This window comes from Myotis yumanensis, unplaced genomic scaffold, assembly GCF_028538775.1.
Source record: "Myotis yumanensis isolate MYYU_CA2020_CCGP unplaced genomic scaffold, mMyoYum1.0.hap1 SCAF_2, whole genome shotgun sequence".
NCBI classification, from domain to species: domain Eukaryota; kingdom Metazoa; phylum Chordata; class Mammalia; order Chiroptera; family Vespertilionidae; genus Myotis; species Myotis yumanensis.
The window spans coordinates 114,250,983-114,323,071 of record NW_027223753.1 but is presented as its reverse complement, the minus strand read 5'-3'; the positions used below and the strand labels follow the sequence as shown (position 1 = coordinate 114,323,071).

Genomic DNA, 72,089 nt, shown 5'->3' with positions numbered 1-72,089 from the left:
TGAGGCTGTGCCCCCTGCCTGATGGGGCTTGACAGGGACCTCAGGCCGTGTCCCCCACCCCAGTGCCAGGCTGGGGGGCTTGAGGCTGCACCCCCCACCCAGCAGGGGCTGATGGGGGACCACAAGGTGCGCCCCCCACCCTGGTGCTGGGCCAGGGGACCTCAGGCTGCTCCCCCCATCCCAATGCCAGGCTGGGGAACCTGAGGCCATGCCCCCCACCCAGCAGGGTTTGACAGGGGACCTCAAGGCATGCCTCCCACCCCAGCCCGGGCTGGGGGACCTCAGGCCATGCCCCCCACCCCAGCGGCCAGGCCACGCTCCCCCCAACCCCTTGCAGCCCAGCGGGGCTTGACATGGGTGAAACTGGCCAGGTCTGGCTCTAGCCCAATGGTCTTGCACGATTTTGAGGTGCACATGGGTGGGCAGGTACTTGACTCTGGGACCCATGGTGCACCCCAGACTCTGACAGGAGGAAGATTTTCATATACATTTTACTAATTTTCTTTTATATTTGACACTTCTATTATAGAGAAAGGGCAAATAGCAATATTAAAATATATCCTCTAATTAATCCTCTTTTAATGTGCATGAATTTTGTGCACCAGGCCACAAATATATATATATATATATATTATGCTATGTGTCCAACCCTCCAACTGATCGTTTTAATGTATTGCTGAATTCAGTTTGCTAATATATATTTTGTTGAAGATTTTAGCATCTATGCTCATCAGAGATACTGGCTGGTAATTCTCTTTCTTTGTAGTCTTTTTTTTTTAAATATATTTTATTGATTTTTTACAGAGAGGAAGGGAGAGAGATAGATAGTTAGAAACATCGATGGGAGAGAAACATCGATCAGCTGCCTCCTGCACATCTCCCACGGGGGATGTGCCCGCAACCCAGGTACATGCCCTTGACCGGAATCGAACCTGGGACCTTTCAGTCCGCAGGCCGACGCTCTATCCACTGAGCCAAACCGGCTTTGGCTCTTTGTAGTCTTTATCTGGTTTTAGAATTAGGATAATGCTGGCCTCATAAAATGAGTTTGTTAGTGTTCTTGAAATTTTTTTGGAATACTTTGAGGATAGGTATTAGTTCTTCTGTGAATGTTTGGTAAAATTCTCCTGTGAAGCCATTTGGTCCAGAGAGAACTTTTGTTTGTTCTGAGTTTTATTATTACTGCTTCATTTTCATTAGTTGTAATCTGTCTATTCAGATTCTCTGATTCTTCCCTATTTAGTTATAAAAGATTATATATTTCTAGAAATATGTTCATTTCATCCAGATTGTCCAGTTTGTTGGGATATAGTTGTTCGTAGTATTTTTCTACAATTCCTTGTATTTCTGTAGAGTTGGTTTCTTGCTATTTCTCCTCTTTCATTTCTGATTTTATTTATTTGGGTTCTCTCTTTTTTCCTTGATGAGTCAGGTTAAAGGTTTGCAGATCTTGTTTATATTTTCATTGATCTTTTTGTATTGTTTTTTAAGACTCTTATTTATTTCTGCTCTGATCTTTATTATTTTCTTCCTCTGCTCACTTTTGTCTTTGTTATTCTCTTTCTAGTTCCTTTAAGTATAAAGTTAGATCATTCATTTGAATTTTTCTTGTTTCTTGAGGTAGGCTTGTAATGCTATGAATTTCTTTCTTAGGATTGCTTTTACTGTGTCCCATAGGTTTTGGATTATGGTGCTCTCATTTTCATTTGTTTCAAGGTATCTTTTGATTTCTTCCTTGATCTCATTGTTGATCTATTCATTGTTTCGTAGCATGTGATTTAGCCTCTATGTATTTGTGTGTGTGTTTTTCAGTTTTTTCTTGTGATTGATTTCTAGTTTCATACTATTATGGTCAGAGAAGATGCTTGATATCATTTCAATTTTCTTAAATTTATTGAGACTTGTATTGTGTCCTACCATGTGATCTATCCTAGAAAATGTTTCATGTGTTTATAAAAGAATGTATATTCTGCTGCTGCTTTGGGGTGAAATGCTCTGAAGATATCAATTAAATCCATCTGATCTAGTATTTCATTTAACACCCCACTGACATCAGTGGATAGATCTTCCAGACAAATAACAACTAATGAACAGACAAATAACAAACAAATAATTACCTTAAATGACACACTAGATCAGATAGGTTTAGTTGATATTTACAGAACATTTCTTCCCAAAGCTGCAGAATATACATTCTTATTAAGTGTACATGAGACATTCTCAAAGATAGACCACATGTTAGGACATAAAATAAGTCTTTACAAGTTTAAGAAGACTGCAATATCAAGCACCTTCTCAAATCATAATGGCATGAAAGTAGAAATCAACAAAATAAAAACCTTCAAAAACATTGAAACACAAGTAGGCTAAATGGCATGTTATTAAACAATGAATGGATTACCAATGAGATCAAGGAAGAAATAAAAAAAAAACTTCCTGAAAACAAATGAAAATGAACATCCAATAACCCCAAATCTATTGGACACAGTGAAAGCAGTCCTGAGAGGGAAGCTCATAGCATTACAGGCCTACCTCCAGCAACAAGAAAATCTCAAACTATCTAACCCTACAACTAAAAGAGAACAAGAAAAGCCAAGTAAGTAAAAGGAAGGAAATGATAAAGATAAGAGAGGAAATAAATGACATAGAGACTTAAAAAAAACAATACAAAAGATCAATGAAACCAAGAGCTGGTTCTTTGAAAAGATAAACAGGATTGATCAACCTTTAGCCAGACTCATCAAAAACAAAGAGAAAGGACCAAATTTATAAAATCAGAAATGAAAGAGGCGAAGTAATAACTCACACCACAGAAATACAAAGGATTATAAGAAAATACTATGAACAACTACTAGTATATACCAACCAATTTAATAACCTGGGCAAAATGGACAAATTCCTAAAATATACAATCTTCTAAAACTCAATCAGGAAGAATAAAAAAAAATAACAACTAATGAGTAGACAAATAACTAATGAAATGGAAGCAGTAATTTAAAAAAATTCCCAGCAAACCAAAGTCCTGAACCAGATGGCTTTACAGGCAAGTTTTACCAAACAGTAAAAGATGAGCTAACACGTAACTTCCCCAAACTATTCCAAAAAATTCAAGAGGAAGGAAGATTTCCAAGATCTTTTAACTAGGCCAGCACTATCCTAATTCCAAAACCAGATAAAGGCACTACAAATAAAGAAAATTACAGGCCAATAGCCCTGATGAATATAGATGCTAAAGTCCTCAACAAAATATCAGCAAATTGGGTCCAGGAATTTATTAAAAAGATCATATACCATAACCAAGCAGGATTTATTCTGTGAAGGCAAGGCTGGTACAATATTTACAAATCAATAAATATGATACAACACATAAACAAAGAGAAGGACAAGGATAAAAATCACATTATCATAACAATAGATGCAGAAAAAGATTCAACAAAAGCCAGTACCAATTTTTGATAAAAATTTTCAGCCAAGTGGGAATAGGGGGATCATACCTCAACATAATAAAGGCCATATATGACAAACCTACAGCAACATCATACTCAATGGGCAAAAACTAAAACTATTTCCCTTAAGAACAGGAACAAGGCTTGGAGACCAAGATGGCGGCGTAGGTAAACACCGGAGACCGCTGCCGCAAACAACCAGTTCAAAAATACAACTAAAAGACTGAACGGACATCACCCAGAACCACAGGAAGGCTGGCTGAAGAGAGACTCTACAACTAGAAGGAAAGAGAACAGCAAATCGAGGCTCAGAGGCGGCGCAGTGTGGAAAATACAAAGGTACCGAGGTGCGCGCGCAAAGCGGGCTGGTGGCTGAGGGCGCGGTTGTCGTTTTCTGTCGGGAGTGAGTCTCAGACTCTGGGCTCCAGATCCGGGCGAGTCTCTAGGGACCCAGACTCAAACGGGAGAAGCGGGATTATCCGGCATCAGTTGGAACCTGAGGGCAGCTTTCTCTCCGAAGTTTGCAGCGGCTGCCGGGGTTCTGAGAAGCAGAGCCTCTGGGAACGGGACTGAGCGTGGCCATAACTGCTCCCTCCGCCCGCCCTGTTGATCCCGCCCCGCCCAAACCCTGCACACAGCCATTTGCTGATCGCCTCAGGCAAAGGCTGGATTAGCGCCTCCCCAGAAGGCAGACGTTTTCCATACAGCTGATTCCTATAGCCAGTCGGCCTGGTGGTCAAACCCCTCTAGTGTTAACTACAACAATTAAGGCTTGGCTAGAACAAGACTGCGCACAGAGACCACAAGGGGGTGCACCAAGAAAGCATAAAAGATGCGGAGACAAAAAAACATGACAGAAATGGAGGATATGGAGCTAAGAATCGCAATTTTGAGGGCTTGCCATAAATTTGTGCAGAACCTCACGAAAACTAATGAGACCCTCGATGCTACGATAAAGAAATTAGAAAGTAAGCATACACGGACTGAAATAAAGAATATTATACCCAATAGCAGACCAGAGGAGCACAATAATCAAACAAAAGATTCGACAAAAAACACCCAATTGGAAAAGCAAAATGAAAAAAGAATCCGAAAGTGTGAAGATAGTGTAAGGAGCCTCTGGGACAGCTTCAAGCGCACTAATATCAGAATTATTGGAGTGCCAGAAGATGAGAGACAGCAAGATATTGAAAACCTATTTCAAGAAATAATGGCAGAAAACTTCCCCCATCTGGAGAAAGAAATGGACTTACAGGTCCAAGAAGCGCAGAGAACCCCAAACAAAAGGAATCCAAAGAGGACCACACCAAGACACATCATCATTAAAATGCCAAGAGCAAAAGACAAAGAGAAAATCTTAAAAGCAGCAAGAGAAAGAGGCTCAATTACCTACAAGGGAATACCCATACGACTGTCAGCTGATTTCTCAACAGAAACTTTGCAGGCCAGAAGGGAATGGCAAGAAATATTCGAAGTGCTGAATACCAAGAACCTACAACCAAGATTACTTTATCCAGCAAAGCTATCATTCAGAATTGAAGGTCAGATAAAGAGCTTCACAGATAAGGAAAAGCTAAAGGAGTTCATCACCGCCAAACCAGTATTATATGAAATGCTGAAAGGTATCCTTTAAGAAGAGGAAGAAGAAGAAAAAGGTAAAGATACAAATTATGAACAACAAACATGCATCTATCAACAAATGAATCTAAGAATCAAGTGAATAAATAACCTGATGTACAAAATGAACTGGTGATTATAATAGAATCAGGGACATAGAAAGGGAATAGACTGACTATTCTTGGGGGGAAAAGGGGTGTGGGAGATGCGGGAAGTGACTGGACAAAAATCATGCACCTATGGATGAACACAGTGGGTGGGGAGTGAGGGTGGAGGGTGGGGTGGGAGCTGGAAGGAGGGGAGTTATGGGGGGAAAAAAGAGGAACAAATGTAATAATCTGAACAATAAAGATTTAATTAAAAAAAAAAAAAGAACAGGAACAAGACAGAAATATTCACTCTCACCACTCTTATTCAACACTAGAGGTCCACACCACGATTAAATCATGTGTGTGTAGGGTCCCCTAGGCCTAGCCTGCCATCAGGGCCATGTCCGCCACCCTGCGACGCCTCGCATGCTCTGCAGACACTGCAGGTGCCCCGCAATGCTCCGCTGATGCCACCAGCACCCCGTGATGCTCCGCCAACGCTGCTAGTGCCCCGGTTGGGGGGCGAGGGAGGGACGGCCCGAGAGGTGCTCCAGCACCTCCTGGTGACCGGTTGTTTGGTCGTTCTGCCATTATGGCATGACGACCACAGGCCTTTTATGATATAGATCAGTGATGGCGAAACTTTTGAGCTCGGCGTGTCAGCATTTTGAAAAACCTTAACTTAACTCTGGTGCCGTGTCACATATAGAAATTTTTTGATATTTGCAACCATAGTAAAACAAAGATTTATATTTTTGATATTTATTTTATATATTTAAATGCCATTTAACAAAGAAAAATCAACCAAAAAAAATGAGTTCACGTGTCACCTCTGACACGTGTGTCATAGGTTCGCCATCACTGATATAGATAGTACTGGAAGTCCTAGCCATTAGACAAGCAGAAAAATAAAAGGCATCCAAACTGTAAAGGAGGAAGTAAAACTGTCATTAATCACAGATGACATGATATTGTACACAAAAACCCCTAAAGCCTCCACCAAAAAAGTACCAGATTTAATAAATGAATTGCCAATGTAGCAGGATATAAAATTAACATCCAGAAATTGATGGCATTTTATTCACCAATAATGAATTCTAAAGTAGAGAAACTAAAACACAATCTCATTTAACATTGCAATAACAATAACAAAACAAAAAAATAAGATACCTAGGGATAAACTTAACCAAGGAAGTAAAAGATCTGTACTCAGAAAACTATAAGACATGGAAAAAAAATAGTGGAATATATAAACAGGTGGAAGCATTACTGTGTTCATGGGTTGGAAGAATTAACATCATTAAAATGTCCATACTACTAAAAGAAATCTATAGATTCGGTGCAATCCCTATTAAAATACCAATGGTATATTTTACAGATCTAGAACATACATTTCAAAAATTTATATGGAACCAAAAAGGACCCCAAATAGCCTCACCAATTTTGAAAAAGAAGAACAAAGTTGGAAGGATCACAATACTGGATGACAAGCTATACTACAAAGCCATTATAATCAAAACAGCCTGGTACTGGCACAAGAACAGACATATAGATCAATGGAACAAATTGACTCACACCATTATGGTTTATTAATATTTGTCAAAGGAGGTAAGAGCATACAATGGAGTACAGTCTCTATATCTCCTAGCGCAAGGGCAACAAAGAAAAAAAAATGGGACTACATCAAATTAATAAGCTTCTGCATAGTAAAGGAAAACATCAACAAAATGAAAAGGGAACTCACTGTTTGGGAGAACATATTCCCCAATATATGTCTGATAAGGGGTTGATTTCCAAAATATTTAAAGAACTCATACAACTCAACAAAAGGAAGACAAACAATTAAATTTTAAAAAACAGGCAAAGGTCCTAAATAGATACTTTATTAGATAAAATATGCTCAACATCACTAATCATCAGAGAGTAGCAAATTAAAACTACAATGATGTATCACCTTACACCTGCCTGAAAGGCTACCATCAACAAATCAACAAACAGCAAGTGCTGATGAGGATATGGAGAAAAGGGAACCCTAGTACACTGCTGGTGGGAATGCAGACTAGTGCAGCCATTATGGAAAAAAGTATGGAGTTTCTTCAAAAAAATTAAAAATGGAACTGCCATTTAACCCAGCCATCCCACTTCTGAGAATATATCCTAAGAATCCTGAAATACCAATCACAAAGAATATATGAGCCCCTATGTTCATAGCAATAACTAAGATCTGGAAACAGCCCAATTGCCCAGTAGATGAATGGATAAAAAAGCTGTGGTATATTTACACAATGGAATACTATGTGGCTGTAAAAAAGAAGGATTTCTTACCCTTTAAGACAGCATGGATAGACCTGGAGAGTATTATGGTCAGAGGAAGACAAATATCACATGATCTCACTTATATGTGGAATCTAATGAACAAAATAAACTGATTAACAAAATAGGTCCAGAGGCATAGATGCATGGAACAGACTGGTAGATATTGGGAGGGTGGGCTGGAAGAGATTAACCAAAGAACTTATATGCATATATACATAGCTCATGGACACAGACAATACTGTGGTGAAGGACTGGGGTTGGGTGGGGTTGGGGATGGATGTAGGGAATCACAGGGGGAGAAAACTGGGGACATCTGTAATACTGTCAACAATAACAAATAAGAGTTTAAAAATAGCCGTGGAGTAAGTGAAAGCTACACTGACACTCTCCCAAGACCAAACTGGAAATACAACCTGTTAGAATGGCCATCATCAACAAATCAACAAACAACAAATGTTTGCAAGGATATGGAGAAAAGGGAACCCTAGTGCCCTACTGGTGGGATGCAGACAGGTGCAGCCATTATGGAAAACAGTATGGAGTTTCCTCAAAAAATTACATATGGAACTGCCATTTGACCCAGTGATCCCATTTCTAGGAATATATCCTAAGAAACCCTAAACACCAATCAGAAAGAATATATGCACCCCCTATATTCATAGCAGCACAATTTATAATAGCTAAGATCCAACAGCCCAAGTGCCCATCAGTAGATGAGTGATTAAAAAAAATTGAGGTACATGTATACCATGGAATACTATGCAGCAGTAAAAAAGAGGAATCTCTTACCCTATGAGACAGCATGGGGGGACTTGGAAAGTATCATGCTAAGTGAAATAAGTCAGTCAGAGAAAGACAAGTATCACATGATCACACTCATATGTGGAATCTAAGTAACAAAATAAATTGATGAACAGACTTGAAGCATGGAACAGAGTGTGAAATCTCAGAGGGAACGTGGGGGAGGGTGGGTGAGTTGGAGGCAATCAACCATGTGAGGATACAAGGGGAGCTTGGCAGTCTGCAACCTAGAACCCGGCCATGCCGGCACCTTACCCTCAGATTTCCAGCCTCCAGAACTTTGAGAAATAAATTTCTGTTGTTTATAAGGTGCCAGCCTGTGGAACTTTGTTAGAAGAGTCTGATTGACTAAGACATGGTTTATACATAGAGCGGAGTTCCATATAGCAATGGGAAGACATGCACTGAATCAATATGAACAACCCTCAGAAATATTTTCGCTTTGAATAAGAACATCAAAAGGGCAGAGAAACATGTTCAGTATTTTTCTATTTACATGAAGTTTTAAAACACGGAAAACAATCCCGTGTATCAGTTAGTTAGACATGCCTATGCAGAAACCATATATAGAAGCATGGGAATGCTGTCAAACCCCTGGCGGGTGCTTCCCAATGTAGGTGCATGTGATGGGGAGAGGTTTACAAGGGGTGGACACTGAGCAAGGCGGTAAGTTTGTGAGCCCTCACTGATTATTCTTTGTATATTTTTCATATCTGCAATTGTTCTTTTTTCCTTTTTTTAAAGACTAGCCAGAAGCAGGCAAGCAGACAGAGAAAGGCCATTTGAAGCAGTTATTGGGGAGAAGCAGCAATTCTGAGTCAGCAGAGGCTTCAACTGAGCCTTGAAAGCAGAACAGGGAATCTGCCACAAAGAGGGAACTTACAAATTTCTTTTCTACTTGTCAAAGGTTTTCTCCTTATTCAAACGTTCCTTTAACACAAATGTTATTCTTGTTTTTAACTCTGTGCTTACATAATTCTCCAGAAATCAAGGCCAGGTCAGAGTTTAACAATGAATGACGTAGGCGTTTTCTACCCACGTTCTTGCAATGCTGGATGATCTGGAATGCACGCAGGTAACAGCTCCCTACCTAAGAAGGTGTGATACACTCTCCTGTGTCCACACTACCTGACTTCCTTCCCCAACGCCAAAGCCAGTTGGGGATACCACACACTTCCCCACACTTCAAGCTGTGACAATCCATTCACTGCAGCATTCACAGGTGGGAAAACACTACAATTTGTCAAAATCAAATGATTCTTTTTTTAAAAAAAAAATACATTTTGGACCTGGCCAGCATGGCTCAGTGGTTGAGATTCAACCTAAAAACCAGGAGGTCACGGTTCAATTCCTGGTCAGGGTACATGTCCAGGTTGCAGGCTCCATCCTTAGTGTGGTGCATACAGGAGGCAGCAGATCAATGGTTCTCTCTCATCATTGGTGTTTCTATCTCTCTCTCTCTCTCCCTTCCTCTCTGAAATCAATAAAAAGATATACATTTTTTTAAAAATGTTTTTGCCCAACCAGGATGGCTCAGTGATTGAGCATCGACCTATGAACCAGGAGGTCACGGTTCAATTTCTGGTCAGGGCACATGCCTGGGTTTTGGGCTCAACCCCCAGTAGGGGGCGTGTAGGAGTCAGATGATAAATGATTTTCATCATTGATGTTTCTCTCTATCTATCTCTCCCCCCACCTCCTCTCTGAAATCAATAAAAATATATTTATCCTACTGGAGATCGATCCCGCAACCCAGACATGTGCCCTGACCAGAATCGAACCGTAACCTCCTGGTTCATAGGTCGATGCTCAACCACTGAGCCACATCGGCCAGGCCCAAATGATTCTTTAAGAATTCTTCTGTGACCAAAAGGTGTTATGACAGCTTTTCATGAATTCTATAACAAAATAAGGTCTAGGAGACAGGATAAAATAACTCTTCATATTAATATACTGCTTACAGTTGAAATCTTACATAATCCTGCAAATTCCCAGCAACACTAAACTGAAAGATGGGAGTTCTTAGGTCTCACAGCTAACCAGTGAGTGAAACTGGAAAGTGAGCCTGGATCTTCAGACCCCAGGATGTTCTTCCTTCCTTCCTCACCTGTGCACTCTTTGCCCAGGGCCTGCATGCTAAAGCGGAAATTGTCAGGCAATCCTGGGGCAAGGCCCAGCTCTACCAACTAGCATGTGCCCTTGGAACAGTTAACCACCATGAGGCTCAGTTCTCTCTCTGTAAACACAAAGGATAAAATGAACTGCCCTTGGTCGTAGTGACCATTAGAGAGAACATATGTCCTCTGCCCTGCCTGTTGTAAGCTATGCCCAATGATGGGAACCACTGTGATTACTGCAGAGCCTGGAATAGCTTGTGCAGAGGTCCCAGCCTCTCATTTACTAGTACAGTCCTGACCAAACCAGTGAATTCAACCACCTTTCTTCTGAAGACAGAAATGGATTATAGAATTCAGGTAGATGATTCGATTAAATAATCAATAGAACTGAAACCTAGTGTCTAAATGGAGTGATTTAATTATTACTATAAAGTAAGCTATATTAATAAGTATTAAAAATAGTGAAGGTGATTTTGCACCATACCAACATTTTTTTTCTCCTTTACCAACAAAGAATCTGTTTAAAAACTGCTCAATGAAGCACATCCACACATGTTTTTGCAGCCTTTATTGTTTATCAATCCTAAAACAGATAAAGTTGTATACTGTTATATGGATCAAATTATGCTTCATTAAACTATAAAGATAAGATTTAAAATAAATTACATTCTAGGCCTAGCCGGGTGGCTCAGTTGGTTGGAGCATCAACTCATACACGTAAGTTCCATCCCAGGCCAGGGTGTGTATGAGAGGCGACCGATCCATGTTTCTCTCTCTCTCTCTCTCAAATCAATAATGATAACTTTAAAAACATACACTCAGGTGAGGATTAAAAATATGAATAGCCCTTGGCCCTCCAGAAGGAAACAAAGCAATCCATCTAGACCAGTGATCTTGAAACTTTTCCTTTCTCAGCTCCTTAAAAATTTGAAAAAAAAAAAATTTGTCATGTTCTAAAGCAGCGGTTCTCAACTGTGGGTCACGACCCGTGTGGGGGTCGAATGACCCTTTCACAGAGGTCGCCTAAGACCATCGGAAAACACATATATAACTACATATTGTTTTTGTGATTAATCACTATGCTTTAATTATGTTCAATTTGTAACAATGAAATTGGGGGTCACCACAACATGAGGAACTGTATTAAAGGGTCACGGCATTAGTAAGGTTGAGAACCACTGTTCTAAAGGATAATTTTATTGGAACCAATTAATATTTTTTCACTCAAAATTGTGAAGATGAAGCAAGGTAAAATAGGAGGAAAGGGAAGCTGGTGTTCAAGATTTGTGTCTCCAGGTTTTTACTGGTATAACAACCATGTCAAGTCTGCAGCTAGGCAAAGAATGATGAAAATAAGAAGAAAACCTTTATTTCAAACAGGTTCAGTGGTACGTGTGCTAAAGCAGCAGCTGGCTGAAGCAAACAGTTTCATTTCAAACAGCTTATCCTATATAATAAAAGCCTAATAGGTCTCCTTGGGCGGTTGTTCGACTGGGAGACCAGCAGTTTGACCGCTCACTATGACTTGTGCTGACCACCAGGGGGCGGTGTGGAACATGGTGGGCATCAACAATGCGTTGTGACCTCTCACTGGCTACCTGGGGGTGGGGGTGACGGGGATGGAGGTGTGGTGAGAATGCGGGGTGCCCACCGAGCTTGCTCTCACTTCCCCTGCTACTCTCCCCTGGGACGCCAGGGCTGGCGCCAGGGGAAGCCCTCATGCTCAGGTGCCAGGCACCTACGAGAAGCCCGCCCCACACCCGCACAGCCTCTTCCGGGTGAGCCAGGCCACAGCCACTGGGACCACAGGGGCCAGTCAGGCTGCCTGTGGGTTTGCACAGGAGCCGGTCTGCGAGGCCAGACAGAAAAGAGTGTGCTGCCTGCCCAGCTTCTGTGTGGCACCGCTGGGCAGCCCAGAGGCCCACACTGCACCCTGGCCCACGGTGTCCAGATGCACTCACTGCATCTCCCCGAGGGGACTCAGGCGCTGTGACTCAGGCGGAGGGGGATGCGCGGGGTCCAGGGGCCCAGAGGTCAGCTGTGACCTGCCCTCCCACACCAGACACTTGCGCTTCAATCGCCAGCCAGGCCTAGGGACTGCACCCGTGCACGAATATCACGCACCAGGCCTCTAGTTAGACTATAAGACACTATAAGAGAGAATCCCCTGCTGTATTTCCTTTATATTTCTCACACAATTAGTCCATGGAAGTCATTCCTAACAAATACTTAAGACTTGACTGTAGGTCTCAAGAAAGTATGAACTTTGAGTTCTAATCTTGACTCTTATTTATTAACTGTGTGACCAGGGCAACCTGCTTAAGAGAACCTTTAAACTCTATCCTAGAGGCAATGATACATATCTTTGTGGTGAAATAAAGATAAATGTATGCAGTTCAGTCCCTGGCCCATCCTTGGTGTTCAGTCACTGCCTGGTTTAGGCCTGGAGGAGGTCCCAAGGTCAGTTTTCTGGGGGAAAAAGGCCACTTGGGACAGTGGTTGAGGGGGCACTGGCCCTACAGCTTCCCAATGCCCAGGACCAGCCCTTCTCATGGCCAAGCTGTGGTGCATCAGGGCAGTTCAGGGAAACAGGAGTCTTTACTCCCTGGGCTGCCCCAATGTGGTCATTAAAAGATTGTTTTTAATGCATGTTATCCCTTGCAGTTTTCAGTTGACATCTATAATGATTCATCATAAGTTTAAGCAGTTGTGAGGAATGTAATTTCCAATGTATTGTAAATCGTGACATTGTGGAATAAAACATCTACACTAATAAAAGACAAACATGCAAATTGGTCATACCTTCGCTATGCCTTAAGCCACGCCCACCAGCCAATCAGAGCAACTATATGCAAATTAACCCAACCAAGATGGCAGCTGGCAGCCACGGAGCTGGAGCAAGCAGGAGGCTTGGTTGCCCCAATGATGGAGGAAGCCAAGCTTCCTGCCTGCTGCGGCGGTTCTGAGCTCCACTCAAAGCAACAAAGTTTCAATTATAGAAGGTAAATAAACCCCAGATACCTGCTTTCAGCCGGCTGTGGCATGGAGCTGGAACGAGCAGGAGGCTTCCCTCCCGCCCACCCTGGCCGGCTCTGACCTCCTCTCTGCCGGGAGCCGGTCCATCCTTGCTGTTTCAAGGGACCTGGCGTATATAGCATACTGTTCTTAATATGTTTGCTCCCTTTAGCACCATGTGTTTTAACCAAGGTCACCTCTCCAAGAAAGGTTGTTTCCCCAGGTGGGGATCTTTCCCTGAGGTTAGGGAGGGGATACAACCCCTTAATTAAGTGCCAGGCGGGTAGTTAAACTACATAATCTTTACTCCCTGGAATGGAGATAAGAAACACCCTAACCTTTGTAATAGAAATTGACAGGATTAAAATCGGCTGATTAAAATCGGCTGGTATAAATACGGATGTAACAAGACAATAATCGTCAGATCCTAACCAGAACCTAGCCAGAGAACATGGCAAAAGATCCTGGACAGAACCTGGCTACAGAACTTCACTGGAGAACCTAGACAGAACATGGCAAAAGAACCTGGATAGAACCTGGCTAAAGAACCTGGCGACAGAACCTGGCTGGAGAATTTGGAAACCCTGGCTAGAGAACCTAGCAAGAGAACATGGCTACAGAACTTGGCTGGAGTTCCTGGCTGGAGATCCTGGAGGGAGAACCTCGCTATGCTGATCAACTGAACGCTGACCCTGTGCCATTCCTTCTTCGCAGACTCCGTCCACACCTTTGGGATCCCTGGACCTGTTGGGGTTGGACCCCAACAATTGGCGCCCGAACAGGGACCCCTAGGTAAGCCCCACTCTCGGGACGGATAGGACTCCACTGTAGAAAGAGGGTGGATAGTCTTCGCCGACTCCGTCCACACCTTTGGGAACCCCTCGAACAGGATTCCCCTAGGTAAGCCCCCCCCATTGAGAACCCCCACACTCGGGACGGATAGGACTCCACCAGGGTGCTACAGACCCCCCTATAGAGGATAAGTAGGGTAAGAAGGTGGATAGTACAGAACTTAGATTGAGAAGATGTGCCATACTGAGTCCAAGAAAGAAGACTCTGTATTGATCCTTAGATTGAGAAGATGTGCCATACTGAATCCAAAGAAAAAAGACTCTGTATTGATCTTTTAACACATATGCTTGCTAGAAGAGGAGTTAAGGTTACTCCCAGTCAGATGGAATGTTTTATACAAGAAGTATGTCCATGCTTTTCTGAGGAAGGAAAGGTGCCGGAAAGGTAAATGTAGAGGCATGGGAGAAGATAGGCCCAAGGAGCCTTATCCTTAACCCTACTGCAGCCTTTCCACCCCGGAAAAGTGCAGGATTGGAAAGCTCTCCCTGGGGTGATAGATCAGGACTCAGGTAATAGCGGAAAGTGCCAATCCTACTCTTAAAATGGATACAAGAGAGCATTTGGGGTTTTTCTTTTTAATGCCTGCCTTGGATTGAGTAAATGCATTACGTGCGTCACCACAATGGACCCAGAGGAGTTCCTTGTCCCATCGTTCCAAAGACTTAGAGTTGCCCCGATGACAGAAAAGTGGAAAAAAGAAGAAAAGAAAGGCTATGCAAGGGACTGAGGTGCCAACATGGGGTCAGCTGAAGAAGTTAACAACTGAGGCCCAACAGATGGTAGAAAAGCAAGAAGTGGAAGCTACTCTCTCAGCCAAGTCCAAGGACTCTGAGTAAATCAGCAAAAGAAACTTTCATTTAGCAGAAACTCACTTATTTCGTCAAATGGAAAGACTTACTTACAGGAGCCTGGAAGGGACCTGATGTACTTTTAACCTGGGGGAGAGGAGATGCTTGTATATTTCCACAAGATGCAGACTCACCTGTGTGGATTCCAGACCGTCTAATCCGACCTTATATCACACCACCCTCCATCTCCGCCTCATCCTCCTCCCCGGTATCATCTATATCGGCCAACCCAGAGGACACAGCTTACTCCTCCTCGGACACTGACACCACCATCAAGCCTGGCAGTGATGGACCCTTTGATGCAGCCCTTCAACTCGCTAACACTTCAGGAAGCCCGTCGCCAGTGACGCCACCCACTAGCCAGACCAACAAAGACAAGCAAACCAACAACTTGAGGACAGCTAAAATCTCTTGACTGAAGAGGCCGGCAACCTTCTAAGGAACGGGGCTCCTTGTGCGCTTCATCCACTATGTTTATAGCTATGCTTATTGTCATTGCTTGCCAGTCTTCTTCCGAGTCTTAAACAGCCCAATCTGAGAGGTGGCCACTGATTTGCATGCGCTATCATTTAAAAAATAAAAAAGGGGGAATTTGCCAGAAGCCGGTCCATCCTTGCTGCTTGACACAGTCGCTGCAGGAAAGAAACATCTGCACAGCATATGTTTCAAGGGACCTGGCATATATAGCATATTGTTCTTAATATGTTTGCTCTCCTTAGCGCCACGTGTTTTAACCAAGGTCACCTCTCCGAGAAAGGTTGTTTCCCCAGGTGGGGATTTTTCCCTGAGGTTAGGGAGGGGATACAACCCCTTAATTAAGTGCCAGGCGGGTAGTTAAGCTACATAATCTTTACTCCCTGGAATGGAGATAAGAAACGCCCTAACCTTTGTAATAGAAATTGACAGGATTAAAATCTGCTGGTATAAATATAGATATAACAAGACAATAAACATCAGATCCTCTTCAGATCCTCATCAGCTCCTGATCAGATCCTAACCAGAACCTAGCCAGAGAACATGGCAAAAGATCCTGGACAGAACCTGGCTACAGAACTTCACTGGAGAACCTAGACAGAACATGGCAAAAGAACCTGGATAGAACCTGGCCAGAGAACCTTGCTACAGAACCTGGCGACTGAACCTGGCTGGAGAATTTGGAAACCCTGGCTGGAGAACCAGAACCTGGCTACAGAACTTGGTTGGAGATTCTGGAGGGAGAACCTCGCTATGCTGATGAACTGAATGCTGTCTCCATGTCATTCCTTCTTCGCCAACTCCGTCCACACCTTTGGGGACCCCTGGACCCACTGGGGCTGGACCCCAGCACCTCTCAAGGCTACAAAGTCTCAATTATAGAAGGTAAATAAATCTGAGAATAAAAAGAAAAAAAGGAGAGGCTGGGAGCTTCCATCGCCAGGGGGCTTGGCCAGCCTGAAAATGGTCCTCAGCCCCTCACCCAGACTGGCCAGGCACCCCAGTGGGGACCCCCACACTGAAGGGGGTGTGACCAGCTGCAAACACCCATAAGCCCCTCACTCAGGCTGGCCAGGCATCCCAGCGGGACCCCCACCCTGATCCAGGACACCCTTCAAGGCAAACCAGCCGGCCCCCACCCATGCACCAGGCCTCTATCCTATATAGTAAAAGGGTAATATGCAAACTGACCCTAACAGCAGAGCGACTGGGAATGACTGGTCACTATGACACATACTGACCACCAGGGGGCAGACGCTCAATGCAGGAGCTGCCCCCTGGTGGTCAGTGCGCTCCCACAGGGGGAGCTCTGCTTAGCCACATGCCAGGCTGATGGCTGCCAGTACAGCAGTGGTGGTGGGAGCCTCTCCCCCCTCCTCAGCGGCGCTAAGGATGTCTGACTGCAGCTTAGGCCTGTTCCCCGCTGGCAAGTGGACATCCCCCGAGGGCTGCCGGGCTGCCAGAGGGACGTCTGACTACCAGCTTGGGCCCGATCCCCCAGGGAGCGGGCCTACGCCAGCAGGTGGACATCCTCTGAGGGGTCCCAGACTGCAAGAGGGCACAGGCCGGGCTGAGGGACCCCCCTGAGTGCACAAATTTTTGTGCACCGGGCCTCTAGTTCTATATAATAAAAGGCTAATATGCAAATTGTCCGCTCAACCCAGAGTTCGACAGGGAGTTTGACCACAGGGCAGGGCCATCTGGCCAACTGCCTGCGGCCCCTCCCCACAGCTGGCCCCACCCCTGATAGGCCTCCCCCACTCTGATTGGGGACAGGGCTGTTCGGCCAACCACCTGCACCCCCCCCCCCCCCCCCCCCCCCGGCCGGCCAGGCCCCATCAGCCCTGATTGAGGCAGGCTGGCCAGACCCAACCCATGCACGAATTTGTGCACCAGGCCTCTAGTTATAAAATAAATCCAATGGAATTTAAATACAATAACAATGATACCCACCATTATCCACTGAAAAATTATATTAACTAGTTCTTCTTTAACATTCTATTTTTGTTTTGTTTTTGAACTTACACTTTCTACTTGAAGATCAATTATTAGTTATTTGCTTACAATCTTGACTACAAAAAGTATATATTTATTTGTAAAATTTTAAACTTTACTTCCTATGACCTCATGGCTCTAAGTGTTCAAAAAATTATTTTGATTCAGTTAACATCACAATTATTAGTAGCACATAATTGATCAAAACAACGTGACAAATTTTGATAAGTTGAAAATAAAATTTCAATGAAAATTTATGACTCACCCTTTTAACACTTGGTTAAAAACAAAGAATTGCAAATCACTTGACAGTCATCTTCAAACTGGCAGTTGTCAGTTAATTTGCAGGCCCCCAGCCACTAGTACCTAAGTTGGTAGAAAAAAGTTTCTCACAAGTGTGTGTGTGTGTGTGTGTGTATGTAATTGTATCTTAGTATTCATCAAAAACCCCCTCCATTTTGTTCCTCACATGGGTGGGAAATTGAATGAAGTACATTTGGGGTGTCAACTCTAACCTAGATATTCAGCTAAAGTTCATCCCTTAGAGAAGCCTTCATCCCTGGGGGTCCTCATACCGCCTTTTTGAAGATCACTATTCTCTCCATTTTGGTGTATATTTTTAAATTTCCACATAAGTAAAACAAAAACCCACATTATACACACACACACACACACACACACACACATTTTATATTTATACACATATGTACTTGGATGGCCAGGTTCCACCACTGGCTTCTAATTTTAAATTGGTCTTGGACGTAGATGGGTATGTTTTTTAAAGCTCCATGCAGCTGATGCTAAACTTCAAACAAGGTTGATGATGACTGGATTAGGGCTAAAATAAGGGAGAAAAACTAGTTCCCTAAAAGCATAATAATTGGCACAGATTCCTGCCTACATTGGCACCATCACCAAGTGTGGTGTCAGCAGGGCCTTCCCACCCCCTCACCCCCCACCCCCCCGCGCCCCCTTTGACCTTGAAGGAAAACCATCACCTCTACCATGAAAACCTCTGGGACATGGCAGTTGCCTAGGAATTTGGGGACAGGGGAAGAATTGGTTCTTCCTGATAAAGCAGACTATCTCATGCAGAGATCAAACTGATAGCCTTAGACTTAAAAAAAAAAGTGCTTTGTCAAATCACTTTTTTTTTTAAAGAATCAATGCATTCATTTAAAGTGCAGCATCATTTCATTATCTTCTTTATTTCAGGGCATTCTATTCCTCTAGAAGCAATGTGTCTTGTTTTCCTCTAGCTGTTTTAAAGATTTTTCTTTTCATTTTTGGTTTTCAAAAGATAGAAAAACAATAGAAAAAAAATGAACAAAACCAAAAGCTGATTGCTTAAAAAGATCAACAAAATTGGCAAGCCTTTAGCTAGACGGGCAAAGGGAAAAAAGAGAGAAGACTCAAATATCTTAAAACAGGAAGAAAGGAGGGGACATCATTACCAAATTTACAGAAATAGAAAGGATTATAAGAAAATACTGTATATAACTGTATGCTAACAAATTGGATAATTTGAGTGAAATGGACAAATTTACAGGAATACACAAAACCCTGAAACCAACATTGTAAGAATAAAAAATGTATTTGGCCTATAAGAGATCAAATTAGTAATTTTAACACTTCCACAAAGAAAAGCTCAGTCCTAGATGGCTACCCTGGTGAATTTTACCAAGCATTCAGAGGAATTAATATTAATTCTTCACAAATTGTTCCTAAAAATATAAGAGAAGTAGACACATATTAACCCTCCTTATAAGGTCAGTATTACCCTGATCTAAATCAGACAAAGATAGCACAAGAAACTCAAGATCTCTACTGTCAATGAAGAGAGATGTAAAAATTCTCAACAAATGCCAGTGAACCAAATCCAGCAACACATAAAAAAAATTATACACCATGACCAAGTAAAATTTATCCCAGGAATATAAGGTTGGTTTAACATCTGAAAATCAATTAATGTAATAGACAATAGTATGGAATAAAGGGGGGAAAAATGATTTCAATAAATACAAAGTGGTCTGGGCACATACAAGAATCAACCAATAAATGCAGAAATAAAATCTAAAATCTATTTTTTTAAAAAAGGAAACAAGTTACAGAGGCAAAGAGTCCTCAGAGTCAGGTTCAGGGTGGTTAGCCCGGGATGAGCTGCCGCTACCCAGTGATCCTCTAGTTGCAAGTCTCATGAGGACCCTTAGAGTTTAGAAGCAGAAGCACACGCCTGGGGAAAGGAGGGTGGGGTGGGCATGAGAGAGAAAGAGAGAGAGAGAGAGAGCTGTGTCCCTTTCCTTAAAAGTTTTTTCTCTCTTCTAAAGGTGGGGAATTTTAGGGGAGGTCTCAACAGAATTTAACAGCTTTCCAGGTGTGTCCATGCTGATATATCAAAATCAGTGTAGAGATAAGGGAATTTGGGATAATTCTCTGGTCAGTTTCACTGCTTTACTTTTACCTTGAGTCTGTCTGGATCTAATTGGGCTTTTTTGTTTATTCCCGACTTCATCACCTCTGGGGTTTGGCTGGCACTAATGGCATCAACTGGGTCTCTGTTATCTATCTCCCTGACCAGGGACTTAAGATACTCACTCACTCTGTGGTTGGGCAGGAGAGGTATAAACCATCTGCTCTTAGGTGTCCTTAATTAGGGAAGGTAAGAGCTTACAATTTATTAGCAAGTTAATTGCTTGGCTTTGTTTAACTATTTTGTTTCAGGCTCCCAAATTCCTCATTCCAAGGAATTTTCCTAGCTTCTTACTATCCTGCCTCAACACTACAAGTAGAAGGCAGTGAAAGATGGGGAGCAAATGCCATGACACTTCCAAAAGGAAGTGGAGTCAGAATTTGGCACCATAAAATGAAAAAATGGAAACACATAAAATCCCAAGAACTACCACCTGGCCCATGTCCTAGTCTCTCTCTGCCTGAATAAAACTTGCTTTCATTCTCATTCAACTTGTTCTTGAAATTTTTCTTGCACAAATCAAGAGCCTGAAGGTGGCCTGACACACAAAAGGACCCAAAGCATGCTAGGGCAGAGCCTTCACCGACTCAGAACTGATCTGATGACAGAATTGTAATTTCTGTAGAAATCTGTATATGCCTTTCTTGATTCAGCAAACATAGAAAGCTACAGCCCCTGGGGATACAATGATCCCCCCAACAATATGAAATTACAGACCCTGGTTCAAAGGCCAAACATCTGAGGTTTCATTAAAGCACTGAAAGTCATGGTAGTTAACATTCTCAACACCAACATCTTTCCTGATGAAGACATGGACTGTGCTCCACCAGCACCAGGTGCATTAAAAAAAATCTGGATTTTTAATACTTTAAAATAGTGTCTCATCTCCAGATCCTATGGGCTATTAAAAGATGAAATCCAGAAGCATTTTCTAATATATATATGTTTTCTTAATATTTAGGGGGAAAATGTCATCAGCACATTTCTCTGCAAACAGACCAGCCCTTAGCAACAACAAACAAAGAAGTAGCTTTGTTTCTTTTTCTCTTAAGTTGCTAGTACACAAACTAAATGAGTATAGCCAGTGGCTCAAGGGAGTGTTGGTAGCAACCTGCTGGCCAGATTCTTACACTGTTATTAACTAAGCCAAGCAACTCAATGCTAGCTCCACCCCTTCCAAATAATTCCCAAATAGCAAAGAACTCGGTCTGAGTAGCTTATAAACACAAAGCCATAAATAAACTTGTCTAAATCAATAATTAAGGAGATTGAGTGGAGTAAACAGAGGAAAGAGTTAATAGATGATAAAATTATTTGAATGGCTATCAAGTGAGGAATACAATCCAAAGATAGAAATATGACCCAACTTGCACCAGAGTACACTTCTGGGACTTTATCCATGCTCTTATTTCTCCCCCATCCCTCCTAGCCCCACTTAGATGAAGAGTTCTGATAACCACATTTGAATCCCTGAGGCCAACTCTACATTGGATTTTTCAGTGACATGAATCAATAAATCCTTTGTGTGTGTGTGTGGGAAGGGGGGGGCGGTGTAGTAATTAAGCTCAGATTGGCTTTCCCTAGTAATTTGGAGCTCTATCATGGTTACTACAATAAAATAAGAAGTATGCAGTTTATCTACTTAAACTATTAAAAATTTAAAGATTTGTTTTATGTGAATGTAAAGATCAGTTATCATTATAAAATATAAGCAAAATGCAAACACGTTGCCTGTTTTACTCTAGAAAAATATAGCAATCCACACCAGTTATTTTACTCAAAGACTTAACATTTCTTTTTAAAACATCCATCCAAAAAGATCCAAAATACTAACCAAAGGTTAAAAAACATGTCACATAATTAATTGGGACAATGAAGTCCTCAACTTGTTTCCTTAGAAACATAATCTGTGATGGAAGGAGACTTAGCTTGGGGTGGTGCACACACAATATACAGATGATGTATTATAGAATTATACACCTGAAACCTATATAACGTTATGAACCAGTGTCACCCAATAAATAAAAATTAAAAAAATCTTACCTGAAATCAAATAATATAGAATGTCAACTGTAATTGAAAATTTTAAAAATACATTTAAAAAAGAAACACTCTTCCTCTCATCCCATTCTCTCTTTTGAGTTCCAATTTTATTGAATTCTTGTTCGTAAGTTATTCTATAAACATGAAGCAAATGCACAAAATTCCCTTCTGTCCCGTGAACTACATTTTCTTCCAGGTGAGTCCTAAGTCTGGTATTCTCTGTGGTACAGTGCTCCTCAGTGTGGACCACAGACTGAGACCATCTACATTATTAGGAAGCTTGATTGAAATGCAAATTATCGGGTCCCATTTCAGACCAACTGAATCAGCATCTCTAAGGATGGGATCCAGGGATTTGTACCAATGATTTTTAGGCACACTCAATTTTTAAACCCACTGCTTGCTGGAGTATACTTACAGTTACCACATTGTTTCCTTATCTTGTTCCTGCTTAACCTAGGCAACAGAAGACATCCCATAAGTCTTGATTGAGAGTGGGTGACATTAGACTCATCCCACAGTAGGTGAGACCAGTTTATATTTTTCTTCGGGATCCTGTTCAGAGCTAGATCTATTTCTATTTCCTTCTCAGCAGCCAAGAGAAAAGGGAGCCAGGGACTGTGAAGAAAAAACCTCAGCTTAAATTTTAAAAAATATCTGAACTTTGTTCTATCTTCTAGAACTGTTAAATTGTCTACACCAGTCTAGAGGAAAACACCCTCACTTTATCTCTCTCCAGAGTTAGAGATGATAGCATGACTTTCTCAGGAATTGTGGAGGGTGGGGGTAAAGATGAGCAATGGCTCCTTTTTGCTCCACCCCCAGCACAGAAGCCACCAGAACTGATAGCTCAGCAACACTGAAGCACAGTGGACTGCAGACTCAAGAAGTAGTTTAAGATCCAAGAGTGGTAGGAGTTGAGTGCCAGACTTTGGGTTAGCACTGGTTGGTTTAAGAAGTCATTATAGCCCTAGCCGGTTTGGCTCAGTGGACAGTCAGCCTGCGGACCAATGGGTCCTAGGTTTGATTCCAGTCAAGGGCACATACCTTGGTTGCAGGCCCCTCCTCAGCCCAGGCCCTGGTCGGGGCTTGTGCAGGAGACAACCAATCAATGCGTTTCTCTCACATTGATATTTCTCTCGTCTTCCCCTCTCTTTCACTCTTCCTAAAAAAAAAAAAATCAATGGAAAAAATATCCTCGGGTGAGGATTAACAAAAACAAAACAAACAAAAAAAGTCACTATAAAGTAAACATTATTTGAGGACACAAATTTTTACAACATAAAGTTTTCCAAATACAGTTAACATATAAAGTGCTCTAGCATAGATTTAATTACACAACAGATGGGTTCCTTTCACATGAGCTTAATAAAAGTTTATTTTCACAATGTTTGAGAGGTGAGCCCCAAACTTTACAATCCCTCACATTTCTCTCACAAGATTTTTTTAAAAGCTTTAAAATTAAATATCAAATCATGCTTTAAAATTCTGTAGGCTATTTTTAAATCTAAATTTAAAATTATGACAATGATAAAATGCCAACAAAATCCCAACTAAAAACATTCAAAGTAAGAATTACCATTAGGATCCTGTTTTATTTTGATAGTGGTAAAGGCTGATCAACTGCTGTTGTTGATGTTAATGCCATAAGTAAATACCACATGTATATTCTGAAAACATATTTGTCTTGCACATCTTGATACTGAGGTATAAAGCCATGTTTTGCCAACTTTTTTATTAATCTAATAATTTCTGCCACAATAGTAACTGTGGTAAAAACGCCCAATGACATTAGCAAACGTGCTGTCAGGTTCTATGGTCTTCTTATTAATATAGTACATAGACATTTATAAACTACAGAGCCACACTTATTTGCAAGCAATAAATTCTGAAATGTTAGGAATAAAACTATATTATAAATATCTTCATTTAAACTTTCCCTTTTCCCTTAAATTTGTCTTTTTATATTCATTCTTTCCATTTTCACTAAACCCCATTAAATCCTAGATTTAAATATGGCCAAAGATAAAACAACAATATTGAGATGAATATCAACAAAATAGCTGAGTTTTATCATAGTGTAAACTACCTAAAGCTATTCTCTAAAAGACAATTTATCTACCCAGGGCAAACATGGAAAAAGTTAGAATCAAATCTTGTTTCTTCATGATTGACCTGCCAGATACAGAACATGGGAACATTTCCAAGGCTCCAGGTTGAAAAGTCTAAATACCAAAAGATTAACTGTCACTAGTGGAATGTCCATCAGCTGAAGAAAGACCCTGGACACACTCAACAATGTGTTCAACTTGCAGAAGATAGGAAGTTTGAGCTGGTACAAATCAAGTTAAGGTTTTAGCCCTAGTTGAAAATAACAAAATGTTATTACACCTGAATAATAAAAATCTGTAACTCCCCAGTTTAAATTGTATGAAATTCGGTTAACAGTCTGCAGTCTAATGAAAAGGATAATAAGCCATTTTAATCAATTTTCTGCAGGTTAACTTCCTATCACCATGTTCCACCTCGAGGCTGTCACATCATGATCATTACCAGACATGCATTCAACAAATATTCAATGACAAAGTATACAGTTGTGCTAAGTGTTTGTTTGATGGACCCAATATTGAATTATCTCCAAACTTTTCCATAAATCCCTTTACTTCCACTAACACTTTTATTCCTATATGGAGGCTGAAGTATGTTATGACTGTAGCTATATGACCTTTTCTCTACATCATGGTCCTACTTCTGCTAAATTACTCTTACAATCTTTTTAGAACTCTGAAAAGATATTAAACTCACTGAATAAAAAAATTTTCAATTTTGTCCCTCAAATATAATAAAATTCTGATGTTAGGCAAGTTAAATTAGACAAGTGATCTCCATCCGTCTAATATTAATGTTGTAAAGAAGTTCAACGAAACTTTCTTTAGTGAGATGAGTTTCAATTACCCTAAAAATGGTAAATGATCTATTATTTGTTGTGAATCTAAAGTGTATCCCTAATGAAATTATCTGTAAGTCAAAAACAAAAATTTAGACAGACGACGGTTAAATATAATGTTAACAGGTACGCTGGGCAATAAATTCAAAGTTTTTATTTAACTTATATCTGCTTATTTTTTATTGAGTTCAGTATAAAGGCCCAGTTAATCAATTCATTAGATTGGTCAAGGCAAGACACTTGAACTATAACAGAATTTTAAAAGCGGTTGGTCTTTTAGTCATTTCTCTGGTATTCACACACATGTGCACACATATACACACACACAAACTGTTAGAGAATTTTGCATATAGGATCTCCCCCCATAATTTTGTAGAATTTGCTGTTCAAAATCTGCAGTATTTTGAAACCTATAAGTAGGACATAACCAAATTAGAGATGTCTGATAAACTCTTATAAAGGGAGAACTTCAGCTTATTCCCAAAAAGATCAATTCTAAACAATAAAAAAGGAAAATTCATATAAAATCACAACAGATTTAACAGACATCCTTGAAAAAAAATCAAATTCTAACTCATTTTGCAATTTTTTCAAATATGACTAAGGAAAAATGGTACAAGTAGTAATGTTTACATTTTTAGAAAACTATTAACTCAGTGGATTGGGAGGAGAAAAATTACTATACAGTATTATTGCACTCCACGAATGTGCAGAATTCGAAAATGTGCCAGCACTAAAAACTGTCTTTCATTGAGGTTTTCCAAGAGGTACAACGAGCCTGCTAAGAAACATCTGGTCTGTACTAACAGCTTGCTGTCTTCAGTACAGGCCTTCATAATGTCAGTCACGCTGCTCTTGCAAAAATCCCGTAATGTCTGAAAGACACATAGAAAAAGAATATTTTATTTCAAACTTCACTCATAAGATCAACTCCTTTATCAGAAAAGAACCGAGAACATCTCTGCTAAGCAAAAGTTAACACCTCTCCACATTCACACATATTTGCTTATAAATTCTCTAGAGCATGCTAAAAGAATTTTTATACTCTTAGGAACTAGTTATTTGAAGGTAGAGAGAGAATCAATCCTATCTAATAATAGACAAACATGGTAATTAACCATACCTCCGCTACGCTTCCCATTGGCTAATCAGCAGGATATGCAAATTAACTGCCAACAAAGATGGCGGCTGGCAGCCACGCAGCTGAAGCGAACAGGAGGCTTGCTTGCTCCAGTGATGGAGGAAGCCAGGTTCCCTGCCTGCCTCGGCCAGCTGTAAGCTACACTTTAAGCAACAAAGTTGCAATTATAGAAGCTAAATAAACCCAGATACCTGCTTTCAGCCAGCCATGCCTCAGAGCTGGAGCCGGCTCTCAACTCCAGTGACAGCTATAGCAGGTAAATATATCCCAGAATAAAAAAAAAGAAAAGAAAAAAAGGAGAGGCTGGGAGCTTCAGTCGCCCGCCAGCTGGAAAATGGCCCTCAGGCCCTCACCCAGACAGGCCAGGCACCCCAGTGGGGACCCCCACACTGAAGGGGGTATGACCAGCTGCAAACAGCCATCAGCCCGTCATCCAGGCTGGCCAGGCACCCAAGCGGGACCCCCACCCTGATCCGGGACACCCTTCAGGGCAAGCCAGCCGGCCCCCACCCATGCACCAGGCCTCTATCCTATATAGTAAAAGGGTAATATGCAAACTGACCCTAACAGCAGAGCGACTGGGAATCACTGGTCACTATGACACACACTGACCACCAAGGGGCAGACACTCAATGCAGGAGCTGCCCTCTGGTGGTCAATGCGCTCTCACAGGGGGGAGCTCTGCTCAGCCACAAGCCAGGCTGATGGCTGCCAGTACAGCAGTGGTGGTGGGAGCCCCTCCTGCCTCCTCAGCAGTGCTAAGGTCTGCTCCCCGCTGGCAAGTGGGCATCCCCCGAGGGCTGCCGGGCTGCCAGAGGGATGTCTGATTGCCATCTTAGGCCCAATCCCCCGGGGAGCAGGCCTAAGCCAGCAGGTGGTCATCTCCCGAGGGGTCCCAGACTGCAAGAGGGCACAGGCCTGGCTGAGGGACCCCTCGCCCCGAGTGCACAAATTTTTGTGCACCAGGCCTCTAGTATATATATATATAAGCCTAAGTGATTGTTCCGAGCAAATGACTGGTCGACCAGTCTCTATGACGCACACTGACCACTAGGGGACAGCGGTTCAATGCAGGAGTTGCCCCCTGGTGGTCAGTGCATTCCCACAGCCGGCCTCCCACAGCCAGTCAACCTCCTCCGGCCGCTCCCCCTGGCCAGCAAACCTCCTGCGGTCCCTCACCCCGTCCCTCCCTTCCCCCAGGTCCAGCAGCCAGCAGGCCCCAGCTGGCCTGGCCCCAGTCAGGACTGGGCGAGACAGCCCGGATAGAACCTGATTGCCGGCCAGGCCTAAGGGACCCCACCTGTGGACATCATGCACCGGGACTCTAGTATGTATATAAGCAAATAGTATAATATATCAATTCTGGCCATTAGAAGTTCATAGTCAAAAAAATAATATTATAAGCTCAATTATTAAGCCTTGAAGATAACTTAATACAATCTTACTTGATCTCTTCTAAATTTTAATGAAGAAAACATCCATCTGTTAAATCCCAAGTTGAAAACCTAAGTGATAATATATGTAATATCTAGTATCTTACTGATTCCTGATGTGAGTAAACTGATATCTATACATAATTCTTATACTTTTAAACTACTTACAAAAGAGTTTTCAGTGCTGATAGGTGGGGCTATGATCGATGATGTGGGATTGAATCCATATGGACATTGAGCTTCATTTCATTGTCAAGAATTTGAACAAGCTGTTGCATGGATGGAAGATGACCAGATTCCAGCTTAGACCATACAGGTACATCTATAAAAATAAATGGTACCAGCCCTCAAAATTAAAGATGATTCTGTAATAAACATTCACTCCACAAATATTTATTGTCTATGTACACAGCTGGGAATAAAAAAGTGAGCAAAAGAATTAGGCTTCTTGCTCTTAAGGAATTTACATTCTAGGAGAATTGAAAAAACTATACAAATAGCTACAAAATCACAATTGTGTACTAAGAATTAAAACTAGAAGATGCTATGAGAGGGAGACCTGAGAGGCTGGAAAGGAGCCATTACACTTACTTTGTTTGTTTGTTTGGTTAATCTTCACCCGAGGATATTTTTTCCACTGATTTTTAGGGAGAGTGGAAGAGAGAGGAAAAGAGAGAGAGAAACATCGATGTGAGAAAAACACATCGATTGGTTGCCTCCTGCATGAGCTCCAACCTGGGCCCGGGCCAGGGAGGAGCCTGCAACCAAGATACATGCCCTTGACCAAATCGAACCCAGAACCCTTTGGTACACAGGCTGACATCCTATCCACTGAGCCAACCTGGCTAGGGTGCACCTACTATTATTAAAAGGAGAGATTATAATTAAAAGTGAGAGCTGAGCCCTGGCCAGTTGTATCCAGTGGTTAGAGCATCAGCCTGAGGACCAAAGTGTTGTGGGTTCAATTCAAGTCAAGGGTGTGTATCTCAGTTGCAGGTTCTCTAGCCACGGTGGGGGCACATGCTGGAGGTAGCCAATTGATGTGTCTCTCTCATATCGATGTTTCTCTCTCTCCCCCTCCTCCTTCCCTTCCACTCTGTCTGGAAACCAATGGAAAAAATATCCTCAGGTGAGGATAAAAAAAAAAAAAGTGACAGCTGAAATATAGAAGAGTAGTATAAGGGAGGCTGGAGAGGTAGGCAGGAACTAAACCAGGGATCAACAAATTGCAAAGGGACAGATAGTAAGCATTTTCAGTACGAAAAGGTATACAATCTGTCACAGCTACTCAACTCTCCTGGTGGCCTGAAAGCATACATATATGAATGGGCATGACTGTGTTCCAATAAGACTTTGTTTACAAAACATGCAGCATAGGATATTGTCCACAAAGTCTTGGTTTGCTGATCCCTAGGCTACATCATACAGGGCCTTTTTGCCATCCATGTTAAATGTTCTGGTCTTTATCTTGAGAACAAAGTAAAGACAGTTAATGAATTTGAGGCAGTGAAGCAAGAAGATGAAATGTGCATTTTTTAAAATCACCCTATTTGGAGGTGTCAGCCAATCTATATAATAAAAGCCTAAGCCACCATTAAGGTGGAATGACCAGTGGCTATGATGCACACTGACTCCCAGGGGACAGACGCTCAATGCAGGAGCTGCCCCCTAGTGATGAGTGCACTCCCACAGGGGGAGCGCCACTCAGCTAGAAGCCGGGCTCACGGCTGGCGAGTGCAATGGCAGTGGAGGGACCCTCTCCCATCTCCGCAGCAGTGCTAAGGAGCAAGGCGTCCAGGACTGCGAGAGGGATGTCTGCCAAGGAACCCCCATTCCTCCAGTGCATGAATTTCATGCACCGGAGCCTCTAGTTTTTCTATAAGGAACCAGATAGTAAATATTTTCAGCTTTATGGATCAAGAGGCAAAATCAAGGATATTATATAGGTACTTATATAACTACAGAGATAAATTTAAATTTCTAATGTTTTTCATTGATGAAACTCAAAACTTTAGGTATAATACTAATTTGAATTTCATATAATTTCTGTGTATCATAAATATTCCTGTGATATTTTTAAACAATTAGAATGTATAAAAACTATTGTTACCTTGAAATATAGGCCATATTTGCTAACCTCTGGTTTAGAGAATGTATTAGAGGGGAATAAGGTAATTGTGGCTTAGACTAGAGTGGTGCCAATGAAGATGAAGAGATGGAGGACCTAAGGACGGGGACTGATTTTTGAGACATGTAAAAGGTGGAACTGAGAAGTCTTGGTAATCCATTAGGGTACTGAGAGTAAGGGCAAAGTGATTTTCCCCCTAGGTTTCTGACATGGGCAATTGGATAAAATGATAATGGTGCCATTAAATAAATGAGAAATGCCTGGGAAAGAACAAATTGGAATATACAGGAATTACAGGAAGCAGAAGTAATCAAGAGTTTGGGAATAGAAGTTTAAGATTCTGGGTTAGCATCTAGATCAGTGATGGCGAACCTTTTGAGCTTGGCGTGTCAGCATTTTGAAAAACCCTAACTTAACTCTGGTGCCATGTCACATATAGAAACTTTTTGATATCTGCAACCATAGTAAAACAAAGATTTATATTTTTGATATTTATTTTATATATTTAAATGCCATTTAACAAAGAAAAATCAACCAAAAAAATGAGTTCACGTGTCACCTCTGACACGTGTGTCAAAGGTTCGCCATCACTGATCTAGATGAAAGATCTAGAACTCTATAGAGCTATACATTCAGGGATCATCACAAAGATGTTATTTTTTACATATGTTTTTATTGATTTTTTTTTTTAGAGAGAGAGGAAGGGAGAGATAGAGAAGATAGAAACATCAATAGGCTGCCTCCTGCATACCCCCTTCTGGGAATCGAGCCCACATCCCAGGCACGTGCCCTGACTGGGAATCAAACCAGAGACTCTTGGTGCATGGGATGACACTCAATCCACTGAGCCATGCTGGCCGGGCCAGATGTAATTTTAATGCCATGATAGTAGATGAGGCCCATATAAAGAGATAATTTTTTAAAAAAACAAACAAAAACAAAGAGATAATTTAGCATACTATGAGAACTAGAAAAGCCTGATGCTCACTATAAATCACCTAAAATTTATCACAGAATGCAAACTATTCAGAACTCACCATTCAAAGTTATTTCAAATGCACCTGTTGACATACACTGGTTCTCAATCATGTTGCTCAAGAAGAAAACCATCATACATGCATAGACCTAAAAGAAAATATAATTAAGTACAATAGGCATGACAATTTAAGACACAGTAACCTTTAAGTAGTATCCTTATTTTTGGTAATTGCTATTTTTAATTCTACTTTAAAAGTTTCTATACAGACTACTAATGCGATATCCCATAAGTCCTATATACACACAAAAAAGGAAAAGTGCAATATTAATTCACAGCTCCATACATGCTAAAGAACTTATATATGATATATATATATACACATACACATACATATATATATGTATATATGTATTTATACACATACACATACATATATATATGTATATATATATATATATATTATATATATATATTAATGTAGAGGCAGAATTTCTAGAGATCTCTTAATAGCCTTAGTAAGCTTAACAAAAGAATACCAGTGTAAGAAGGGTTCATTTTATCATTTTTATAATATATTGAATGAATTCACAACAGACTACTCATGCAACAATCAGCAACTCCATGTTTTCAATACAACATGCCCATGTTCCAAACAAATCATTTTAAGTAAAATTGTGAAATATGTATTTGGTCTTCCTCCCAGGTTATAGCACACAGCATCTAAAAACCCTTGGAATTTCCAGGGTAATGGGAATGGGAAAGGTGTCATTTGTTATGTTAATTAATTGATTTTTGATCAGTACCTAAGGATGGAGCTGATTGCCAAGAAAGAGGAAAGCCAGCCAGGTGATTAGAGCATTGGACATTTCCCTTTCAGGGAAAAAAAGAGGAATGGAAGGCCAAATTAGTTGTTACTTGTCAATGATTTAATTAATCACGCTTATGTAATGAAGTCTCCACAAAAACCCAAAAGGACTCAGATTGAAGAGCTTCCAGGTTGGTGAACCTTTATGTAAAGATGCAAAAGGAAAAAGATGCAAGGAGAATGGTACACCTGGAGAGGGCATGGATGCTCCCTTCCCACATATCTTGCCCTATGCATTTCTTCCATCTGGTTGTTTCTGAGATATCCTTTTACAATAAGCTACTAATCTAGTAAGTAAAATGTTTCTCTTGAGCTCTGTGAGCCACTCAAGCAAATTAAACAAACCCATGGAGGTGGCTGTGGGAACCTCCACTCTGTAGCCAGTTGATCAGAAGCACAGGTATCAACCTGGGCTTGCAACTAGCATCTGAATACCATAGTGTGTATATGTGTGTGTGTGTGGGGGGGGGGGGGGGGGGGGGGGGGGGCAGGACATGTGTCTTGTTGGACTGAATTCTTAACCTGTGGAATCTGATGTTATCCTAGGTAGATAAGTGTAAGAATTGAGTTGAATTCTCAGACACCCTGCTGATGTCCGATAATTGGTGTGATGGAAACACACACACACACACACACACACACACACACACGTTTAAATTGGGTCCATGAACCCAAAAGACAAACTAAGAAAAAAGTAGATAAGAAAGCACAGGCATCTATATATATAAAAGCCTAAGCGACCGCTACGACCGAATGACTGGAACAACCGGTCGACAGTTGCTTTAACACACACTGACCACCAGGGGACAGACGCTCAACACAGGAGCTGCCCCCTGGTGGTCAGTGAACTCCCACAGCCAACCTCCCATGGCCCCTCCCCCCAGCCAGCCAGCCTCCCGCAGCCCCTCCCTCCCGGCCGGCCAACCTGCCGCGGCCACTCCCCCCGCCCCGGACAACCTCCTGCAGTCCCTCTCCACCCCCAAATAGCCAACCCCAATAGGCCCCAATCGGGACTGGGTGAGACATCCCGATCGGCCCCAATCGCTGGCCAGGCAGAGGGACCCCACCCATGCACAAATTCGTGCACCGTGCCTCTAGTATTAAATAATGTTCATTCGCCTTTGAAAGCAAATCTTTACCCTTCCAAAAGATACAAGAAGCTCCCTGATGGACAGAGAGGTTTTAATTTAACAAAATCACCTGACTAAAAGAAGGATGAGAGTGAGGATGTCAATTCACAGAAAGGTGTTTCAGAATAATAATTCAAAATGTCCATAGCAGGTGAGAAAGAGTTTTCCCTGCCCACCTACCCCTTTAGCTAGGTGCGCTTTGATTTCATAGAAGTTACCCTAGCATTTGGAAATAGAAGTCCAGGGGAAGAACACACAAGAAGTGTAATGTAAGCTACAGCTGTCAAGTACATTCATCTTCCACAGTAGATGTCTATAGAAGTAAAATGTACTGAAGAGCTTTTGAAATCAACAGAATAAACATAATAAAATTTTATCAAGAAGTACTTAACCTCTAATTCTTAATCCTATGAGAATCAATGTTTTATTAGTAACAGGGCAGAGGTAGCACCTGAGGTTCCCTAAGAAAAAAAAAGTACAGCAGGAATCAGCTAAAGGTAGTCTCAGTCTAGAAGTAAAGAACAAGACCACATAGGACTCCAAAAGGATAATGCTTCTTAGAAGGAAACTTGTGCAATCTCATCAAGAGAAAAATAAAACTTAGTCCCATTTCTTACAGCAGAAAGGTAGACCCTCCAGAAAATAAGAGTTTAAATAAAACAGATGGAAAGAGATCTGCAGAGAATGTATGCTGCGGCAGGACCCTACAAAGAAAAAAAGAAATAGCACAAAGTCTTATGCATATATTGATTGTTTCAGGTAATTTGCTAAACAGATTCCCCATGAACAGAAGAATCAAAGGACAAATAATAACAAAGTATGTGTGTATGTTTTGATAAGAACAATTCAGTAAAATCCTGTTTTTAACATGAATAAAATCATTAATGGTCTAACTGGTATGGCTCAGTGGATAGAGCGTTGGCCTGCGTACTGAATGGTCCCAGGTTCAGTTCCAGTCAAGAGCATGTACCTTGGTTGGGGGCACATCCCCAGTAGGAAGTGTGCAGGAGGCAGCTGAATCGATGTTTCTAGCTCTCTATCCCTCTCCCTTCCTCTCTGTAAAAAATCAATAATATATATTTTTACTTTTTTTTAAAAATATATTTTATTGATTTTTTACAGAGAGGAAGGGAGAGGGATAGAGAGTTAGAAACATCGATGAGAGAGAAGCATCAATCAGCTGCCTCCTGCACACCCCCTACTGGGGATGTGCCTGCAACCAAGGTACATGCCCTTGACTGGAATCGAACCTGGGACCCTTCAGTCCCCAGGCCAACGCTCTATCCAGTGAGCCACCAGCTAGGGCTAAAATATATTTTTAAAAAATCATTAATACCCATATCAGTAGGTATAAAAGGCATACATTATGTATATACTAGAGGCCCAGTACACGAATTCGTGCACCAGTGGAGTCCCTCGGCCTGGCCTGCAGGATTGGGCCAAAACCAGATCTCCAGCATCCCCTGAGGGGTCCCAGACTGCAAGAGGGTGCAGGCCAGGCCAAGGGACCCCACTGATGCACAATCAGGGTCGGGGAGAAACATGGGAGGTTGGCCAGCTGGGGAGAGACCATAAGTGTGCTCCAGGGCATGTCCGGCCCGTCTCGCTCAGTCCCAATCGGCCGGACCCCAGCAGCAAGCTAACCTACGGGCCATAGTGCCTGCCCGTGGTGGTCAGTGCACTTCATAGCAACTGGTCAACCAGTTGACTGTCTGCCCCTGGTGGTCAGTGCACGTCATAGCGAGCAGTTGAGCAGCATATCATTAGCATATTATGCTTTGATTGGTTGAACAGCCAACCAGTAGACCAGACACTTAGCACATTAGGCTTTTATTATATAGTTCTAGAGGCCCAGTGCACGAATTCATGCATGGGTGGGGTCGGCCGCCCTGACCCCAATAGGGGTTGATTGGGGCCAGGCCTGTCAGGAGGAGGAGACGGTGGGAGGATGGCCGGCCGGCCGCCCCAATCAGGGCCCGATCAGGGCCCGGCTGGCTGGGGGAAGGGGTTGAGGGCAACTGGCCGGCAGGCCCCAACCCCAATTGAGGTGGGGGGGCCAATGGGGTGGTCAGCAGCTGGGGGAGGGGCCATGGGAGGTTGGCCCCACCCGATTGGTGTGGGCAGGCCAATTGGGGTGGAACTGGCTGGGGGGAGGGGCCATGGGCTGATTGGGGTGGTGGGGGCTGATGGTGAGCCAGCAGCCTGGGGGAGGGGCCACAGGTGGTTGGCCGGCAGGCCCCACTCCCGATTGGTGTGGGGGGGGTCTATCAGGGGCGGAGCTGGCTGGAGGGAGGGGCCGAGGGCCAACCGGGGGTGGTGGGGGCCCATTGGGGGCAGGGCCGGGCAGGGGGAGAGGCTGCAGGAGGTTGGCCGGCCGGCTCCACCCCCTATTGAGGTAGGGGGAAATCAGGGGTGGAGCCGACTGGGGTGGTGGGGGCCCATCAGGGGCAGGGCTGGCCAGGAGAAAGGGCCACCGGGGGTTGGCCGGCCGCTACGCCATCAGGGTGGGAGAGGCCAATCAGGGGCGGGGCCGGCTTGGGGGAGGGGCCGCAGGAGGTTGGCCGACCGGCCCCACTCCCCGATCGGGCTGGTTCACTGACCGCAGTGGGTGTCTTAGTGACCAGTTGTTCCAGTCATTACGGCGTTTCTGTCACTGGCTTTTATATATATGTTATGTATATATTATATTTTGCTGGATATGATTAGCCTAGTTATACAATCAAAATCAGGTTTTAAATTACTGTGTCCAGTTTCTACTAAAGTAATACTTCCCTATCCTTCAAATAATAAAAAAATTTAATCATTCTTACATAAATATGAAAACTAAAGCCAAAAGAGGTTAAGTGCCTTGCCCAGAGATAAAAAGTGGTTTAAATTGAAAAAATATATGTAAACAGGTTAATCAGCAATAAGTACTTAAAAAAAAAAGGAAAACTCATTAAACATATTCACTGACAACCTAAAAACTTACAGTTGTCAAAGCTATTAAGTTACATACCTTATTTTCTTGGCCCCATTGCCAGATGCTAGGAGCTTGCATGCCAAAGAAAGCAAAAGGATCCTTGCCAACAATTATTAAGCCTATTAAAACTAGTTTGAAGATTGACAGGAAAGATGCTATGTGTCTATCAAGAGAAAAGAAAAATTCATCAGAAGCTGCAAATTCTCATTTACTTCAAAATTTCATTAACTCAAATGTATATGTACAGACATTTTCTAGACACCAAATCTAAAAGTTATTATAAGTAGTGAAAAAAATAGTGACTAGTTTATTGACCAGTTTTAAAATAAAAATGTTATATATTTTAAATCAATCAAAAATTAACTTATAAAATTACATATACTATTATTTTAACAGTACAGAATTTTATGCCATTGACTATAAAAATTTGGGAGTTCGTGGTCTATCTCCACAATAACAATTACAGAAAAACACATCTTTTGAAAAATTGCCATCTAGCAAATGCTTCTCCTCTTCTCTTTTCCACAGAAAAATTCTAAATTTGCTTTTTATGACCGTGTTCTCTGTGCATTGTTACAACAAACTAAGAAATGATAATAACCAATAAATTTAATTGAACCAATTCACAAAAGTTTATAAAATCAAATTCTTTTCCTCCTAAGTCACTAAAATTTACTTACCTATATATTGGTTGAGGGAGGTAATTCTCTCCTTCAATGCGGATGTCTGGGTACCGCTGGCTAATAACCCGCATGTACTCCTCAAACACCCGCCTATAACCTCAGGAAACACTGCAGAAAAACAAAAGTGCTTCCTGTTAAGTGGTTTAAAATATGCCTAAATTGCTTTTGCAGTTGGACAAAGCCTAAAATTACCAAGATTAAAAATGTTTCTCAGAAACAGTCACAAATTAATAATGATTGATGCTGGATAATGGGTATAGAGGGGTTTTTCCCCACAAACTTCACATATTTAAGTTAGCTCACCCTCAAGTAAACCCTTCCGTTAGTATATTACACTTTAGAGATTTGGGTTACTCTTGATCAACAGCAAATACCTACTCACATATGTCAGTGCATTTTGAGCTCTGATATCAATTTGGCTTTTAAAAAAAATCAATGACTACATAAACACTGAAATAAAAACAACTCTTATTCATCTGAAATAGGGAATTTCAAAAATGGGGCACACGAAGCTTAAAAAAATACCAAGGCACGAGACATGAAACTGATTCTTATTCCCCTTCTGCCACTAACAGGGCAAACATACCTGCTTAATCACAATAAGAGGAACTTAAATAACTTTTAGATCCCTTCTGACTTTAAAATTTGATTCCACTTTGTGAAGAAAAACAAAGATTGGGAAGATAATTTTCAACAATATGATAGTAATCCATATCATTACTCCAGAAATTAAGTCAACAGTACCCAATCATCTTCATTAAAATCTCTGAACTACTAGATTAGGGATATGATATATGCTGCCCCCAACAAGAAAAGAGGAAGTATGCCACCAGTGCATATGTAAGAGGGGAAAAAAGTATACTGATCAAAGGATTGAAGACACAAATAAAAAAATTTCTCATGTTCATGGGTCAGAAGAATTAATATTGTTTAAATGCCCACACTACTCAAAGCCATCTACAGATTCAATGCAATCCCTACCAAAATTCCAATGGCATTTTAACAATCCTAAAATTTTAATGAAACTACAAAAGACCCCAAATAGCCCAATCTTCAAAAAGAAGAACAAAGCTGGAGGCATCGTACTTCCTGATTTCAAATTATATAACAAAGCCATAGTAATCAAAACAGTATGATATTGGTGTGTTCTCCCTCCTGGATGGACCCCTGCACCTTGCCCTTCCCCCTCTTCTTCCCTCACAGGTGTGCATCTCCTAAATTCTAAGGGTCCCCAAGAGACTTGCAACCAAGAGCAATGGGCAGGAGCAGCTCCTTGGCAGCTCCTCCCAAGCTAACCCCCTGAACTTGTCTCCAAGGCTGCCTTTTCTCTGCTTTTTCAATGAGATGACAGCAGTCCTGCCTTGGCTCACTTCTTTTCACTGTGACTTTTATTTCTCAGTGAGCCAAAGCAGTCCCACCTAGGCTCTCTCCTCTTGCTTCTTCTGCCCTAAGCCCTTCCTTGTTTCACTGTTCCCAGCTTTAATAAATGTACTCTCAAAGTTAAAAAAATTAAAAAAAAAAAAAACAACAAAAAAAAACACAGCCCTAACAGGTTTGGCTCAGTGGATAGAGCGTCGGCCTGCGGACTGAAGGGTCCCGGGTTCGATTCCCGTCAAGGGCATGTACCTTGGTTGCAGGCACATCCCCAGTAGGGGGTGTGCAAGAGACAGCTGACTGATGTTTCTAACTCTCTCTCCCTCTCCCTTCCTCTCTGTAAAAAATCAATAAAATATATTTAAAAAAAAAACAAAAAAACAAAAAAACACACAGTATGGCATTTGCATAAAAACACACAGCTCTAGCCAGTTTGGCTCTGTGGATAGAGCACTGGCCCACGGACTGAAGGGTCCCGGGTTCTATTCTGATCCAGTGCATGTATCTCAGTTGCAGGCTCGATCCCTGGCCTTGGTCAGGGTGCATGCGAGAGGTAACCAATTGATGTGTCTCTCTCACACCGATGTTTCTCTCTGTCTCTCCTCCTCCCTTCCACTCTCTCTAAAAACCAATGGAAAAATATCCTGAGGTGAGGATTAACAAAAAAACAAAAACAGACACACAGATCAACGGAGACAGAATAGAGAGCCAACAAATAAACCCATATATGGTCAATTAATTTAAAACAAAGAAGCCAAGAACATACAATGGGGAAAAGGACAGTCTCTTCAAATAATGGTGTTGAGAAAACTGGACAGCTAGCTGCATGCAAAGAATTAAACTGGATCACTACCTTACATCATACACAAAAATCAATTCAAAATGAATTGTAGACCTGAAACCATAAAATTCTTAAAAGAAAACATAGGGCCAGGACCGGTTTGGCTCAGTGGATAGAGCGTCGGCCTGCGGACTGAAAGGTCCCAGGTTCGATTCCGGTCAAGGGCATGTCCTGGGTTGCGGGCACATCCCCAGTAGGAGATGTGCAGGAGGCAGCTGGTCGATGTTTCTCTCTCATCGATGTTTCTGGCTCTCTGTCTCTCTCCCTTCCTCTCTGTGAAAAATCAATAAAATATATTTAAAAAAAAAAAAAAAAGTAAACATAGGAGGGAAAGCTCCTTGACAACACTCCTAGCAATTATTATTTGGATTTGACACCAAAGCAAAGGCATCAAAAGCAAAATAAACAAGTGGGCCTATGTCAAACTAAAAAGCTTCTGCACAGCAAAGGAATCCATCAACAAAATGAAATGGCAACCTACAGAATAGGAGAAAATATTTTCAAATTATCTGATAAGAGGTAAACAGCCAAAATATATGAGGATCATACAACTCAATAACCAAGAAATTAGGAAAAAGGCCCTGGTCGGGTGGCTCAGTTGGTTGGAGTGTCGTCCTGTACACCAAAAGGTTGTGGCTTTGATTCCCAATCAGGGCACATACCTAAGTTTCGGGTTCAATACTGATCAGGTGCATACCGGGGGCAACTGATCAATGTTTTCTCTTATACCAATGTTTCTTTCTCGTTCTCTCTCTTTCTCTCTCTCAAATAAATAAAACATAACTTCAAAGTGAGGATTAAAAAAAAATGGACAAAGGACTTGAATAAACGGTCAACGTGTACATGAAAAAGTGCTCAATATCACTAAATACAAGGGAAATGCAAATCAAAACCACAATGAGATAGCATATCACATCCTTTGTCTATCATCAATAAAGAGGAGATAAGTTTGGAAAGGACGTAGAGAAAAGGAAACCCTGTACACTATTAGTGGTAATGTAAACTGGTACAGCCACTACAAAACAGTACATAGGTTCCTTAAAATATTAAAAATAGAACTACCGAGAACAACATAGACTGATGAACAGGGACAGATCCAAAGACAGAGAAACAGCAATCAGACTATTAATCCCCAGAGGGAAAGTAGGGGAGGGTGGGGGTAAGGGGAAGAGAACAACCAAAGGACTTGTATGCATGCATATAAGCCAAACCAATGGACATGGACAACAGGGGGATAAGAGCATGAGTGGGGGGGGGGGCGCTTAATGGGGGGAAATGAGGACACATTTGTAATTCCTTAACAACTAATAAAGAATTTAAAGATTAAAACAAAATAGAACTACCATTTGATCAAGTCACCTCACTTCTGGGTATATATTTCAAATAAATGAAATCACTATATCTCCAAGGAATATTTGCACCCCCATGTTCATTGCAGCAAAATTCGTGCACGAGGAGTGGTCCCCTCAGCCCAGCCTGTACCCTCTCCAATCGGGGACCTCTCACAATGTCTGACTGCCGGTTTCCCTCTCACAATCCTGCACCACTGGCTCCTAATCGCTCACCGGCCTGCCTGACTGGTCGCCCCTAACTGCCCCTCCCCCGCTGCCAGCCAGGTCGCCCCCAACTGCCCCATCCCTGCCGGCCTGGTCGCTCCTAACTGCCCCTCCCCCGCCAGCCTGGTCACCCTTTACTGCCCCTCCCTGCCAGCCTGGTCGCCCCCAATTGTCCCCCCACCAGCCTGGTCGCCCCCAACTGCCCCCCACCAGTATAGTCACCCCTCACTGCCCCCCATGCCAGCCTAATTGCCCCCAAATGCCCCCCATGCCAGACTGGTTGCCCCCAACTGCACCCACGCCCCCCTAACTGCCCGCCCCCCACTGGCCTGGTCAACCCCAACTGCCTCCTCTGATAGCCTGGTTGCCCCTAACTGCTCCCCCTGACAGCCTGGTCGCCCCACACAGCCTGCTTATTCAGTTGTTTGGTCGTCCCTCACTAATCCCCCTGCCAGCCTGGTCGTAGGCAGCCATCTTGTGAAGGTATGAGGGTCAATTTGCATATTACCTCTTTATTATATAGGACTACAGGCCCGGTGCACAAAAATTTGTGCACTGGGGGGGGAGGGAGAGGGGACCCCAGCCCGGCCTGTGCCCTCTCGCAGTCTGGGACCCCTCGGGAGATAACGACCTGCTGGCTTAGGCCTGCTGCCGGGTGGCAGAGGGCACGCCCAATCCCTAGGTGCAGCCCCTGGTGAGGCTCAGAGCAGGGCCGATTGGGGAGTTGGGGCGCCGCCCCGTCATGCACAAAGCGGGGCGGATCGGGAGGTTGCGATGCCACCCTCAGTCACGATCAGGGTAGGGCCAATTGGGGGGTTGGGGCACCGCTCCCTGTCACACTCAAGGCAGGGTCGATGGGAAGGTTGCAGCGCCACCCCCTGTCACGCACAGAGCAGGTCCGATCAGGGGGTTGGGGCCCTGCCCCCTGTCACTCACAGAGCAGGGCCCATCAGGGGGTTGGGGCGCTACCCTCTGTCACTCACAGAGCAGGGCCCATCAGGAGGGTTGGGGCTCCGTACCCTGTCACACACAGAGCAGGGTCGATCAGGGGGTTGGGGAGCTCCCCCCTGTCACGCACAGAGCAGGGCCCATCAGGGGGTTGAGGAGCTCCCCCCTGTCACTCACAGAGTAGGGCCGATAGGGGAGTTGGGGCACCACCCCCTGTCACACTCAGGGCAGGGCTGATGGAGAGGTTATGGCTCTACCCTGTCACACACAGAGCAGGGCCTGTAGGGGGGGCGGGGGGGGTTGGGGCGCCGCACCCTGTCACACACAGAGCCGCAGGGCGATCAGGGGATTGGGGAGCTCCCCCCTATCAGGCACAGAGCAGGGCTGATCAGGGGGTTGGGTCGCCTTCCCCTGTCACGAACGGAGCAGGGCGGATAGGGAGGTTGTGGCCCCGCCCCCTGTCACTCACAGAGCTGCAGGGCGATCAGGGGGTTTGGGCACTGCCCCCTGTCACGCTGATCCTGGTGCCGGGAGCCTCTCTGCTCTGCTGATCCTGGTGCTGGGAGGCATATTACCCTTTTACTATATAGGATAGAGGCCTGGTGCACAGGTGGGGACCGGCTGGTTTGCCCTGAAGGGTGTCCTGGATCAGGGTGGGGGTCCCCACTGGGGTGCCTGGACAGCCTGGATGAGGGAATGATGGCTGTTTGCAGCTGGTCACACCCCCTTCAGGGTGGGGGTCCCCACTGGGGTGCCTGGCCAGTCTGGGTGAGGAGCTGAGGGCCGTTTTCAGGCTGGCGGGTGACTGAAGCTCCCAACCGCTCCTTTTTTTTTTTTTTTTTTTTTTTTTTTTAATTCTGGGCCAGCTTTAGCTCTGAGGCCTCGCTGCTGAAAGCAGGTTTCTGGCCTTTAGCTTCTGTATTTGATACAATGTTGCGGTCCGGCTGGCTGAAGCCCGGCTGACTGAAAGCCAGTTTCTAGGGTTTTGTTTAGCTTCTATATTTGCAACATAGTTGCTTAGAGTTGCAGGTGAGAGGCCGGCAAGTCAGGCGGGGAACGTTGGAGTTTGCCATCACTGGAGCAAGCAAGCCTCCCTGTTCTCTTCAGTGCATGGCTGCCGGCCGCCATCTTGGCTGACAGTTAATTTACATAAGGATATGCTGATTAGCCAATGGGAAGGGTAGCGGTCGTATGCTAATTACCATGTTTCTCTTTTATTAGTGTAGATAGCCAAGACATGGAAACAACCATGCCGAATGAATGAATGAATGAATGAATGAAGAAAACATGGCACAAGCCCAGCCCATTGGGTCAGTGGTTGAGCATCAACCTGCAAACCAGGAGGTCACTGTTTGATTCCTGGCCAGGGTACGTGTCCAATTGTGGGCTTGATCCCCAGTAGGGGGCTCGCAGGAGACAGCCAATCAATGATTCTCTCTCATTACTGATGTTTCTATCTCTCTCTCCCTCCCTCTCAGAAATCAATAAAAAAATATTTTTTAAAAAACATGGTACATATGATACAATGAAATATTATTCAGCCAAAGAAAAAGGAAATACTGTCATTTGGAATACCATGGATGGACCTTGACCACATAACGCTAAGTGAAATAAATTAGAGAAACATGGCTATTTTAGATTCCACATATAAGTAAGATCTAAAAAAGTTGAACTCACCCAGTCAGTGTGGTTCGGTGGTTGACCATCAACATATGAACCAGGTCACAGTTCAATTCCTTGTCAGGGCACACACCTGGGTGGCCGTCTTGGTCCCCAGTAGGGGGTGTGCAGGAGGCAGCCAATCCATGAATTCCCTCTCATCACTGATGTTTCTATCTCTTTCCCTCTCCCTTCCTCTCTGAAATCAATAAAAATGTTTTTCTAAAAGATAAAAAGTTGAACTCATAGACAGAGTAGATTGGTGGTGGCCAGGTGCTGAGGGTTGGGAAAATGGGAGATGCTGGTGAAAGGATGAAAACTTCCAGTTTTAAAATGAAAAAATTCGGGGAATCAAATGTACAACGTGATGACTCTTATGAACAATACTGTATGTACTGTATACTTAAAAGTTGCTGAGAATAGATATTAAATGTTCTCACCATAACAAAGATAATTATGTGAGATGATGATGTGTTCACTAACCTTTTGTAGTAATTGTTTCACAACATACCGTGTGTGTGTGTGTGTGTGTGTGTGTGTGTGTATATATATATATAAAATCATCACCTTCAGTATATACAATTTCTATTTGTCAATTACACTTCAATAAAACTGCAAAGGGGAAGGTGGATGGAACCACCATATTAACAGAAGAGCTTACAAATTCAGGTAAGATTGTTAAGTAGTTAAATACATTAAGTTCTAAGCTAAGGAACACATAAATATAAAGTAATGAAGGTACCACTTGATCCAGAGAAAGCAGGATTAGCAATTAAGTTATAGTAAAATAAAACCTCAGATGATAGCTTTTTTAATTACACTGTCATCAATGAAAAACACCAAACATCACCATCAGCCCAAGAAAAGGGCATCAAGTTTATATCTGACAAGGTGAGACAGTACAACTATCAATAGATCTCAACTTAAGAAAACTCACTTTTAATAAAGTGAGAAATTTAGTCTTTCTTAACAATTAATACTTCCTCTATATTTAGAATAAAAATTTCATGAAAGATTATGTCACTAAAAAGTAAGAAATTTTTTCAAAAGAAGACAAATCTCTATAGCTAAATTTTTAAAAGAACTTATAAATTTCTAGATACCTTATCTTTACTAAGCATTCACCTTATCTAATATTTTCTTATTACTGTTCTTAGATTCACCAAATATTTTATTTTGCCACAACTGCTTTTTTTCTGTAAGAAATTCTAATGATGCTTCTATTATAAAAATAATCTAGATTACCTAGGTACCTATCTACCCTGAAACCAAGAAATGCCACCTGAGTTCAATGCCCAAGTTTGCATTGGTGTTTACAATGAAGTTGATTATCTAAAATAACAGTATCTAACTTTTAATACAATATTTTCAGAACTAGAGACCGAATTAAGTTGAAACTTCTTTTTTTTTATAGATGAACAGAAAAACATGAAGCCCAGAGAGATCAAGGGACTTTTCCATGGTTACATATCCATGTATCATTTATTAATTCACTCAAATATTTATTGAATGCCCATTATGTGTCAAGCATTATATTAGGCAGTGGGTAGGTAGTGGTGAGTAACCTTTGTTAGGGCTGAGACTAGAATACAGACTTCATGACATGAGATCCTAGACCAGCCGTCACTTCCGCTAGATCCAAATAGAACAATTAGATAATACAAGATCTATCCTTCCCTATGTCCAGGAACTAAGTTCTCTTTGACCACAATGCCACAATCAATTGCTCATATAGTTGGCCTCCTGGTGGCAGAGATCTCTGAGGTTCTTCCATGGTGAAGACATAGATTCTCCCTCAAGGAGACCTAAGCCTGTGGGTCACATTTGCTCTGGGAGTTCCAATCCTTCACCAAGAGAAGCCTAAGAGCCCCAGCTAGAGAGTTGTGTCTATGTGCAGACAACACTATTGGTAGATTCCTACCAGTTACCCAGTTTTCTGGCTACTGTGCTCAGAAGCCTGACTCTATCCTCGGTTCTCCCAGTCCCATGTCTCAGATCTTTGCACCAAACTCCAGATGAAACCGGCCTATAACCTTGAAATTCAAAAAAAAGACTTTAAAACTGTAACTTTCTTGCCCTAACCAGTTTGGCTCAGTGGATAGAGCGTCGGCCTGCGGACTGAAGGGTCCCAGGTTCGATTCTGGTCAAGGGCATGTATCTTGATTGCAGGCACATCCCCAGTAGGAGATGTGCAGGAGGCAGCTGATGGATGTTTCTCTCTCATCAATGTTTCTAACTCTCTATCCCTCTCCCTTCCTCTCTGTAAAAAATCAATAAAATATATTTTAAAAAAAATAAAAATAAAAATAAAACTGTAACTTTCTTATTTTGAAAATGAAGCAGTTTACAAGACAAACAAAAAACACCATATTTTTATACATAAGTAAACTTTCTTCTCTATATTTGCCTTCAGACTCATAAAGAAAAACCAAGGAGCTTTTTTCCTATATAATTGTTTTCCTCAAAATAATTTTATTTCTCTTTTAAAGACTATTTTTCTATTGATTTCAGAGAGGAAGGGGGAGGGAGAGATAGAAACATCAATGATGAGAGAGAATCACTGATTGGCTGCCTCCTGCACACCCATCACTGGGAATCGAGCCCAGGCATGTGCCCTGACCTCCTGTTTCATAGGTCGATGCTCCACCACTGAGCCATGCTGGCTGGGCTCAAAACAATTTTTCTGTTTTGAAATAGCAATCAATACTGCTGACAGGATATAAAACATACATACTGTTTTATCGAGGTGGGCAAAATGATAAATTAATGGCAAGCATACTGGTACATGATAAGGAGCAGTAGTCATTCCATAGCAACTATCACACCCATATCTTTTAAGTTATTCCATTCTTTCTGGGTCAGTGAGTAAAACTATGACTTGTAGTATACGCCCAACAAATATATAAACATGCTAAAAATGTTGCAATAGCTGCCCATTCCTTTTGCCCCTGGGCCAAAGGTCCTTAAAAAGTAAATTTAAACTTTGAAAAACATCTTAAATTTAAGTCCTAATCACTTTGCAAATCTATTAATACAGAAATATCTTACTTATGGAGTCAATTTTGCAACTGCTCAATCTAAAATATTTTTCACAATACTTTTCTAAAAGAACTTGCATATAAATTAGGTGATCTGTGTATAATGAATAGAAAGGAAATTTAGCCGAAGCCGGTTTGGCTCAGTGGATAGAGCGTCGGCCTGCGGACTGAAAGGTCCCAGGTTCAATTCCAGTCAAGGGCATGTACCTGGGTTGCGGGCACATCCCCAGTGGGAGATGTGCAGGAGGCAGCTGATCGATGTTTCTCTCTCATCCATGTTTCTAACTCTCTATCTCTCTCCCTTCCTCTCTGTAAAAAATCAATAAAATATATATTTTTTTTAAAAAAAGGAAATTTAGGAAATACAGAAAAATCCTTTGTCCATGCTAACTATTTCAAATAGATTCTGTGCTTTTTAAAGTCCTTCATGTTTTCAGTCTCCTAATTCATGGTGCCAACCAACCCACTTTTCCCTTTTCTTATTATTCTTTTTTCTTGTTTTTAATCCTTAACCCAGGGAATTTTTCCCATTGATATTCAGAGACAGTGGGAAGGAAGGAGGAAGAGGGGAGAGAGTAAGGGAAACATCATGTGGGATATACCCATTGGCTGTCTCTAGCACAAGCAAGTATTGAACAAATATTTATTGAAAAAATATTGAACGTAGAATAGAAAAGTTTGTTTTAAGCTATTTTGCACAATGATCTTTCTCCCTTCAATTCCACTTATGTGTTGTATGCTCTTTTGTTCTATTAGCAATTAAAAATGTGTACAATTAACAGATGATCTATATTGAACTAAAGTTAGAGTACTCATAAGAAATATAAAATAAGGAAAAAAAGCAACTGAAAGGAAGGTAAAAATTAGTTATCTTTTGCAGGAAGCCATTCACTGCCGATACTATCATGAGAGTGCACCAAGGAACGCGGAAAGGCCGATGGACCTTGGGCATTAGCAGGGCTAATGCCAAGCACCATTGTTCTGTTGAGATAGTGGTGGTTCGAAGCAATTTCCTGATCTAATAGCCTCAAAGTAAATGTTTACTGAACCTTACTGATCTTTACTGATCTTTATTGATCTTAGAGAGGGTCTGTCTGCTACCTGTTTGCTGTGCTTTACTGAGGGCAAGATGTGTATCTAAAATTGAATAAAAAGCGGATAAGGCCAGGTTTTCAGTGTGCCTCTCCAGGAGAGAGGTCTCCACCTGGCCTCCCATGCCTTCTAAATTCATATTTCTTGTATAGTATTTTCATTTGTGCATTGGCCCCTTCTTCAGATCCTGAACCCCCGCTGCAAAGGTTGCAGAAATCTTTTGCTAACAGTGGTGATTACCAGGTGTACCGGTTAATAATGCAGATTTTTTTCAATACATGGAGTTACACATATGTTGATATATATGTGATTTGAAATGTATGCTATTTTGTTGTATTGACAGCAAGCTTCAAAACTTCATATGTCAAATTTTATGAAGGTGTTAACATCATAGATATTTTTACGCTTAAAAAGGTCAAATTTCATGCCAAAAAGCGAGCATTTGCAGGAAATTTTTTTAAAATATATATTTTTTATTCATTTATTTTTTACAGAGAGGAAGGGAGAGGAGGGATAGAGAGTTAGAAACATGGATGAGAGAGAAACATCGAACAGCTGCCTCCTGCACACCCCCTACTGGGGAGTGCCCGCAACCAAGGTACATGCCCTTGACCGGAATCGAACCTGGGACCCTTGAGTCCGCAGGCCAACGCTCTATCCACTGAGCCAAACCAGTTATGGCATGGAAGTTTTAATTCATTACTTTATTTTGAAGAAAAGTGCTGCTGAGAGTTATCGTATACTTCGGGAAGCTTATGCTGAATATGCTCCATCTCAAGATACTTGTGAACACTGGTTTAAACGCTTTAAAAGTGATGATTTCGATGCGAAAGACAATGAACGTCCAGGTCAACTAAAAGTTTGAAGACAAACTATTACAAGCATTAGTGGATGAAGATGCATGTCAAACTCAAAAACAACTTGCAGAAAGATTAAACGTTGCTCAGCAAACAATTTCCAATCGTTTACAAGCAATGGGAAAGATTTTAAAGGAAGGAAAATGGGTGCCACATCAACTGAACGAAAGACAAATGGAAAACCGAAAAGTCATCAGTAAAATGTTGCTTCAACGGCACAAAAGAAAGTCTTTTTTGCATCGAATTGTGACTGGCGATGAAAAGTGGATTTATTTTGAGAATCCCAAACGCACAAAATCATGAGTTGGTCCAGGTCAACCATGAACACCGACTGCAAGGCCAAATTGCTTCGGAAAGAAGACAACGCACTGTGTTTGGTGGGATCAGGAATGTATGCCATATTATGAGCTTCTAAAACCAGGTGAAACCATTAATACTGATCGCTACTTATAACAAATAATCAATTTGAATCACGCTTTGATCATAAATGACCAGAATGGGCCAGAAGACACAGCAAAGTAATTTTGCTTCATGATAACGCACCATCACACCCTTCAAAACCAGCTAAAGATGCGTTTATACTTCTTGCCTGGGAAGTATTAACCCACCCACTATATTCACCAGACCTTGCTCCTTCAGATTACCACTTGTTTCCATCGATGGCACACACACTTTCTGAGCAGCACTTCAAAACGTATGAAGAAGATGATGGCAGCATAGGTAAACACCTGAACTTGCTGCCTCGCACAACCACATCAAAACTACAACTAAAAGACAAAACGGATATCATCCAGAACCACAGGACGGCTGGCTGAGTGGAAGTTATACAACTAGAAGGGAAAAGCACACTGAGACTGGGAGGAGGTGCTGAGGTGCGCAAGTGCGCGGAAACGGGCTGCCAACTGGGTACGCTGTTGTCTTTTTCAATAGGGAGGGAGATACAAGCTCCCAACTGCTCTGAAGTCCAGTTCCAGGCAAGACTCTGGGGACCCAGACTCACCCGGGGAGAAACTGGACTGTCTGGCATCGGGCCGGAACACGAGGGCAGCTTTCTCTCAGAGGTGCTCGCAGTGTTCACTGTTCCTGCATGGTGCTGCAGGACACAGAGACCCAGGGACCTCCTCGGAGCAGGGCTGACAGGCAGCCATTGCTGTTTGCTCCGCCCTGGTGATTCCCTAAGACTCTGCCCCACCCAATTTACAACCCTACCCAAGCTGTGCGAAGAGGCTTTTTCATAAGAATGGCCTGGCCTTTTGCCATCTAAAACCTAATAAGCTGCAGCTGGGTCAGAGAGCCCCAGAGCTTCCAAAAGAAGGCCCAAGGCTCGACAGCAGCCTGCACTGCTTCACAGCTGGGCCTCATCTGGGCACCTCCAAAGCCCAAACAAAGAGGAGAAAACTGCAGGTCTCTCTGTAGCTCCTGCTGGGTGGCCTCAGGCAGTGGCTGACTTTGCACCTCCTTGGAGATCCAAGAGCCAGCATACCCAGTGGTCAGAGTGAGAGCACACCAGATTAAAACTCTTCACTTCCTTAAGAGACACACTCTTAGAGGGCAGACTCAGTGAGCACCAAAGCCCCACTGAAGCAAGTCCTGCCCCAGAAGGGTGTCTCCAGCACAGCAGTTCTCCCATTGTAGACACAACTGGTTCTCACAGCCGACTGGCCTGGAGGTCAATTCCTCCCAGTGATACCAACTACAGTCAAGGCTTAACTACAACAAGACTGTGCACACAGTCCACAAAGGGGTGCACCAACAGTGCCCATCTCAGGTAATTAGGGAGCTGAGCCACTGGACCCTATAGGACACCTAGCACAGAAAGCCACTCTATCAACACAGGGAAGCAGCCAAAATGCGGAGACAAAGAAACAGGTCCCAAATGACAGAAATGGAGGAAAGCAAACTACTGGATATAGGGTTCAAAACCACGGTTAGCCAAAACCGGTTTGGCTCAGTGGATAGAGCAGGGGTGGGCAAACTTTTTGACTCGAGGGCCACAATGGGTTCTTAAACTGGACCGGAGGGCAGGAACAAAAGCATGGATGGAGTGTTTGTGTGAACTAATATAAATTCAAAGTAAACATCATTACATAAAAGGGTATGATCTTTTTTTTTTTTTTTAGTTTTATTCATTTCAAACGGGCCGGATCTGGTCCTCGGGCCGTAGTTTGCCCACGGCTGGGATAGAGCATCGGCCTGCGGACTGAGGGGTCCCAGGTTCGATTCCAGTCAAAGGCATGTACCTGGGTTGTGGGCACATCCCCAGTGGGAGATGTGCAGGAGGCAGCTAATCGATATTTCTCTCTCATCGATGTTTCTAACTCTTTATCTCTCTCCCTTCCTCTCTGTAAAAAAATCAATAAAATATATTTTTAAAAAAACCCACGGTAATAAGGTTTTTCAAGAATTTTCTAGAAACTGCCGATAAATTTAGTGAGACCCTCGATAAAGCTAGTGAGACCCTCAAGGATATGAAAAAGGACCAACTAGAAATTAAGCATACACTGACTGGAATAAAGAATATTATGCAGAGTTCCAACAGCAGACTAGAGAATCACAAGAATCAAGTCAAAGATTTGAAATACGAAGAAGCAAAAAACACCCAACCGGAAAAGCAAAATGAAAAAAAAATCCAAAAATATGAAGATAGTGTAAGGAGGCTCGGGGACAACTTCAAGGGCACCAACATCCGAATTATAGGGGTGCCAGAAGAAGAGAGAGAGCAAGATATTGAAAACCTATTTGAAGAAATAATGACAGAAAACTTCCCCCACCTGGTGAAAGAAATAGACTTCCAAGTCCAGGAAGTGCAGAGAACCCCAAACAAAAGGAATCCAAAGAGGACCACACCAAGACACATCATAATTAAAATGCCAAGAGCAAAAGACAGAGAATCTTAAAAGCAGCAAGAGAAAAACAGTTACCTACAAGGGAGTACCCATACTGTCAGCTGATTTCTCAATAGAAACTATGCAGACCAGAAGGGAGTGGCAAGAAATATTCAAAGTGATGAATAGCAAGAACCTACAACCAAGATTACTCTATGCAACAAAGCTATCATTTAGAATTGAAGGTCAGATAAAGAGCTTCACAGATAAGAAAAAGCTAAAGGAGTTCATCACCACCAAATCAGTATTGTATGAAATGCTGAAGTGTATTCTTTAAGAAGAGGAAGAAGATAAAGATAAAAATTATGAACAACAAAGTGACAACAAATACATATCTATCAACAAGTGAATCTAAAAATCAAATGAATAAAAAATCTGACAAACAGAATAAACTGGTGAATAGAATAGAATCGGGGCATAGAAAGGGAGTGGACTGACTATTCTTGGGGGGGAAAGGGGTGTGAGGGTGCGGGAAGAGATTGAACAAAAAATCGTACACCTATGGATGAGGACAATGGGGGGTAAGGGCATGGGGTGGGGTGGGAACCAGGTGGAGAGGAGCTATGGGGGGGGGGGGGGGGAACAACCGTAATAATCTGAACAATAAAGTTTTTTTTTTAAAAAAAGTATGAAGAAGTGGAAAATTGGGTCTCTGAATGGTTTGCCTCTAAACAAGAAAAGTTCTATTGGGACAGTATTCACAAATTACCTGAAAGATGGGGGAAATGTGTAGCTATCGATGGACATTTGAATAAAGCACTTTTGATGTTTCTCTTGAAATTATCCTGTTTTCTTGGATTACAAAATCCGAATTATTAATCAGTACACCTGTTAGTGAATGAGTGCATTTTACAGCACTCAGATTTCAAATAGAATTAAAAGAATTTTCACATATTAATCCTCAATTGTCTTAGCTTCCTCTCCTTTCCCAAACAATCTTGCAAATGAATGTCCAAAAGATTCTACCAAAACCAATATTCACCTTACTATATATAGATTAATCTCTGGGGGGGAGTAACAAACAAGCTAAACTTACTTGTATTTAATAGGGCAATTGATAAAGTTACTTCTGCCCCGCCGGCGTGGCTCAGTGGTTGAGCATCGACCTATGAACCAGGAGGTGAGAGGTTCGATTCCCGGTCAGGGCACATGCCCGGGTTACGGGCTTGGTCCCCAATAGGGGGCGTGCAGGAGGCAGCTGATCCATGCTTCTCTCTTATCCTGGATGTTTCTATCTCTCTCCCTCTCCCTTCCTCTATGAAATCAATAAAAATATATTTTAAAAAAATAAAATAAAGTAAAGTTACTTCTCATCTGCATATTTAAACACACACACACACACACACACACACACACGCACACACACGATCATGTGGTGACTGTAGAGCTTGCCAGGGGAGAGCCAGATGTGGAGTCCAGGCTTGCTAGGGCTTCCCTGCCCCCAGGGGTGTCAGTATTACCTCCTGACAAACTCCAGGACTCACTGCCCCCCAGAGAAGAGAGGTGACAAATGTGAGGGCACTAGGCCTTTCTTCTCGCCAGGGTCTGAGAGGTTCTTTCCACAGACCATCTCCTTAATCTATTCTAGGTCCCAGGAAGCGGGGAAAGAGTGGGTTCTTGGTACTGACCACTTGATCCTGTGGTTCACCTTAGGCCAGTGATGGTGAACCTATGACAAGCGTGTCAGAGGTGACACATGAACTCATTTTTTTGGTTGATTTTTCTTTGTTGAATGGCATTTAAATATATAAAATAAATATCAAAAATATCAATCTTTGTTTTACTATGGTTGCAAATATCAAAAAATTTCTATATGTGACACGACACCAGAGTTAAGTTAGGGTTTTTCAAAATGCTGACATGCCGAGCTCAAAAGGTTTGCCATCACCGCCTTAGGTCATGCCGCTGCCTGACTGTTCCCTCCCAGGGACTGACTCCTAGCCTGAGTTCCCCTTGGCAGATGGGCTCTCGCATAGGGTTCTGCACTTGCTAAGGTTCCCCATCAAAGGGGCCAGGAAGGATTATCACAACACCTCCCCTACATGAAGGTATTGGCCCAGCCACAGGGAATTCCTTGCCCTGATCCCTTCCCACACGGAGAAATAGCTCTCAATTTTTAAATTTTTGTTTGAAATGAAGTCCTTAGTTAGCCATGAAAAACAAAAACAAACCTAAAGCACTTTTGTATTTAATATGCTCAGGGTGACTGCAAATGAAAACTCTTATTAGACTTTTGGGACAAGTTTGTTCTAACAGCAAAAAAAGAAACAAAAATTAAATGTCAAAAGTTCAAATGAAGTACTTAAGTTTTTTTTTTAAAGTTTAATTTGAAGGACTGAATGCTCTCTCTTTACATTTTCCAAATTTTAAATACTTTGTTATGAATATCCTTAGCGGAGGTACACTTTTTATTGTGACAAGTAGTCCAATACAGGCCACTATAAAAGCGAAGTATTTCTGTGAAAAGCACAAGTGAAACCAAGAGATACAAAAATAAAAAAATTACATAAGGTAGAAACTGCAGCCTTTTTTAAACTACTCAAATCCAAAAGCATCACATTTAAACCTTAACAACATTGCAATATTTATAGTTTGGTAATATGACTGACAGCTTCTAATTTAAAAAAAAATATTTTTTTTGGGGGGGGGGGGGTCAGAATGGTCAAGCCATAACTACCATTTGCAGTATTATATGAAATATGTTATGTGCTGGGCACATAGTAAACAGACAACTTTTTCTCTCTTTTTGACTTATAAACAGAAATATATTTCTCCCAGTTCTGGAGACTGGGAAACCCAAGGTCAAGGTGCAGGCCGGGTTCACTGCCTGATGAGGGCCAGTTTCCTGGTTCATAGATGGCCATCGTTTTGCTGTATACTCATATGGTGCAAGTGGGCTGCTGCTTTTTTTTTTTTTTTTTAGTTAAAAAAAAAATCAAGATTTTTAGTTTTCACTACAAAAATAAAGTCTCATATTCTTATTTTTTGATTCTTAAAAGTCACTTACTGGTGGTTTTTTTTTTAATTTTAAAGATTTGCTTGGTCTTTTAGTTAAAGACTAAGCAAAAAACTAGTTTGATAAATAGAAAATCTAAACTTTTAGTACACTTATGTTAATACGTAAAGTTGGGAAAAGCTGATTTAAAAAACATTTTGGCCAACACTAATTTTGCAAAATATCAGGACTCTGAAGATTTACTAAGCTGAACATCCTATCCTTAAAAAAGTCACCTTTTTTCGATACAGAATTCTAATTTCTGCGTTTTTACAATTTTTATTTGTTTATTTAATCTGAGTCTTTCAAACCTCCGACCCCATTTACCTTATTATACTGCATTACTGCTCTGCTTCTAATACATAACTAGGTAACAACAAAATCACTTAAAGCACAATGTCGAAAACTGCTGGGATTTTGTTTTTTGGGTTTGTTTTTTTTCTATTTCTCTGAATGCACAAGAGAAAACCTGAAAGGTACAAAGGCAACTCTTGGGAGGTGGGTGTAGGGAAAATGAGGGTGAAGATCCAGAGGTCCCGGAGAGAACGGTTGTCAGAAGAGCAACTACTGCTGTTTCACACTGGAAATTGCCAACTGAGAATCAGCCTCCCGCCCGCTCCACGCCCTCCGGCTGCCGGGAGCCCGACTCCCTCGCTCCACACACTCCGGCAGGTAAAGGCGTCTATCGCTCGCGGGTCTCCTCCAACGACCCGAATTAACCTTCACCGAGCGGGGCAATGGGCTGCCCGGCATAACCCTGGGAAAAGGCGGAGGAAGAGAACTGGGTGGCGAGCGCTAGGAGCGCCTCCGCCAACGCCACGCCGACTCATGCCCAGCTCCGCAGGCAGCAGGGGCTGCCATGGCGGGACACCGCCGACCGGTCCTCGGTACTGGCAAGTGTCCCCACGTCCTCGCCTTTCAGTATCTAACCTTCTCATGCCCTCCCTTCCGTATTCCCACCATTCTAGGAACCAAAAAGGAAGTGAGCAGTTGTGCTTGGAGGAAAGGAGGAGCCTTGGCCGTCCTGGGAAGGGCCCCGGAGAAGGCAGGCTGAGGAAGGCTGCTGGCGCTGTTCTTCCCACCCAGGGGAGGGTCAGCCCGCTAGGCCGCGAAGCCGGGGACTCGCGTAGCAAGAGACACCGAGCAGAGTCGCTGCGGGGCGACGCACGTACTCACCAAATCTGGAACTTGAGCAGCGGGCCAGTGGCGTACTGCATCTTTAATCTCTTGCTAGGCACGCCGCCCAGGTTGGCCGAAACGTCGCTCCGGACCAGCGCGGACGCCGCCACCAGGAGTAATAGCAAAAGCTTCATCTTCCTCGAGCCAGCCACTTCAGCCGCACTCAGACTAAGACTGCAGCCAGCCAAGGCCCAGCGGGAGCCGGGAGCCGCGCCCACAGCGCAGGCGCGGTCCGCCAAATTCGGGGAGGGAGGCAGCAATGCGCCTGCGCGGTCCGATTCCTGCGCATGTGCCCGGACGGGGAATGACTTGTTTCACTGTCCGGCACCACCATCTTGGTTGTGTGCGTAAACTCTGGGTGAAAAGAGAGAAGCAGGGAGGGGAAGGATCAGCTGGTGGGATGTCCCAGTAGCCTATTAACTGTAGCTCCTGGCACACCTGGGTTCTACACACAGTTTCTTACTGGACAGACTTGATTCAAGTGTGGGAGAGAAAAGAGAAAGCCCAGGCCCTCTTAACCAGAATGCATAACTGTTCTGGGGTGTCTTGCTATGGAGTTTTATGTGATCTTATAATATTGCTCTCCCGAAAAATAATTTTTTAAAAAAAGAACTTTGGAAAATTTCAATTGTATACAAGAACAAAATGACCTTAATGACCTTTAACAATTAATGGTATTTTTAATATCTTGATTGTCTATAGCTCTAACTTCTCCCCCCAGGGAAGCAAATATCAAACATCATATCATTTCATCCATAGATATTTAAGCATGTACTTATAAAAGAAAGAAGAAAGAAAGAAAGACATAGTCTTTAAAAATAAAAACCTGACCACAATTACCATTATCCCACCTTAAAAAAAGTTATTGTTTTTGAAAGATCAGACGGAGGCCTAAAACCAGGACTACAGGCTTTATTAGAGGAGAAGCACCTGCCGGGCTGTCTCGCAAGGGGAGAACAGCAGCACGTGCAAGGGTGGGCACGCCTTTTGAGGGGCGGAATGGGAAGGGGTGGGGGGTTTAGTGTACTCGGCGCACACTGATTGGTGGCCTACTGCATTGTCCATATAGGACAAGGGCTTAGGGTATTTGGCAGGTGTGGATTGGTGGTCCAATGTATAGTCCATATAAGGTACCTGGTTAGTCACTCAGGTATTTCTGGGCTGCAGGTTACATCATACCCAGCCCGCCAGTTGGAGGAAGGGAGGATCTATCATTCCAGGCTTTTGGTAATATTAAAAAAAAATTGAGAGTCAGGGCAAGGTCAGGGGGCAGAGGTCTGTCTTCCATAGCTACTTCCTGCTGAGAGGGGATGTCATCAGGGGCATCTACCCGGGGTCTCAAAGATTCCAGTGACATAGGTGTCTCTAGGTTCTGGATTCAAGTCTAGATAGATTTCTCCCACCTTCTGGCTGGCGAACGCCTGCATTCTGTTCTGTAAAAAACTAGTAAAACAGCGCATGAGACAGGGGCCAAAGAGCAAGATTAAAAGAATAAATACCAGTGGGCCTAATAGTAGGAGAAGCCATGGAGTAAGTGAGCCAAAGATGGCATAACCCCCTTCTAGCTGGTTATGTCGTCTTTGGTCAATCCTGTCCTGGAGGGATTTAATGTAATCTTTGACAATTCCTGATTCATTTACAAAGTAGCAGCATTCTTCCCCAAGAAAGACACAGGTACCTCCTTTTTCTGCTGTCAAGAGATCTAAAGCACGCGGGTTCTGTAGGGCTACTGCTGCTAAGGAGTCTACCTGCCTTTGAAGGGATTCAAGAGGATTGCTAATGATGGAGATATCTTCTGAAAATTTAGCAGACAATTTGTGGGAGAAATGAACAGAGGAGGAAATGCCTCCTACTCCTGTCTCTACTGCAGTGAGAACTCTCGTACCCACTAAAAAGGGAACAAGGGCTGCCCTTTTGTGGCGAGACCTGAGAAGACCAAGAGAGGATTCGAGTTCTCCCTCTGTTCTGATAGAAAGATTGGGGGTTAGGAAGACATAAAGGCAGAGCGAGTGTGACAGGTCCTGGGGGACACAGGTGTAGTCTGTAGTCCCACAAAGGAGAAAAATACCCCATGGAGGACAGGCTAAGGGAGGGGGTAAATTTATAGATTGTGCACAGTAGTAAGGTAGGTGCAGGAGTAGTTGAGGTAGTGATTTGAGAGGTATTTGTTAAACAGGTAGTGTTTTCCGTATTAAAGAGAGAGATGTTGTATAGGGTGCGTTGAGGTCTGGTATAAGTGAGAATTAAGTTAGTGGTCCAATAAGTTGGGATTGGAATGGCTATGATGAGGGGTTCGAGCCAGTGACAGACAAATCCAGCAGGATGTAGAGAAGAAGGGATTGATGTTAGAGAGTAGATGGAAAGTTGTGTTGATGAGGGTGGGCAAAGGAGTAGGTCCAAGGTTTGCAGGGAGAGAGAGAATGTCCGTTAGTGAGGGAGGGATAGGTCGGGATTAATAAAGACAATTATAGTAGAATTGATGACTCCTTCATCATCCCAAGTCCGTTTCATCTGAAAATATTAAAAACCTGAGCTTCTTCCAGAGTAAAAAGTTGGAGGGTCCCTTGCCAGGTAAGAGCCTGTGAGGAATGATGTGTCATCAGGTCCTGGATGGTGTCGCCGAGTCTTCTTCGGGGATGGTGGGAGGCATTTGGTGAGCCTGAGAGAGGTAGGTATACAGTGAAAGTGGGAGGGAATGTTAGAATGGGCTGTTATCCAAGGGAAAAGCAAACAGGAAGGAAAGGAGCAGTGGAAGCCAGGGACCTCGATGGTTGGATAAGAAGACACTGTGCTGGCTTAACTTCTTATTTTTACTGAACCTTAATCCTTGCTGTTTTTCTGAATATTCTGGTTTAGCTTAAGAAGTATCCAGCAACTTTGTCCTGCCAGACTTGGAGACTGAAACCTCACTTTCTTGCTCAGAGAAAACTATTTACAATTCTTGTAAATAGTTAATTTAGAACTCCTTTCTTCTTTTCTTTCTTTCTTCCTTTCTTTCTTTCTTTCTTTCTTTCTTTCTTTCTTTCTTTCTTTCTTTCTTTCTTTCTTCCTTCCTTCCTTCCTTCCTTCCTTCCTTCCTTCCTTCCTTCCTTCCTTTCTTTCTTTTTTTCTTTCTTTCTTTCTTTCTTTCTTTCTTTCTTTCTTTCTTTCTTTCTTTCTTTCTTTCTCTTTCCTCTTTCTTTCTTTCTTTCTTTCTTTCTTTCTTTCTTTCTTTCTTTCTTTCTTTCTTTCCACATTTCTCTTTTCCTTCTCATCACATACACAACCTTCACAAATTTCACACTTTCCAATTAGCCTTCAAACCTTCTTTCTATGTCCTTCAAAAATGCATAACCATGCCTCAGACCTTCCATTAAGTATTTCTCTTACTTTCAAGAAAGAATACATACTAAGAGCAGGCGAATTAAAACATGTAACCCAGCAATGCTCCAAAGTCTTTAAGTTAATAAAGACTTTGGAAAATTATGTATAGGTATATGAGGCTGGAGAGAATGCAGCAGGAGGAGGGAGTAGGCCCTGCAATCTGTTCTCAAGCCTCTAGCTGCTTGGATTTTAAAACTGCCGCATTTTTCCTAGAGATAACGATCTCAGTTTCTGATAGTAGCCGGACTGTTGAGTAAACCTGCCCAGTCAAGGAAGTTGTTTTTTGGGAGCAGGGTGAGAAGACGCTGAGGTCAGAGTAGTTTTCAGAGCATTAAAGGGGTGAGAATGTTGGCCTTGGGATCTAAAGGCTCAGTGAGGGGGGTCCCTTCGCCATGTCACGTCATGGAGGAGCTTTGCAAGAAGACTACAGTTGTGAACCCAGAGGCAAGAGTACCCAGTGAGCCTGAGAACGGAGAAGATTTCTTTTTCAGATGAGGGGACAGTCACAGAGGAGATAAGATAAGGCGTTTACAGTCCCAGGAATGGCGCAGCCTTGTGGGGTGAGACAGTGAAACTGAGGTAGGTGACTGTGGTTTAGGACAACTGGGCTTTATGAGGGGATACATGGTAGCCCTGGCTGGGCACACAGGTAGAATGAGAAAAGAATGAATGGGGGAATTTAGTAAGATGCAGTATAGAGGTGAGGTGGCTAATGGCTGTGAGACTGATCCGTTAACCCCCATAATAGAGACTGAGGAGTGGACAAGGGTCCCAGCGAATTCGAAGAGGGCAGAGTAAATGGCCCAGTGTCAATTAAAAAGGAGATCGGCTTACCTGTCACCACAGTCGTTACCCGAGGCTCTGTCCTGGTGATGTAAGTCTGTGGGGCCCTGTCGGGGCCTGGGCAGCTTCTTCGGTGGCCAGTCCCAGAAGGTCTGGGAGCTCCAAACCGGATCCAGAGGGCGGCCGTGCTTGGCTGGCTGAGGCCTGACCCAGAGGGCCAGACTACAGTCTGATTTCCAGTGGCCTTTCCTTCCACACCTTGGGCAGGGCCCAGGCGGGGGTCTCGGGTTTGAGCAGGACTTGGCTCACTGTCTTTCCTTGCTGCTTTTGAGGCATGGGCCCGGAGGCGGCTTAGCCCCTGACTTACCCGCAGTTGGAGGACCGGCACTTTGTTTGGGGTTTGAAAGCGGTGGCTAGGAGCTGGAAGGCCTCCTAATCGGCCTTAGCCTTGGCCTGATCTCGTCTTTGATTTTGGATATGGGTTTCCTCGTCTCTATTATTAAACACCTTAAAGGTAATGAGGTCTTCTTGAGGGGTTTGTGGAAGTTTGGTGCGCATGTTGCGGGGAGTAAAGGTGGTCAGGTACTGGGGAGAAGGTGGCTGCTGGTTAAGAGGGTCTGAAGAGAAATGTCTGAGGTGTTTTTCGATTTGAGAAAGATCAGAGAGTGAGAAGGGAATGACTACCCAGGTAATACCCTCGCCCCTGCGACTTTCGAGCAAAGGGAACTGGCCAGCCACCTCAATTTGGTTGCTGGAGGTCAAGGGTGGGGAGCACCCAGGGGAAGGTGGGCGGTTAGAGGTCTCAGAGAGCGTGGGATGCAAGTTTCTACGGCAGGGCTGTAAGGGTCAGAAGACAGAGAAAGGAGCTGAGAATCAGTTTGAGAGGGCAAAGAGGACTTTGCGAGGAGGATCTGATGAGTGGAACATGAGGAGTAAAGCGAGGAGCGAGAGCAGAGGGAAAAAGAAGCCTGTTGGTAGGGATTTCGAAAGCTTTCCCTGTCCGGTGGCAAAAATCTAGATCTCGGAGGATATTGGAATCAAAAGTGCCGTTTTCGGCCCACTGAGTGCCATTGTTGAGTTTATATTGTGGCCAGGCAGTGTTACAGGGAAAAAATAAAAACAAAAAAAAACGAGCTTCTTTGGTTTGATGTAGCCAGAAAGACCAAGGGTCGAGAGATTGGCGAGGAGATACCCTAAGGGTGTGTTTCGAGGGGGTTTGGACTGAGAGGTCCCTATGACCGGAGGGAAGGGCGATTGGAAGTTGGGGAGGGAACAGGAGCGTCCTCCTTTTCCCACAGCCAACCTGTAGCAAGAGAGAGAGATGAGAAAAGGTTCCAAGGTTGTCACCCCGAGACCTTTCCCGCAGAGTAGAAGAGAATTCCCGGCCAGGCGCCTGGGCTTTTGTAGAACGTACAAAACATGTAGCCGAGTAGACGGGAAACTCTGTAGGCCCTAATGCCCCTCCAGGTCACAGGGAGGGAGAGAAAAAAAAGTAGGGGGGTTGGGAAAGTCCCTGAAGCCTACCGGTGGAAGGGAAGCGATGAGATCCCCACGTGTCCTGGTGCAGCAAGGCTCGAGAAGTGTCCGAAGCGGGCCAATCAACTCAGAACCGTACCACTGAGCAGAGCCAGAGCAGGAATCAGAAGCTCAGGCCTAGGTTCGAGGATCGTCCATGCTCCCGTTCACCTCTCCCAGGTCTTCGGCACCAAAATGAAAGATCAGACGGAGACCTAAAACCAGGACTACAGGCTTTATTAGAGGAGAAGCACCTGCCGGGCTGTCTTGCAAGGGGAGAACAGCAGCACGTGCAGGGGTGGGCACACCTTTTGAGGGGCAGAATGGGAAGGGGTAGGGGGACTTAGTGTACTTGGTGCACACTGATTGGTGGCTTACTGTTTGTCCATATAGGACAAGGGCTTAGGGCAGTGGTTCCCAAACTTATTTGGCCTACCGCCCCCTTTCCAGAAAAAATATTACTCAGTGCCCCCTGGAAATTATTTTTTTTTAATTTTAATAGCAATTAAACAGAAAGATATATGTATTAATGTTTCTACCTTTTTCGTAAAATATAGTAAAGAAAGGTGTAAATTAGAAACATTGAAGTTTGAAATTATGAAACTATTTATTGAACTCAGAATAGAAAGGTAATACAAAAAAAGTTAAAACAAATGCACCTGTGGCCATCACCGCCCTTCTGGATCACTGCAGCGCCCACCAGAGGGTGGTAGCACCCACTTTGGGAATCACTAGCTTAGGATATTTGGCAAGTGTGGATTGGTGGTCCAATGTATAGTCCATATAAGGTACCTGGTTAGTCACTCAGGTATTTCTGGGCTGCAGGTTACGTCATACCCAGCCCGCCAGTTGGGGGAAGGGAGGATCTACCAGTTTTTAATATCAAATATCCAGTCAGTTTTCAGATATCTCCTGTTTTAGTAAAATTTACTTTTCTATTGTTCATTTATTCAAATCAGGAACAAAGTAAAATTAATCTAATGCCATTAATTGATAAGTCTTTTGGTCCTGTCAAAACCTTGATGTCCAAGAATACACCAGGGTTTGAAAAAGTTTCCTATATTATTCATTGCAGCAAAGGGGAACATACACCTCGGGGAAGCAAGGGCAGTCTCAGTAACAGGGTGTTAGAAAGATTATAGTATCTGGGCTTTGACTGGATGATTTGGGAACAGTGTTGGAGGTGGCAATGGAAAATTTGGCCATACCTTTAAAAAAAGTCTCAGTATTAATAAGCATTGGTATTTCTGATTCATTTAGCCCAGGTATTGCAATCATGAAATACATCAGATATGAGTTGGAGAAATAGTTGAATAGGAAGTTCTCAATAAATGTATGTACATAGTTCCTCATATCCAATAGCTTAAATGTAGTACATGATCAAAATGTTTTTCCTAATTTAAGAATGCAGTGCAAGTCTGAAAATATTTCACAACAGTTAATTTGAGCTCACTTAAACATTAAGTGACTAATACAAACCTTAGATGTCTTAGGACTATAGGAACTACAAAATCATATCTTAATTAGTATCAATGGGAATTGAACTTTTGGAGAAACAGATTTAAGTTAATGTAGTAAAAAAAAACACATCATGAGAAAGTTCAGATAATTTAAGGGTACAATAGTTTTTTTAATTATTAATACATTTTTTATTGGCTTTAGAGGAAGGGAAAGAGAGATAGAAACATCAATGAGAGAGAAACATCTATTGGCTGCTTCCCGAACGCCCCCCCACTAGGGATTGAGCCCAAAACCTGGACAAGTGCCACGACTGGGAATTGAACCAGAAACCTCTTGGTGTATGGAAAGACACAATCCACACCAACTAGGCAAGGTTACAATAACTTTTTAATTTAAAAAAATCTATTGGAAATTCTTTGTAGTAATGAATTAGAGGAGAAATATATTTCAATAGAATTTGATAAAATTAACTCATTAATTATAAAATTTCTCAGCACCTTGAAGGAAATGTTTTTAATCTGATAAAAGGTATGTAACAAAAAGTGCAAACATCATGCTTAATTTGAAACATTAGAATACCAGGAAATTCCCTTTCAGCTGGAAACAGGTTAAGTATACCCACTCTCACTGTTCCTATTCAGCATTGTGCTGAATTGTACAATTGTGAACTATACCTAGAAATTTTACCTATACCTATAAAAAGAAAAGGAAGGAAAACATGTGGGGACTGCAAAGAAAAAAAAACTGCCATTGTTTGCAAACAATATTATCATACATAGAGAAAACCAAAAAAATCTACAAATTTTAAGTACAGCAAGGTTGCTAGATACAAACTCAATTCATAAAAACCAATAGTTATCTCTCATGAATAATTAGAAAATGTAATTTTAAAAAGATCCTTTAAGCCCTAACTGGTTTGGCTCAGTGGATAGAGCGTCGGCCTGCAAACTGAAGGGTCCCAGGTTCAATTCTGGTCAAGGGCATGTACCTCGGTTGCTGGCACATCCCCAGTGGGGGGTGTGATGAGGCAGCTGATCAATGTTTCTCTCATCGATGTTTCTAACTCTCTATCCCATTCCCTTCCTCTCTATAAAAAATCAGTAAAATATGTTAAAAAAATAAAATTAATAAAAAGATCCTTTAACTGTATTTTATAGAATAAATCTAAAATGAAGCATGCAAAACCTTTACATACACACACACACCTTCCTATTCACTCTTCAAGGCGAATTCAGTTTCTTCGGTGAAGTCTGTCCTTCCTGCACTGTGTCGCTGAAGCCCTCAGCATTGACCTCCCTATTTAGTCATCATATTTCATTGAAATCACTTATCACTACCTTAGCCTCTTCTGCTCTTAGCTGAGCTTGGTAAGGACCGGAACTGTCATTCATCCTTGTAGCCCAGGTGACCATAGAGTTCTTGCAATAATAACAATGATAATACAATAATCTATAATAATAAAAGCATAATATGCTAATTAGACCAGACATCCTTCTGGACGACCTTCTGGACGAAGCCGGGGCTGCCAGGGAAGCCCAGATCCCAGGTGCCTGCCAGCAGCCGGAGGCAAGCCCAGGTCCCGAGTGCCAGAGGGAAGCCGGTGCTGGCAGCTGGGGGAAGGAAGGCCTACTCTTGCATGATTTTGTGCATCGGGCCTCTAGTAATAAAATAAGAACAAATAATATCAGCTACTATTTATCAAATTCCAACTATATACAAGGTGCTGGTAAGTCCTTTACATATATTGTTTTTATTCATTTATTAAGTAAAGTGACACAGCAAATGTTTGAATGTAATCATATCATGGATGGTTAACATTTTAAACAGTGAAGAAGAAAGGAGAGAACATAAGCAAGGCCATGACTGCTGTCCTGGAGGTGTGGTCCCTCTAGCAGGAGAATGGGAAATCAGATTGGGAATGTAGGTGGGACAGATTGTGGAAGGCCTTGTGAAAGGGCGAGGGCTAGGCCCTCCACCTTGCCCCAGGGCGAGGGCTACGCCCTCCACCTTGCCCCAGGGTAAGGGCTACGCCCTCCATCTTGCCCCAGGGTAAGTGCTCCATCTTACCTTGGCCACGTGGTTGGCAAGGAGCTTCTTCCCGGAAGTCTAAGCCTCTGCTAGCCACACCCAGGAACATGACACCGACTTGTGCCTGGCCAATTGGCAGAGCACAGTCCTTTCTCCTCCCCTTACTCCAACTCTGCCTATATAACCCGTCTCCACACAGAGTTATCTCTCTCTCTGCTTCCTGCTGCTGTGTCGGCAAGGTGGGGGAGCCGAGCTAGCTCAAATAAAGACTCTTATGCTTTTGCATCGGACATGGCTGGCTCCCTGATGTGGTTTTTTGGGGATCCTGAAATCTGGGCATAACATTTGGGGGCTCGTCCGGGATTCCCAAGACCATCCAGGGACCCCCAGTTCGAAGAGTCTGACTGGCCGCGGTAAGTGTCTGTGTGTTGTGTATTCTGTCCTGTATGAGCTCACTTCTGGAATCTGTGCCTGAGGGGTCTAGGGCGGACGCGCCCGTGAACGACCACAGACGGGGGAGAGTTAGAAGACGTTCTGCTCCCCACGAGGGATGTGTATTCCCCTCATGAGAGATCTGTATTCCTCTCTCGGATTTGGAGGGATGTGTATTCCCCTCATGAGAGATGTGTATTCCTCTCGCGGATTTGAGACGAGGCGGGTCGCTCCCGCCGGTTTGGCGTAATGCCATCGTCTGTTGCTTCCATGGAGTTGAAAGGCTGTTCTTTGGGCCCTGTTTGTCTGTGCCTGTTTCTCTGTTTTCTGTGGACTTACTGGACAGATGTTATGGGACGGACTCAGACTGCTCCTTTGGGTATTGTGATTGATCATTTCAAGGAGACTGGGGGAGGCTGTAGAGCTCCCTCAGGAGTTGGGAAGTTATTATTGTTTAAACTCTGAGTGAATGTCTGGTGAAAGTGTGTGAGTGTGGAGGGAGGGGGCCTGCCCTCTCCCCTCCTTTGTGTGGCTCCACGACTTTGGTCAGGTGGGCATCTGAGTGAGGATCTGTGAAAACAGGTCACCCCCTCCCCAAGTAAATGCGTCTGGGATTTCTGTGCACTTGTAGAGAGAAAAGCTGGCTTAAAACTAATGCGCGCACTGTCCGATTTTGGATAGAGTTTTGAGCTAGAGTCTCTTTGCAGATGTGCAGGATGGAGCCCAGGACTGATCATTTACCCAAAGAAAAAAAACAGATGCTAGCTAGATTCTAGACAGATTGAGAAATGCTGAATATTTTGACTTGCCAGCTAAAAGTTTAAGGTTCGGATTGAATTGGGAAAAATTATGTTATTGTGGTAACTAAATGCCTTTGCTTATTGGTACAGCCACCATTTTGGGCTGAATGACTTGGCAGCTGCCATGTTGGCCGCATGGTTTGCCGCTCCCCTGGGGGCCGCCATCTTGAAACAGCAAAGGCCCCTCCCTCTGATTTAGTCAGGGGTGGAGCTTTAAGGCGGAGTTTTATGGGGCAGAAGTAAGCTTGCCTCTCGGATTTATTTTTAAGCTAATCTCTTAAATCTAGACCTTAAACTAAGGACAATCAAAGGTTATGTCAAAGTCTTTAAAAGGGACTGATAGCAGTAATCCAATTTCTAAAGTCAGATAGAGACTGTGGTTTCATGCTGATATTCAAGGGCATATTTTTCCTTTGCCTGGGAGGGACAGTGCAGCTGTCCCAGGGTCGGGAGGGCTCCCGCTAACTTGCAACTCAGTGTTTGGGAGACCCAGGATATGCCTAAGTTTAACCTAGGTTACCCAAGGACTCTAGATAATGTGTTTACCCACAGCTGTGGTTTGGATTGCATGCTGTCTCTGCTTCTGTAAATTGATCTGTCCTTATTGCTTAAATATGTATCCTTGTTAAATTTGAATGTATTGTTAATCTGAGGAATGTTAATTATTTACATGTCACCTAAAAATTAAGGCTAAAAGTTTTAACTAACTGAAAAGCATGGCTTTGGTGTGATGGGAGGAAAGAAATTTTGAATGGATGGTAGGCCAGTAAGCTGGAACTGGTCACTGGTGGTGGATTGTGAGAAGGGCTGGACACTGCCTAACTTCTCCTTCCTTGGTACCCCTGAAACATCAGAGGGTACTTCTGGCCTTGATTTTCTTGGTTTTTGGTTTTTGGTTTGTTTGTTTGTTTGTGATGAAAACCGTTTCTATCTGAATGAGACATAGGTCAAGAATCCTGTCCTGGGATGTGGGAAAGGCCCCCACATATGTTCCTGTCAGGCCCCCATCAGGGGACTTGGGCGATGTTCCTGTTATCAGCTCAAGAGCCCAAGACTGTAAAAATACTTGTTCACTGAAAAGGTGTAAGTGTAAATGTTTATTTGATGTTTGTAAGCATCCCTGTTTGTTTGCTGGGAACTTTGATTTGCTATGTGATATTCTGTGCTGGGTTGGGATTTTGGAATTCTGGGATAGATTTAAAAGGTATTTGTGGCTTTTCTAGTCTGATTGGGACATTTAAGGGTGGGGCTCACAGTTACTCAGGGCAGAGATTTCATGGGCCCTTCCCCCTGCCTGTGAAAGGAAGGCAACGGGCCCTAGAATCTGTACGAGACCAGCCCAACCCCAACTCCTCCTCATCAGCACACACCAGGAGATTGGGCTACAGCAGAAGGCACCGCCAGGAGACTCTCGAGCCATGTTGGAAGGGTCCCTACACTGTGGTGCTGACGACCCCCACCGCTCTCAAGGTAGACAGCGTCACGACCTGGGTCCATCTGTGATCCGGGAAGACTTCGTCACCAAATGGAGTGTCGATCGAGATCAACGCAACCCGCTCAAGCTCAAGCTATGGCATGCTCGACCTGCCTGATGCTGGTAACATTGCTCGCGATCACTCCTGCTACCGGGAACCCCCACAATACTGTGTAATAGACTGAGATGATGCCTGCATCTTCATGGACATGACTCCAAAGAGACAAGGATAATTCATAGGAAGGTCAAGAATAGACTTTAGTAGGATTTGGCTGCCTGAAGCGGCCATGATGCCAATATTATGTTTCATTGTATTGATATGTTATATTGACCTTTGATTCTCTTGCAGGTTTGAATGTATGTTGGCTGTCCTGGAAGGGGACTGTGTGGGGTGAACCCCAAGAGTAGAGGGTGTCTGGCTGCCAAGAGGGCAGGTGCCCAACTGGGCAGGAACAGTGCCCATCAGGTTTTGGTCTCTGTTGAGAGACAGCTAACAGTTGGCAGCCTGTAATACTGTCTTGCAGGCCTTTGTGACGATCCCCATGTCAGGGGTAGTAAGCTGGAAAAGTCCTGATTAGAATAGAAGGTCTAAGGTATGATTATGCATAGAAAGAAAATTTAATGCCAACAAGTACTGTTTTATCAAAAAGAATATTAATGGAAAACTTTGACTGGAGTATCATGTTTTAAAGAGCCCTATCTGAGCTCTAAAGACTTGAAGCCAGTAAGAATGCCACGAAGAAAGCCTGGTATCCTGCTTGGAAGCCCTGAAGATGGCTGGCGCTGGAGTGTCAGGCCGATGCCCTACCATCACTGGCGGTTGGTAAGAGTAGAAGGGGAGCAATAAGGATGCCTCTACATCCCTGTGGAACCCCCACACACTCTGGGCCGCAACGAGTAGGAGGGCTACTGAGATGGGCCTTAAAGCCTGGAGCGTGGGCTCAGGTGGAGTTGCTACAGGTGAAGGATTCACCTAACTCAGCAGATACTGCAGGCAGGCCTGATGGCAACTGGGTGGCTTGGCTTCCTGGCCCTATGGGGCACATTAAGATTCAACCATGAGATTCCAGCAAAGGTAGTCAGTTACCATTCTTGTTGTGTTTATGCAAACATCAGGACAGTAGATAAATTAATCTTGATTTGGCTTTTTGATAGCCATGGAGGAATTTTAAGAAGAAAAATCCTATTTTAATAGAAGTTGTTAAAGCTAAAATGGTTTATTTCCCTTCCACCGGACCATTTGTTAAGCTGTGTGCCCAGTTCGGGCCTCTAGCAACGGTGGAATAGAAACGCAGTCCATCTCATGATTGAGCCGGAAGTTCCAAGACAAAGGGGGGAATGAAAGGGCGAGGGCTAGGTCCTCCACCTTGCCCCAGGGTAAGGGCTAGGCCCTCCACCTTACCCCAGGGTAAGGGCTACGCCCTCCACCTTGCCCCAGGGTAAGGGCTACGCCCTCCATCTTGCCCCAGGGTAAGTGCTCCATCTTATCTTGGCCATGTGGTTGGCAAGGAGTTTCTTCCCGGAAGTCTAAGCCTCTGCTAGCCACACCCAGGAACATGACACAGACTTGTGCCTGGCCAATCGGCAGAGCACAGTCCTTTCTCCTCCCCTTACTCCAACTCTGCCTATATAACCCGTCTCCACACAGAGTTATCTCTCTCTCTGCTTCCTGCTGCTGTGTCGGCAAGGTGAGGGAGCCGAGCTAGCTCAAATAAAGACTCTTATGCTTTTGCATCGGACATGGCTAGCTCCCTGATGTGGTTTTTTGGGGATCCTGAAATCTGGGCATAACACTTGAATGCCAGGCTAAGAAGTTGGAATTTTTTTTTTCTATAGAAAATGGGAGCAATTGAGAAATTGGTCACATTATCAAATGACTGTCTTAGTAATACTGAGGCAGTAACTGAAGTATGGTAGCAATCATCTCGGGTAGAAACTATAGTTTAACCCTGCTGTTTGGCTTCTGTACTTATTTGCTTTGTTTAACAATAGAAAAGTTATTTTGATTTTCTGAATTATGTAAATCATCCCATTGTTATGGGCTCAATCAGCGAGATAGACCACCGACTCAGAATTTAAATTTAGGAGCCTTTATTAAGCTGGCCAGCTGACTACAGTACGTCCCTCCTGTAGGGAACCTCATACTGCAGTGCTGACCGAGGGTACAGCAAAGCCTTTTATCTGCAACACTACAAAGCATTTCCTGGCACTGACAGGGTTTACACAAAGTTTACAAGTACAAATGGGGAGGTAAACGGAGTCACACCTGGCTGGGTTGAATCATAATACATTGTTTTCTGAGACAATCTAGCAATTTTTCTCTGTCACAATCCTGGACCCTAATACAATAGGTAACCTTTCCATGCCTCCGTCCCTCCCCCTAGCACACTCTGTAACCCTTCCATGCCTCAGTCCCTCACCCTAGCACACCATTCGATTAAATACCCTATTGATTGTAATGTGAAATCCCATTTGTTGTGGTCATACTGGTCTTAGAAAGCACATTTTCCTTTACCTGGGAAGTACAGCACAATTAACATGCTTAAGTCTGACCAGGTTCCTCATTCCAGACCCAAGGGCTCTAGATAATGTGTTTCTGTCAATTCAGTGATCCGGAGACCCAAAACTATAATTTAGATAACATGCTGCTTCTGCCTCTGTAAACTGCTTTTTTGCAAATCAGGTTCCTCATTCCAAACCTTGGGATGTAATCAATACCTTTGTGATCTTTGCCTATATAAATCTGGTGTTTCGGCCATCTTATCACTAAGAGATTTGGAAGAGCCGAAATGCCCTCTCATAGTCCCAGATTGCAATAAATGTGACTCTTTACTTCGACTTCTTGAGGAGTCCTTCTGGGATTCGTGGGGTACATTACAACATAACTATGTGCATAAAAGTTGAAGTAGAAAGCATCTACAGGTAGGGCATCATACCTAACAGGGAGACAGTTGTTATGCCCAGATTTCAGGATCCCCAAGAAACCACATCAGGGATCCAGCCAGTCCGATGCAAAAGCATAAGAGTCTTTATTCGAGCTAGCTCAGCTCCCCCACCTTGCCGACACAGCGACAGGAAGCAGAGAGAGATAACTCTGTGTGGAGACGGGTTATATAGGGGGAGTTGGAGGAAGGGGAGGAGAAAGGACTGTGCTCTGCCGATTGGCCAGGCACAAGTCTGTCTCTTGTTCCTGGGTGTGGCTAGCAGAGGCTTAGACTTCCGGGAAGAAGCTCCTTGCCAACCACATGGCCAAGGTAAGATGGAGCACTTACCCTGGGGCAAGATGGAGGGCGTAGCCCTTACCCTGGGGCAAGGTGGAGGGCGTAGTCCTTACCCTGGGGCAAGGTGGAGGGCCTAGCCCTTACCCTGGGGCAAGGTGGAGGGCCTAGCCCTCGCCCTTTCAACAGTTACCACAGAACAGTCACTGTAAACCAATTGGCATAGTGCAAAACCAGGGCACAAAGAATAATTATATTTGGTGTGTTATTGACGAAAGACTTCTTAAAGATGACTATAAAACAAGAAAATATGCTAAGTGAGGCCAATGAAATGTGCAAAAGTAAGCAAATGGAGAATCTTACTAAGCTTAGGAGGTTTCTACTGCTTGGGCTCAGACATATGGGGTGTGGCTGGCAGTCAGACGTGTATATCTGGGGGGTGGGGTGAATGAATGCTTCTGGGAAATAATGCATTTTAATAGAAAAAGGGACCAAACATCAAGAACCTAGGCAGCAACAAAGCACAAGTCTCTGGTGGAAAGATGATTCCAATCCCAGCACAGTCACGTATGTGACTGGCATTTAGAATGCATCCCCATCCCAGCCTAACTAAACTCAAAAAAGTGACAGGTCTAAAAGTCTAAAAATGTGGCACAACACTGGAACCCTAAAAGCACAATTTTCAACAACTTTCCCCCAACAAAAGAATATAATGCAAATGGAAGAGAGACATTCTCCATCTTATTCAGAGACACAAACTGTGGCACAATGAAGGCTCTAGCACAGTGATGGCGAACCTATGACATGCGTGTCAGAGGTGACATGCGAACTCATTTTTTTGGTTGATTTTTCTTTGTTAAATGACATTTAAATATATAAAATAAATATCAAAAATATAAGTCTTTGTTATACTATGGTTGCAAATATCAAAAAATTTCTATATGTGACACGGCACCAGAGTTAAGTTAGGGTTTTTCAAAATGCTGACACGCCGAGCTCAAAAGGTTCACCATCACTGCTCTAGCATTTCAGGGTTGTGATACACAAATTGTGTCAAGATAGTGAAAGAGACCCCAGTGCTCAGTGGAGCAGTCCCCAGTGCCAGCAGCAGGTGGGGTGTCCAGCAGAGCAGAGGTAACATTCATCTGAAGATCTATGGTACACGTGGGGTGAAAGGATTCAGAGAAGGCCTCCCCAGGTGTGCCACTTTGGCATGTGAATTATTTTGAGCTAAAGGCAGTTCAGACCTGCAGGCTCAAACAAAACTCTTACCTCTCTCTTAAAGAATTTAAATATTGGGCCTTGCCCATCACAAGAGTTATTAGCAGAGATAACTTTTCTTATGACCTACCTATAGACCAGGGAAAGCTTCTAATTATTGAACATCTGCTCTTCTTATCATCCTGTGAATGACTTCCCTCCCCTCTGAAGCCCCAGTATCATGTCTACCTCTTTTTCCATTTCTGCTTCTGAACCTCTTACGTATGTGGGGCCTCTGACTCTCTCAGGGTTCCCACACATACATATTTAATCAAATTTGGTTGTTTTCTCTTGTTAATCAAATCTGTCTCATGTAGATTTAATTATTTTTATTTTTATTTTTTTTAGATTTAATTATTAGCTCAGGGGAAAGAACCTAGAAGGGTAGAGGAAAGTTTCTTCCTGCCCCTGAGGGGGCACTGGTAACAGAATGAATTGATTTACTGAATATAAGTCAGACATCCCAAGAGTCTACCAGACATACTTGGAAGCGGGATGGGGAGCATTAAATAAATTGTATGTGGGACCAATGAGTCAGTGAAAATGAGGTTGCATTACTAATGTTACTCTATTTAATCTCAGAGGCAGGTAACTTGGTCCAAATTCGGGTTACAGAAAAGTAGCCCATGTCCATAAAACCATCAGCAAAACTGTCTTGAAGGAGTTTTCCAGGAGAAACAATACAATTAATATAAGAACGAGTCAGAAGATAGATGATAAATGTAAAAAAAAAGAAAGAGACACAGCTAAGAGACTTTTCTGGAAGAAATATTGGCTAATTTGGTGGTGGTTGTGGATGGATGATCTAGAAAGTGAATGTTATGGGCTTAATGTTTGTTCCCCTCCCTCTTCCCCCTCCCCCCTCCCAAAAACAATTATATATTGAAGCTGTCAATGTAAGAAATGTTCAAACTAGTAGAGAATTTTTGTGAGTTTATTTTAGCTAAACTCAGGACATGCTAGGGAGCAAAATCTCAAAT

At 43.1% G+C, this 72,089-nt stretch overlaps 1 protein-coding gene across 1 annotated transcript; it reads right to left on the bottom strand.

The window, feature by feature from the left end:
• Positions 1–25,169: 25,169 nt before the first annotated feature.
• Positions 25,170–54,981, bottom strand: SELENOT (selenoprotein T). The gene is made up of 6 exons (XM_070405971.1): positions 54,773–54,981; positions 36,349–36,459; positions 35,705–35,831; positions 30,770–30,857; positions 27,773–27,926; positions 25,170–25,905 (listed from the first exon to the last, which is right to left on the bottom strand). The coding sequence occupies exons 1-5, from the start codon at positions 54,907–54,909 to the stop codon at positions 27,802–27,804; spliced, it is 588 nt and encodes a 195-aa protein (XP_070262072.1). The 5' UTR covers positions 54,910–54,981; the 3' UTR covers positions 25,170–25,905; positions 27,773–27,801.
• Between the last annotated feature and the right edge of the window lie 17,108 nt (positions 54,982–72,089).